The following is a 72,089-nucleotide window of genomic DNA, read 5'->3' as shown; positions in this document are numbered from 1 at the left end:
ATGGAACTTTATATTAGTTTTAGGTGTACAACATAATGACTTGAGATATCTATATATATCAAAATGCTCACCACAATAAGTTTAGTTAACATCCATCACCTCACATAGTTACAAATTTTTTATTATTATTTAAAATTATTTCTAATTTTTAAATTACTTTGGAAACTAGTTATTTTTGGTAAAAATGTGTTATTTACACACATGAATGGGTTTATTACTGTTATTTTTTAATGAACCAATAAATAATTGAATTTCTGTTGTAATTTCTAGTACAGTAAATGATGATTAATATAACCTACAGAAACAATTACTCTTTAAAATCTTCAGTAATTAGAGTGTAAAGGGGTTCTGAAGCCAAAACATTGGAGGAATGGTGATGGATACAGTACAACAGGATTTGAAGATGAAGGTTCTAAATTCAAATTCCAGTTCCATCACTGAACTGACTTTGATTTTCAATAAGTTACTTAAGGGTAGGCTCCAAAGTCAGACTGTCTGGGGTCATAATTTTGGCTCCACTGCCTGCTGGTAGTGTCACTCTGAGTGAGTCACTTTACCTTTGTAAATAGGAATGACTAGTAATACTCCTTCATCTGGTTGCTGCAACGATTAAATGGCATTATCCTTCTTAAATGCTAACAACTGTTCCTACCACAGAGTAAGAGCAATTATTATGAGTCTCAAACATTTTCAAATAGAAAAAATTTCCTTCTTTTTTCTTCATCTTGTGGCTCAAAATTGTCCATCATAACTACGTGTGATTCTCAAGGGCTGGAAGCTATAAAAAGAGTGACCTTCTCCATCTTCACCTCCGTTGGGCAGGTACGGAAGTCAAAACGGGTCATTGTTATTTTCCAGAACGAGGACGTGAGCAAGGCAAGTTGTGACTCTAAAGCAACAGAAAAATGATGGAGGTTGCAGGTTGACACAGGAGCTTGGAAGGACCCTGGGGAGACCCAGACAGCCAGGCCCCCAGGATGTCTGAGACCTCCTGTACCTGGAACATCCTGGTCCCCTAATTCAGCCCAAAGCTGGTTCTTTCCCTGTTCCCCCACCACACCATATGGTCCACAAAAACACCATATCCCAATGTCTCTGGAGCTCCCCAGTCCTACAAAAAGCATCCTTCCCACCCCTCCTCCCTTCCCTTCTCCCTGACCCCCCTCCACACCCTCCCACCTGGAAGCTGGCAGCCCTCTTCTCTGTCAAATCCATTAATAGACAGATGAAGGCCTTCCCAGAACAGTTCCAGAGCCTCTGGAGTTAGAAGCCTCCCAGCACCAGGGCCGGCAGCCCGCCTTCTCTTTGCACAGAGGTGAACTATTCTGAGGCTCTCAGCGCCCCCTAGCGGGCCCTTCCTTTTACCAAATCCCACAGACACAGCAACCTCTTTATCCACAGGGGAGGATGCCTTTCGTTAGGAGCAAGAAGGTTAAAAAATAATGATTCTATTCTAATAATACAACAAAACCCTAGAAACCTTCTCTGCTCCCTCACTCTCCAAATTATTCTTCTAAGAAGGTAGACAGAGGAGAAAGAAAGTTGTTAAGCCAAGAGACACCTCACTCTACAACAATGTTCAATTTGTCTAGAAGTCCTAGTAAGATTCCCTAACACAGAAACAGAGTAAAACAGACTATGGAGTAAACAGGGATGCAGAGATGGGACCGGAAAAAATAAAGGCAGGGGAGATGTGGATTCAGCAACAGCTGAGGCTTGACCCAGCTCTGATACTTTGAGCTGCTGGTTTATATCTGAATTGTAAGTTCAAGTGTCTGTAAGTTCAATACCAATGAATGGAAGTTCAAGAGCATTAAGAATGCCCTTTGGGGAGACTCACAAGCAGGACGGTCAGTGTCTGCTTTTCTGCAGTTGCCCTACCCAGGCAGTAAAGCTATGAACCCCAGATTAGGAGAGAAAATTTCTCTGAGTATAACACCCTGTCTCTGAAAAGCCACACTTTTCCAGGCTACAGCTGCCTCAGGAGGCCCCAAAGGAGTCCCAGCCAAAGAGTCTGACCCCCTCCACTGTCAGAGACCCCACCCTCTTTAAATGGAAGATTGTTCCAATGGAAAACCTCTTCTGTACATTCAGCTCAGGATGAGAGCAGATTGCTTTCACTTGTAACTTTCAAGGTCAGGCTGTTATAACCTAGAACTCTGGGAAACAGCGTCATGAAATCGTAAGAGCTGTGTTTAGCCAAAGTGGTATGTTCTTATATCAATCATTCACGCAACCCTGTACAAATGCAATTTTAACAGATGTTAGTACATACATGAGCTGGGAGAGCATCTCCATTAATAACTGTCTGCTTGTTCTGGGAGACTGAGGAGAACTTTTCTCAGCTACAGGCTCAAGTTCGGGGTAGGCTGGGAATAGTATCTCCATTTAGACATTTTTAAAGTAACATTAGTAGAGGCTTGAAAGTCCCTGACAAATGGCAGGACATAAATATGTGACCAGTGTGACGGTTTTTTAACCCGTTCATGCAGGGAGTAATTACTCCTTGGTCTTATTTGATGCATGCTAATTGCTACCTTTTTCAAATTGATTTGATTTGAGGTCCCTGGTCTCTTAGTGACAATAGGGAGATTAAGAGGAAAGGTGACATTTCCTGAGAAAGAACAGCAATTCCCACATGAAGAGGCTGCCATTGGGGCCAGGTGGTGGCAGCTGTGCCCCCAGCACAGGGAGAGACCAAGGGCAGGTGGGCAGGGGCTGAATATCCAGGAGCCAACCTTTTCCTTGGCAATTGCCCGTCTCACTAATAAAAGAAAGCTCATGAAGGGGGAAAGACTCTTTTCTGGTCAGGCTGGGTATAAACACTCTTCTGACTCTTCCTCAAGTGAAGGCCCAGGAAGATCTGTAAAGTAGCTGATGCCAGCACTTATCTTTTTGATGCAAAGTTCTTGTCATAATGTTATAGGAACCACTGTAAAATTTTAGCATGGACATATGTTTAAAGCGAGAGCCAGGGAGACTGTGTCAGAAAAATATAGAAAGGACAGAGATTGGTTGATTCAAGAGCTAAACTACTTCTATCTGCAGTATCGAGTTTACTGCAGTTCAAGAAATAATTTGTGGGACTTCCCTGGTGGCAGAGCAGTTAAGAATCCACCTGCCAATGCAAAGGACACGGGTTCAAGCCCTGGTCCAGGAAGATCCCACGTGCTGCAGAGCAACTAAGCCCATGCGCCACAACTACTGAGCCTGCACTCTAGAGCCCGTGAGCCACAACTACTGAGCTCGTGTGCCACAACTACTGAAGCCCGCGCGCCTAGAGCCCATGCTCCGTAACAGGAGAAGCCACCACGATGAGAAGCCCGCACTCAGCAACGAAGAGTAGCCCCTGCTCGCCTCAACTAGAGAAAGCCCATGCGCATCAACGAAGACCGAACGCAGCCATAAATAAATAAATAAATAATTTGCAAGAAAAAAATATATTATTAAACTTAAAAAAAAAAAGAAAGAGGGACTTCCCTGGTGGCACAGTGGTTAAGACTCTGCGTTCCCAATGCTGGGAGCCTGGGTTCAATCCCTGGTCCGGGAACTAGACCCCACATGCGTGCTGCAACTAAGAGTTCGCATGCCATAACTAAGGAGCTGGCGAGCTGCAACTAAGGAGGCCATGTGCCGCAACTAAGGAGCTGGCAAGCCACAACTAAGACCTGATGCAACCAAATAAATAAATATTTTTTTTAAAAAAAGAAAGAAGTAATTTGCCAGACAAGATCTGGTTGTTTGTCACCTGTCAGAATGGCTATCATCAAAAAGAACAGAAATAACACATGTTGGTGAGGAGGTGGAGAAAAGGGAACCCTCGCACACTGTTAGTGGGAATGTAAATTGGTGCAACTACTGTGGAAAACAGTATGGAGGTTTCTCAAAAACCTAAGACTAGAACTATGATATGACTCAGCAATTCCACTTCTGAAAAAAACAAAAACACTATTTCGAAAAGATACATGCACCCCAGTGTTGTAACAGCATTATTTACAGTAGCCAAGGTATGGAAGCAACCTAAGTGTCCATCAACAGAACACATGAATGGATAAAAAAAGATGTGATAGATAGATTAGATAGATAGATAGATACACACAATAGAATACTACTCAGTCATAAAAAAAATGAAATGTTGCCATTTGCAGCAACATGGATGGACGTGGAGGGCATTATGCTAAGTGAAATAAGTCGGACAGAGAAAGACAAATACTGTATGGTATCACTTATATGTGGAATCTAAAAAATACAACAAAGTAGTGAATATAACAAAAAAGAAGCAGACTCACAGATATAAAGAACAAACTAGTGGTCACCAGTGGGGAGGGGAGAGGGGGGAGGGGCAATATAGGGGTAGGGGATTAGGAGGCACAAACTATTATGTATAAAATAAGCTACAAATAAAATAAGGATATATTGTACAACACAGGGAATATAGCCATATTTTATAATGACTATAAATGGAGTATAACCTCTAAAAATTGCGAACCACTATATAGTACACCTGTAACTTACAAAATACTGTACAGCAACCATACTTCAATTAAAAAAAAAAAGATTTTGTTCTTTATCGCTGATGTGCCCTTGGTCATGCTTGGGGAATTAGCTGTGGGATGTGCCCACATTTAGGCATCTTTCCAGAATACTGGCTACAAACCACTTTAAAAGAAAAGTAATCCTTTATGTTCCATTCATTAACTACTACTACTTTGCATTGGCCAAACCTGGACATACTCCAGTGCACGAAGGGAAAGTGAGTTCACTGCTCTCATAGCAGGATTCGATTACAAGCACTTGTTCTCACTCTAGACTCAGAGCAGTGGTCTCAAACTTCAGTGGCATCAGAATCACCTGTGATCTGGCGATTACTGGGCCTCACTCTCAAAGTTCCTCATTCAGTAGTTTTTGGGTAAAACGTGAGCATCTGCATTTGCAACAGACTCCAGGTTGTACTGATTCTGCTGGTCTGGGGCCACCCTTTGGAAACCACTGACCTAGAACCAGAAGAAATCTCCCACTTAGGCTAGGCTGACTCTCTCCGAATATATGGAAACACAGCAGATGCTACTCACTTCTGAAAAGTTAACTACCATTTTGACTTATAAATGAAGGAGACAGGCAGTTTTGAGAATTTCTAAATTAAAGTCTTTTCGTTAATAACCCATGGGGATTTCAATTTTAATCTTCTTCATGCCCTGGAAAGATTGTCATTAGAAACAAGGAAAACACTACATTCAGAAATGGGTCACAGCTGCCACCACACTGAGGGCATCTGAGCCAAATAAAGGTACACAACTACTTTTTCCCCTATTCTTCACATCAAATATATCCGAAGAATACTGATATATTCTATAGCAGTAGAATCTCTAAGATGTCTAGGACTAAGAAGGAAAAGTAAAGAGTTAAGATCTAAATGCAACAATTCAAGAGCAAGGAAAGAGATTCAGAAGCACCCAACAGCTTTATCATTTTTTAAACTGCCCATTTTAGCACAGGATTTTTAAATTGGAAAAGAGATAGCAAATTCTACCTATAACTGCATCACAATGACTCTTCATTCACTCCTTGGCCCTCAGCTTTGCAGATTTGTAGGTTGATGATGCAAATGGGCTATTGTTTAATTATATGCATAACTAATGAGTAACTATATGCTCAGGGTGCAGCTTTAGCTGAGTCCTTTGTATCAGGAAGATGCGTTCAACCATGAACTCTGCAGTCAGGGTTCTGAAGGTTTGGCAACCTCAGCAAAGAGCTTAGCCCCAATCCATGTTCATTCATTGATAATTTCCATTGGCATAGTTAATGATGGTGACAATATACCAAAGACCACCTCTATAACTGCCTAGATGGGACTCGGTGATTGGATTGTTTAAAAAAAATGACAGAATGAACACATCCAAATTCAGCTGGAGGCGTAAGTTCCAGTGTGTTAAAAATTCTGTCAAACTATTCAATACTTCACAGTGAAACGTTATATTGTTTCACATATTTAATTACATCGTTGCTATATTCACATGGTGAGACTGGGTTTTTAGGGAGGAATGGCCACGTTTGCCTTGAGTTTCAAGACTGTATGTCATGGGCTAGTGAGATTATGAAGTCTGGGGTCCTGCTCTTCAGAACTGAGAGGAGGAAGAGGAAAGAAGAAACCGTAAGAGCATGGCGCTCCGAGCTGGGCGTTTTCACAGGTGCAGGCAGGAACTGGGAGCAGAAGATGGAAGGGCATGGAAATCCACAGATGAAACAACTCTGGGTGTTCCTTCCCCACGTAAGGTGGTTATTTGGAAAGGCCAGACTTACACCTCTTCCCAGCAGGAATTTTCTCAGTATTGAAGGGAACAATGCTTCCTGTCTGAACCCAAGGAACATGAGCCCATCTCTAGGCACCCCCAGCAGTTTATACAGCACTCAATAAAAAGCAGTTGTTATAATGAAACTTTTGCCAGGAACTGATGCTCCAGTGCTTTGCAACATAGCTGAATACAGCTGGATATTCATCCAAGTTCAATAGATGGGGTAGATGTTATTTTCCAGGACTCAGAATGATGGCGCTGGGGCTTCCCTGGTGGCGCAGTGGTTAAGAATCCGCCTGCCAATGCAGGCGACACGGGTTCAAGCCCTGGTCCGGGAAGATCCCACATGCCACGGAGCAACTAAACCTGTGTGCCACAACTACTGAGCCTGTGCTCTAGAGCCTGTGAGCCACAACTGCTGAGCCCATGTGCCACAACTACTGAGCCCGCACTCTAGAACCTGTGCTCCACAACAAGAGAAGCCACCACAATGAGAAGCCTGCGCACCACAACGAAGAGTAGCCCCCGCTCGCCACAACTAGAGAAAGCCCGTGCACAGCAACGAAGACCCAATGCAGCCAAAAATAATCAAAAAAAAAAAGAACGATGGCTCTGCCTCCAGAAACCTAAAGCTGTCAAATGCCACAAATTTGCTTTTTGTTGTTGTTGATATATTTATATCCTACCTTGTTCCACAAATAATTTGAAGAGGCATATGCATGCCACCTTAAAATACGAAAGTGTGAATAAAAAAGGTGAGGAATAATATAGATAGAATGGAAAGACATGATCAGAAGGCCTCATGCAATCTCCAAAATTGAAGACTAGGCCAGAAATTGGGCTCTGAGCTTTTCAGCAGCCAAAATAATTACAATAATAATAGAAATGCAAAATTCATATTGTCTATCAAAAGGAAACATAACAATTCATCTGAAGAAAGGCTTTTTCCCAATTCTTGGGTTGAAAGTACATTCCTATGGGAGAGGGCCTGGTCATGGTGCATTAACCTCACCCTTCCAGTCAAGCCCATCAGGGAAAGGACACTGGAACTGATGTCAGAAAACCTGCGTCTGAGTGGCTGTTCCAGTTGATCTTGGGTTAGTCACTTGCCTCTTATAAAGCAGCAAAACATACTCCACAGCTGGCATGAGAATTAAGATCTTGAGATAAACAAAAATCACAAAGTGCTGTTCAAGAAGAAAACATTTTAAAATCATGTTTTCTTTATTACTCTTTTAGTTTCCCTTGCCATACGGTCAAGCATACCCCACACACATCCTCCTGGGTCTCTGAGGTCCACAGGTGCATCTCTGGATTCAAAACCAGCCTACATCCTGGAGAGCTGATTTACTTCAGGGGCTTGCTCTCCATAATCAGTAACTGTGAACAGTCCCTGATTTATTACAGCCCTTCTCAAGTTCAATCTCTTGACCAGCAAGTCAGAGATTAATCTGAAAAAACTGTTCTGGGTTCATTTGTCACAATTTCTACTTTTTGCCCAGCTCACTCCATCGTCCTTTCTCACCATTCGTTCTTCACGGTGAAGAACTAACACACATCCCAGGAAGCCTCTGCACTTACATAAAATCTAAGGCAGAACATTGGCAATGACTACAATTTTATTTTGTATATTCATTTCTTTAAAAGTCATTACCCTTTGTTCCTAAAGTCACAAAAGAGATGACATCAATTGCTTAATTTGAAAGGTTCAATATAATGAAAGATTGTCTTTAATCCCAAATTCTCAAATACCAAAGATAAAATACAAACTATAGAAAAAGTGTTACAAAGCCAAGATGAAAATTTTACCAAATGACCATTAAAACAGAGGCTCAGACTTGTAACTAGTATGCTAACATTATGGGAATTTGTCTATTTTTACTTTGGTATTGATGGTGGTGACTGGACCTCTTAAGATGATAAAATCTCTTTACTCAAAGCAAAGGAACTCATACAAAAGGAGAATGGTTATCCATTTCTTGTTATGTAATTTTTTAACAGTTCTGCTTCCTCTTTCTCATGACATATGTGGACAGGTCCTCCAGGTGAGAGAGATTCAATGGCTCAAATTTGTAAGATGCATGAGTGCATTTTATCTATGAGGTCACCGGGGGGAAAACTGCTGTTTCAAGGCACTAATCACAGGTGAATGAATAAAAGTGGTACTTTCTTCATACTTAAAGAGATAAGATGTCTTCTAATTAAGGAATTTATTTCATTTATGACAATATCCATCCCAGATGGATCCATCCCAGTAATTTCCCTGTATTTTATTTTTTAAGACAAGGGATGAAATAAGAAGTATATTAATACTTTATCCAAAAAAAATGTTGGTAACTCATAAATTAATTTTCTAGATAGAGTAACCTTGCTTCTTTAAAATCCCAAACTTAGGAAAAAATCTGCCACCTTGGATGGCAATCTTTCTAAAATGAATTATATATGTAAATGATTTACTAAGGAATTTCAATTCTTTGAGAATGTAAAGGCAGCATTTTCCCCTCAGTCCCGACTTTCAGTGGTGCTATGTCAAATGAGTTTTTCCATTCTCCTAATGATGTCTTAGGCAGAATCTATAATTTCTGGTTACTATCAGTTATTAGAACCTAGCTAAATTCAAAGCTCCCTCTGTACCTGACACAGGCTAGGTCTGGGGGCCAAGAGCCAGGAGTGGGGTCTGGGCCATGGTTTGCTTATTCATTCTTTCTCCCACCCTAGCATGTTGATTTGGTAGATGATGGAGGGGGATGCTGGGTCCAGCTGCTCTCCGGTGGGAAGGTAGAGGAAGGACAAAGGAAGTACCATTGAAACACTGTGCTCACAGCACTTAATAAGCAGCAGTTGTTATGATAATAAAATGTTTTTCAGGAACTGATGTTTGAATGTATACAGCTGGATATTTATCCAAGTGCTAGTGAACAGATGGGTTTGACATGCTGTTTTATAGAACTCAGAACGGCGGCCCTCTGGCTTGCCTTTGGTTTGGTCTAATAGTTGGTGACTTAGACTGATGGGGTAGACTCCTCATAGGTGGCTTCTCCCCTTTAGTTGGGTGGTGTTCAGCTCCATCTCAGCCCCCTCTGTCACTGAAGACCACTCAGAGCAATAGTCTAAGCTCCCTCTCTGCCTCTCTAGTAGTCCACACGTCCAACCCTTTCTCAGGATGGACCACACCATCATTTGACTTGGGGGTCTCCTGGGAAGCCCCACAGCTCTTACCCTTTCTCTGGGTTCCATACTCCTTCATGTGGAGCCATGGGTATGACTAGGATACTTTTCCCTTCTCTCAGGGGGCAGAGAGAGTTTGGTTGGGGTGGAGCTGTATCCTACTTCTTCCAGGCCACTACCACGGTTCAAGACTTGCTGGTACAGAGTACTCCACTGGGCACTCCTGACCAAAAACTGACGACAGCTCCCTTGTGCTTGTATGCCAATTCCAGAGAATTCACATCAAGTACTCTTAAGCATTCTCTCACCACCCTCTGCTCTAACTTGTTAAGCCTCCAGCCAGGGGATCAGAAGCAAGTCTCTTGCAAGTACTGCAATTTCTTTAAGTAATTATCCTGGGGAAAAGGAGAGAATTAAGTTAAAGAAAAGATAAAGGAGTCAGAGTTTGCTTAAGTCCTCTTCTGGAATACATTTGACTGGATCAAGAAGTGGAATAGAACTACAGTCCTCAGGGAAAGAACTAGAATGTTGTTTCACTTCTCTTAGAAAGAGTAACTCCTAAAAAGTTCACTATACAGAAGAAAAAGAGACACTTGTGATCTTCAGATTTCCACTATTTATCATAAGGTACGTGCTGTGGTTTTCTATTTCATTGTCTCTTAGCCCTAGAGAAAAGTTCTTTATGCATCATGTCGTATGACACAGGAAAATATCGCCTAATGGCCCAAAGAGAACCTTCAACTACCTTGACTTGTCAGGCATTAGTATGTCAGGATTGATGGAGTGTTCCTCATGGGGAAATTAATGAATATGCATTCGTGACTAAAGCTGTTCATTAGTGCCCTCTCTCTCTCTCTCTCTCTCTCTCTCTGTGTGTGTGTGTGGTGGTGGTGGTTTAAAAACTCTGACTTATACATTTTGGTCAATGACTCAAGTCAAGTTAGAAAGCTAAATAACAGAACTTTCCATTGAAGAGATGGCCCAACAAACCAAAGTTAATGCAAGCATTTTATATCAACTACTAAATATATATACCTCTCTCAGTATAGGGTGGCACCCCAAAAATGTTGCTGACATTATTAGTCCACATGGATACTCTTATACTTTCTTAAAGAAAAAGGCTTTTTACTCTTGTATGTATGTACTAGGAAAATTTTACTTCCATGAGTAAATATCCATAACTTTGGTGGATTAAAGTATTAACCAATGTATTGCCTTTTGGAGATTAATTAAATACCAGTTAGTATGCTGATATTATTTGCTGGCAATCTCATTAACCTCAGATATCCCATCTGAAAGCTTAATGTTCTTTGTTTATATGTAATGTGACACATCTGCAGAATACAGGTAGAAATTCAGATGTGATCATATCTCAGGTTTTATTCTTTATCGTAACAATAGAATTCTGTAGAATTCTGCTGAAGCCAAACTTTGGCTGCAAAGGACTTCTGACCACCTAATCAGAAGATATGATTTCCAACACATATTAACCTAGATGTAAATTTGTACAGTAAACTAGAAATCTAATGCCAGCAAAAGGATTTTTCGTGCAGCAGGTCCAACCAATGGTTTTTCTTTTTTATCGAAGTACAGGTGATTTACAATATTATAATAGTTTCAGGTGTACAACATAGTAATTCAATATTTTTACAACTAGTGGGGTTTGATGAGGGTTTTCCTTCATGCCTGTAATGCTCATTACTCCTTCAACTTGACTTCTTCAAGACCTGTTTCAAGTCTCACCTCTTCTACGAAATGGAAATTAGAAATTCAAAATTGGAAGCTGTAATAATCATGGTTATGATAAAACTTTATCCACAACTAAACAGTAATCTTAAAATAATGCAGGGCAGAGGGCAGAGCTAAGGCTGGAAACTGGAGTGAAGCTGAATTTAAGGCACTTCCCGTTGAGTGGAAACTGAAATATACTATTAAATGGGTGTAAATCTTCACAACCTCCTGGTTTGCAAGGCAGGTGAAAGCATACAGGGTTAGTGTTGTTTGCAAAATCCTAAATCAGAATCAGTCCCACAGTCTCACACAGTTAACAAGAATAGATACTTGACTGCTATTATATCCAATCCCCCTTGTGGAAGCAGTATGAGAGCACAATGGTTAAGAAGAGCACAGGAAGTAGAGCCAGGCATTCAGACCATCAAATTCCCACACCCCTCCCCACCCCCCCACTGGCTGTAGAGCCTGCAGCACATCACTTCTGTGAACTTCAATTTCTTCGTCTATGAAAGAGGGGCAGGAATGATATCCATCTCCTACAGAAGTCAGTTAACGACTAATGCCTCATCCTTGGGGAAGTTAAACGAGATAGCATGTACAGGGACGGGTAGAGTGCCTGGTTCTGTGTCTGTTTGCTGTGCTACTCTTGCTTTGAATGTTTTCCTTCCAGCTTCCAAATTCTCTCTCCATACCTACTTCAATCTCACTGCTATAAAACTATCCCTGACTTTCCCAGCTTCTCCACAAGGATGTTTCCATTCATGTAGGTTGGTTGACTGCCCAGTTTGGTTAGAGGCATCATGAAGACAGAAATACTATCAAGTCCTTTATTTTATGACTTTTCACAAGCACTTACTAAAGACTTGTTGACTTAAGTCCTTAAACAAGGTAGCAGTTATAGTATTGAGCGTCTACACACGATGCCTCTTAAATCATAACGTGAACACATAAAGTTCTAGAAAATTATAAATACTAAGGAATCAAGAAGTAAATGATTTTTATTCAAGGGAAGATTATTTATTTACAAAGGCATAAAAATAGATGACACCCTGTGTGGATAATTATGAGATTTGTGTGAACTTGGCTTTCAGAGAAATGGCGTGTGATATTCTGCTTTTTAATTTGCAATTCAGTTATCCGAAAGCCCAGACAGATCTGGGTAAGCAGAGAGAAGCAAGATAAAATGTAGTGAAAATAGCCTGCAATGGCCTGCTTATTCAGCTGTGAAGATATGCAGTAAAATGGATACTTTAAATAAAATGTATGCATTCATTATAACAAAAATGAGTATGTTCAATTAAAACATGGGCCTTTAAAACACTACACCAAGAATTAAGAAGGTTAAAAAGCATCAAGATAGTCAAGACAAAATAGATATGATCATCTGAGTCATTTCTATTTCATCATGGCTGTCTACAGAGTTCTCCAGTGAATAGAACTTATTGAAAATCAGATCTACCTCTGATAAGACAAGGGAACCAGAATAGGTCAATCTTTCATTTGCATAGTGAAACATAAAAGAGTCTACACTATAAGTCAGAAAACACAATCTGTCAGTCTGCTTTTGATCCCACAGAAGAGGAAAGGAGGAGACTGAGGCAGAAAAAAACATTAGAAGACATAATGGCTGAAAAATGTGGAAAACTTTCAACCCAATGGTTCAAGAATCTCAACAAACATCAAGTAGAATAAACATAGCGATAACTACATCTAGGCACATCACTGTGAAATGCTGAACGCCAAACCTTAACATCAGCTGGTCGGGATGGCAGGAGGATTACATTAGAGGTAGGAGAATAAAAATTACCGCTGACTTCTCATAAGACCCAATGAAGCCAGAGTAAACAGGATGACATTTTTACTGTGCTGGTGTTTAGTGAGGGGGGCTGGAGGGACGGTCAACCTAAAATTCTATAACTAGCAGAAATATCTTTCAAAAATGAAGGGGGGGAGGGATAAATTAGGAGTCTGGGATTAGCAGATACAATTACTATATATAAAATATTTAGATAAACAACAAGGTCCTCCTGTATAGCACAGGGAACTATATTCAATATCTTGTAATAAACTATAATGGAAAAGAATATGAAAATATATATACGTATAACCAGATCACTTTGCTTTACACTAGAAACTAACACAACATTGTAAATTATACTTCAACTTTTTTAAATTCTTAAAAAAAAAAGAAATCTAATTCTTCAAAAAAAATGAAGGTGAAAAAAGATTTAAAAAAGAAAAAGTGATTTTGTTGCCAGCCGGTCTGTACTACAATAAATATTAAAGAATGTTCTTCAGGCTGAGGGAACTAATATCAGTTGGAAACTCAAATCTACACAAAGGAATGAAGAACACCAGAAATGATACATTTAGAAACTTTTTTTGGTTGTTTTTAAAATTTTTACTTACAGGTTAATTGACCATTTAGAGCAAAAATAAAACAATGTGCTGTGGAGTTTATAGTTTATGCTGAAGATGTATAACATCAATAGCACAAAGTGAGAGGGTAGTAAGTGGATGTGTATGGTTTAAGATTTTATCTGGGAGGGACTTCCCTGGTGGTGCAGTGATTAAGAATCTGCCTGCCAATACAGGGGACATGGGTTCAAGCCCTGGTCTGGGAAGATCCCACATACCGCGGAGCAACTAAGCCTGTGCACCACAACTACTGAGCCTGCGCTCTAGAGTCCGTGAGCCACAGCAACAAAGACCCAATGCAGCCAAAAATAAATAAATTTATTTTTTTTAAAAAAGATTTTATCTGGGAATTGGTATAATGGGCTGTGATAAGTTAAGGATGTATATGGTAATCCCTAGGGCAACCATTAAAAAAATAAATAAAACAGAGGTATAACTTAAAAAGCCAACAGAAAGGGGAAAATGGAATACCAAAAAACTCAATCCAAAAAAATTCACGGACAAAAACAGATGGAGCAATTAGAAAACAAAAGCAAATAATGCCCCAGGCCAAGTGTAATGGTTCTTGGGAGTAGCTCAGTTCCTGTGGGAAAAGACCTTACAAATCTGTTATATTCACTAAATCACATAAGCATAGCTGCACACAAAATCAATCGTGATATCTATGATTACTTATACATATTAAATTAGTATGAATGGGTCCTTAATAATTCCCACTGACTATACTGCACTCAAGAGAAATTTTTAGGACCTTGTTTCCTAGCAGTTTCAACAAGAAGCTTGGAAATCTGCCTTGTGTCAGATAATACATCTTAGAACTAAGAACAATTTCCCCAATCATCGAGGTATTTCTGATTCTATGACTGGAAGTTCCAGTGGTTGCTTGAGACAAAAGGCTTTGGGTATCACCTTTTATTTAAGCTGCCAGGCTTAGCGATTCTGATGTTCCAGCCTCCTCAAGGGAGCAGAGGAAGACATTAAACTTGGGAGCCAAACAGACCTGCAGCTAGGGTGTTGAACAGTTGCCTGCATGAACTCAGGTCACCCAGCAGTGGGGCTGGAAAGACAGACAATGGGCCAGGTGCAAATGTCCTCAGTGAATGTGGGAGAGTGACCTGAAGGTTGACAGATGGCAGGACTGAGGACCAGGTCACGGGTGTTGTAGACATAAGTAACGTGAGCCTCACAGCAGGGGCTTGTTTATGGTAGAAAGAGTTCCAGAGGGCACACTGGAAGAGCTTATGTGGAAGGGGAGCCAGGGGAGGGAGGGGGAGTCTGGGTACAGTGAAATCAGATTGTGGGAGATGATGGGTGAATGGAGGAAGCATTCTGTTCCAATGAGGAAACAGAATTCTCAGTTCCTTCTGATTTTCCTTCTGCATTTCTCACATTCTTTAGAAACTGCCCTTCTGCCTGAGCTGTGCTAAGGGGAGCCCAACACGTTCTTTTGTTGTCGTTTACAGCAGAGCAAGACAAAGCGGGCAGGCCACATCCAACGGGACAAAACTGAGACCCATGTGTGGGCTCGCTCCAGGTTGGGAGATATCATTTCTACAGCTCTTCTCTGTCAAAACACTTAGAGGGCTTCTGGTTTCATATAACGAGGCAAATTCTTCCGTTACAGATAGTGTCTTGGATTTAATCCCGTCACTGCTATCAGAATGTGAACAGGAACAACTTAACATCCACATGCTTTGTAATCTCCAACTATAAACCGTGGAATAGGAGAATGACAATGTTCCCAACTGGTGGGGAGTCTCATGACACAAAGTCATTACAAACACTTTTGTGTCATGTGTGATAAAACAGAATTAGAAATCCATTTCTCCAGCTTTTAAAAACAATGTGTAATGAAGTCAATGCACCATTTTACAATGACTAATAAAATCTAATTTAAATACACACTTTAGTAATTTATAAAATTGAGAGAAATGCCAAGGACTTACTAAGCTTTTTTTTACTTTAGTCCAAACACACGAACACTGTTTTCTTGCTCTCTCATGACCTGTTGATAGTCATAAACGCCAAGCTATTACCTACATCAAAAATGCTGTACGTTTCTTATAGTGTCCGGAGGTGATTTTTTACTCCATCATCTTGGTAGTGTATCTAAAGAGGCATTAAATACAAGGATTATCCTCTCCTTCATCTGCTTTGTAACTCTGAATTCCTTGTTTTTCCGGTGGAATTTAAGAAGCTTCACTTTTTTAACCTCGCAATAGCCATCAGATTAAAGAAAAGCATATATTCAACACCTAATTTTTTTTGAGTAGAACTTTCTTTTTGGTACTGCAGTATAACTTGGACTTTTATGATTTGTTGAAGGTGCTCTCGGTTTCCATTGCAGAGCTGTCCCTATGACAAGCTCTGGAAACATCTTGTTTCAGATTGCCCCAGACCAGAAGCCAATCAAGCAGGAAAAGGCGAGCCCAGCTATGTGATTACCTCCCATATCCAATATTTTGATGCTTTCGTTTTGCTTTAAATGTGGCCAATTCCAAATGCCTCTGGACTCATGAGCAAAATCAAAATAAATACACACACTGACGCAGAACAGTGGGCAACCTCTCTCACACTCAGATATAACACAACTCAATCAGACTCAGCTGTCTTCATGGCAAAGGTCCTCAAAGAAGGGCTCTGCACAAAGCTTTTGAGGTTGAGAAACCCAGAGCTATGTGGAATAATTTGCTCTTACTTTTTTTTCCATGGTTCTGATTTTTAAGTGTAGGGGATTATCCATTGCCTGTAGCTCACTAATCATGGTAGCTTTTTTTTTTTTTTTTTTGGCTGTGTTGGGTCTTCGTTGCTGTGCGCGGGCTTTCTCTAGTTGTGGTGAGGGGCTACTCTTCGTTGCGGTGTGTGGGCTTCTCACTGCGGTGGCTTCTCTTGTTGCAGAGCACGGGCTCTAGGCTCACAGGCTTCAGTAGTTGTGGCATGCAGGCTCAGTAGTTGTGGCTCAAGTGCTTAGTTGCTCCGTGGCATGTGGGATCTCCCTGGACCAGGGCTCGAACCCATGTACCCTGCATTGGCAGGCGGATTCTTAACCACTGCGCCACCAGGGAAGCCCCTCATGGTACCTATTTGATTATGAAAAGTGCAATCCAAAAGACAGTACTCTGAGGACTTGGCAGAGAAGTTCTATGCCCATCCCTGAAATATGTCAGAACACCCTGCACTCTGCCAACTGTGATTACACTTGGCATTAATTGAAGATGCTGAGAGCTATAAGCCTTCCTGAGTTTAGCCACCTGGAGCAGATTAAAATCTGGGTCCTGCTGGTGAGGAGCTTTGAGGTATTAGGAATACAAGGCTGTTTTAATCTTTTCCAAGTCAGGCTGTTTAGAAATATCCATACATCAAATGTTCATGGATCTCATATAATTTCCTTCTCGCAGGAGAATTCAATCACCAGTAACACTAAGTGGGATTAACTTGTGGTGGAGAGCCATCTGGAGAGAGAGAATTCACCTTCCCCTGTAATTATGTTCAGAGATTTACCACCATGGTTTTGAAAAAGTTGCTGAAGGTGCTCAAAGCTACAAATGATGTTTCCTCTGAAAGCCTTGTTCAGTTGACCCAGTGAAATTAAAACGCAACTGAAGGAAAATCTAGTCCTTCCTTTGTGCTTTAATATTCCTCTGCCGCAGGAGGATGATACCAGGATTGCAAGGACTGGCTTGAGGTCTTGCAAAGCTATGACGAAAAGCCAGTGGAAACTGTCCTGAAACTGTATTGCCTAGATAGGAAGGCTCATGAAAAGGAAAGTGAGCAGAGGGAGGGACTAACAGGGAAATTACTATGAGTCAGAATTCAGCTCTCTGGATCATGCTAGAGATAAGGCCTGCTCCCTTGAAGAACCCAGAAACAAATATAGATTAGTCTTAGAAAGTAGAGGATCCAGAGAAGCACAGAAGGCAGAGAAAGCCTTTATATTTTAATGGGAGAAAATGAATTAGCATAGTCTGAGGATAGAGAGAAGATGGCCCAGGAGGTCAAAGGCCAACCTCAAGTTCCCTGGGCCAACCCAGGTCATCTGAAATGATGCCAGTCTTCAGAGCCATAAGAATGTCAGTCCTCTGGAAGAGGAGCTGAACCTCAGTGAAAAAAGTAAGTGCCAGCCATACCAATCTGACCTCAAAACCTCTGTGATATGGGGGCAAAATCAGATCAGGAAAATAACAGATTATTTAAAAATTGGTTTTATCAAATACTTACTATCTTCACTATTAAAATTACTGACAAACTAGATACATAGTATCTTCTTCAATTTGTAAGTCTATTATGATACAAACAATAGTGAAGCCATTAAAATTATGATACACTGATTGATTTTGAACAATATCCATAAGCCTCTAGACTCATTTGGTGAGGCTAGCATAAGTTTCATATTTAAACCAGGCAATGGCACCATGAGAAAGGAAAATTATAAAGTCAACTCAGTTTTGAATATAAATGTGAAAACCATAAATTAAATATTGGCAAACTGTCTAAAAATGTGTAAAAAAATACATAATGACTAAGTTGGGTTGATCTCAAGATTTCAGTGATGGCTTAACATTAGTAGAAAGTCTATTAATGTAATGCTCTACATTAACACAGTGAAAGAGAAAGGACATACGGTCATCTCACTAGATACTGGAAAGCCAAAAAATAAATTTCAACACTCATTCATGACAAAAATTCTTAGTAAACTAGGAATAGGAGGGAACATCTACATCCTAGTAAAGATTACCAAAAATCTACAATAAATAATCATGCATACTGGAGAAATGTTAGAAGCATTTCCTTTAGAGTCAGGAACAAAAAAAGGATGCCTGCTTTCACTACATCTATTCGAAGTTTATGGGAAGTCCAAGTCAGCACAATAAGAAATAAAAGATATAAGGACTGAAAAGAAAGAAAGATGATCTAATGATAAGATTTTTTTCATAAAAAATTCAAGAAACTCTTCAAGAAAAACTGTGGAATATAAGAGGAGAATTTGTCAAGATTACTGGATAAAGTATCAATGTACTAAAATAGCATTCAAATAGACAAGCAACGAATAATTAGAAATTAGAACATGAAATGAAACACACACAATAGCAACAAAAGTTACAAGTTTTCTACCAATAAATCTAACAAAAGATGGGCAACTCCTTTCTCAATAACATAAAACTGAAGAAAAATATAAAATAAAACCTAAATAAATGAAAAGCTACATTACTTTAATAAATATTATCAAAAATAGAAATTGCTCTTTAACTTGTAAATTCAATAATTCAACGCAATTTCAACCAACACTTCAATAGAGGCTTGTTTTTTTCTTCTCCTTTTTTGGCCACGCTGCATGGCATGGGGGACCTTAGTTTCCTGACCAGGGATTGAACCCATGCCCCCTGCAGTGGAAGCACGGAGTCTCTACCACTGGACAGCCAGGGAAGTCCCATCAATAGAGTTGATTTTATGCAACTAAATTTCACATGTAAGGTGAAATTTATTTCATTTAGATGAATGAAGAGCCGAGAAAAGCCAATACATTACTGAAGAAGGGAGAATTATATTTGCCAGATAGTAAGGTTTAATATAAAATTATAGTATTAAAACAGTGTGGTTTTGGTACAGGGATAGACAAAGAGGCTAATGGAACAGAGCAGACTTTTAAATAAATAGTTTAATATATGAACATCTAATAAATGGTTCTGACAACTGTTTCTCCATGTAGAAAAAGACAAAATTAGACCCTTACCTCAAACTATACACAAAAATTAATTTCAGGTGGACTAAAAACTTAAAAGTGAAAATAAAAACTGTAAGCTTTAGAAAATAACACAAGAGAATATCATTATTATGTAAAATCCATTAAAAGAAATAAAATAGATTTTTAAAATCCATACAGGTAAAATGTTAAAACAGGGCTTCCCTGGTGGAACAGTGGTTAAGAATCCACCTGCCAGTGCAGGGGACACGGGTTCGAGCCCTGGTCCGGGAAGATCCCACATGCCGTGGAGCAACTAAGCCCGTGCACCACAACTACTGAGCCTGCACTCTAGAGTCCACGAGCCACAACCACGGAAGTTCGTGAGCCTAGAGCCCATGCTCCGCAACAAGAGAAGCCACTGCAATGAGAAGCCCGTGCACCGCAACGAAGAGTAGCTCCCGCTCACCACAGCTAGAAAAACCCTGCACACAGCGACGAAGACAGAACACAGCCAAAAATAAATAAAAACCAAAAAATTTTTAAATGAATAAAATCTATATTTAAAAAATTAAGTGGGGCTTCCCTGGTGGTGCAGTGGTTGAGAGTCCGCCTGCCGATGCAGGGGACATGGGTTCGTGCCCCAGTCCGGGAAGATCCCACATGCCGCGGAGCGGCTGGGCCCGTGAGCCATGGCCACTGAGCCTGCGCGTCCGGAGCCTGTGCTCCGCAACGGAAGAGGCCACAACAGTGAGAGGCCTGCGTACCACGAAAAAAAATAATAATAATAAATGAAATAAAATAAAATGTTAAAACAAAATATTGAGTAAGAAAAGCAAGTTGGAAAGAATGCATACATTTTGATGATAATAGTATGTACTGTTTGTACAAAATTATAAACACACACATATGGGAACAAACACAGTAAAAGAACATAAGCAAACTGTAAAGGTAGATAAATCTGACTACTTAAAAATTAAAACTTCTGTACAAAAGATATCATGAGCAAAGTAAAAATCAAATTCACATAATGGGAGAAAATAATGAAAACCCATACAATCATCAAATAATTGGTATGCATAATAATAAAGAATTCCAACACAGCTGTAACAAAAAGAGAAACAATCTAAAAGAAAAAGAGACAAGAATGCATACAATTCACAAAAATTGTAAATTGGTGGCTATTAAGCATCTGAAAAGATTCTCAACCCCATTAACAATCAGGGAAATGAAAATTAGAAATCAATGAAACCTTATTTTGCATCCATCATATTGGCAAGAATTAGTAAATCTCATAACATCAAATATTGGTGAAGATGTGGGGAAATGGACTCATGCACATTGTAGGTACCACCACTTTGAAGAGCAACTGATGAAGTCCTAGGAAAGCTGAAGATGCATTATTCTTTGATCCAGTAGTTCCACTTCTACATGTCTATTCTAAAGTAAATTTGGGTGAACAAGGAGGTTTGTACAAAGTCGTTCATTTGTAGAATGGTAACATGGTTTGTAACAGCTGAAGAATGAAAACATCCTACTGTCTCTAAGTAGAATAATGGATATCCTCAGGTTTGTCAATACAATGCATTCTACACAGCAGTTAACATGAATGAAGTAGATCTAAACCTGTCTGTCTATCTATCTACGGCAATAAATCTTTAAAAACCAAAATACTGAATAATAAAATCAAGTTGTAAAACATACTGACAGATTTTAAAACACACTAAACAACACCTAAACTGTTTTAGGATACAGTCATCTGTATCCTATCAGTGATGCCCCCCAGGCGACATCTGGCAATGTCACAACTGGAGGAGGATGCTACTGGCACCTAGTGGGTAGAAGCCAGAAATGCTGCTAAACATCCTGCAAAGCATTACCTAACCATCCCCCCACCCTCAATACATATAAAGAATTATTTGACTCCAGATGTCTAAAGGACTGAGTTTGAGAAATCTTGCTCTAGAGCCATCCTATCCAAATTATATAAATGAGAATGCGGGATTGAGGCAGGAGTGTATTCTTCAAAAAAAAAGAAAGAGTATATAGTTCAGGGAAAGGGGAAGTAATTAAAACATATCAACTACAGTATGTGTGAAAAAGATTGAAAGAATACACATCAAAATATTCTCAGTAATGATTTCTGAGATAGTGTTCAAGAATTGTGTTGTGGGGCTTCCCTGGTGGCGCAGCGGTTGAGAGTCCGCCTGCCGATGCAGGGGAAACGGGTTCGTGCCCCGGTCAGGGAGGATCCCACATGCTGTGGAGCGGCTGGACCTGTGAGCCATGGCCGCTAAGCCTGCGCGTCCCGAGCCTGTGCTCCACAACGGGAGAGGCCACAACAGTGAGAGGCCCGCGTACAGGAAAAAAAAAAAAAGAATTGTGTTATGTATACTTCTATTTTCTAATTTATCTAAAAGGAATATGAAGCATTGGTGAAATTAAAAATCATTTGAAGAGAAAAATACAAAGAAAATCTTTCATCAAAAAAGTTTTCTTCCAAAATTTTATGCTTCAGATCAGTTTCATAGCACATATTTTTACGTTATTTTTCTTAAGTATTAACTATTTTGTGTTCTACTTTTTCCCATTGGCATTATTTCATATAGATCATTCCATAAATCCAGATAATCTTTATATTTGAAGTTTTAATGGCTATATGATGTTTCATTGTATTACTTTGTCAAGAGTTACTTAGCCATTTCCTAGCTGCTAATGATTTTGGATCCTTCTATTATTATGAAAAGCATAAACATCTTTGCAAAAATCGAGTGTTTCTCTTTATTGAATTCTTTCCCTGGGATTTGCTCCCGGGAGCAGATTTGCCACATGGAAGGATATAATGAATTCTGTGATGCTTGGTACATGTTGTCAGATTTCTTTCCAGAAAAATTATTCCACTATTTCTACAAGCAATGCATGAGTATACTTGAGTCTCCAAAGCACTGTTAACTTCGGTTTAAAAAAAAAAACCTATTATTAATTTAACATGTAGGAGGTAGTATACTGGACTCTTTTAATTTCCAATTCTTTAATTATTAGGGAAGCTAAATATTTTCCCAAGTGATTGTACACTATTTGTAGTTTCCCTTGTGCAAACCATCTCCTCATATCCTTTAACCATCTGTCCAGTCAGACTTGAGTATTGTCCAAATAGATAATATTAATTTTCCTTAAATTCATAATAGTAAATGTTTGTAGGTTATTACAGTGTTCCCCCTGTTGTTTTCCTATTTATTTATCCAATTTGGGACTGTGATGGTTAATTTTACAGGTCAACTTGACTGGGCCACCAGATACTCAGATAACTGGTTAAACGTTATTTGGAGGTATCTGTGAGGGTGTTTCTGGAAGAGAGGAGCACTGGTGGATTCTGTAAAGCTGGTGGTCCTCCCCAGAATGGAAGGGGCAACAACCACTTCGGAAAACATTTTGGTAGTTTTAAAAAGTTACACTTACCTTATGACCTAGCCATTCCATTTCCAGTTATTTACCCAAGAGAAAGAAATCACATGTCCATATAAATGAGGCAGGCTGGGACCTGGGACCCTTTGCTGTAGTGCTTGCACCTGGACAAACTTTCTCCTCCAGAAACAAAATACAAAGAAACTATAAGGGAGTAAAATTAACTGTGAGTTGGGGCAAATTATGAACAACACATACAAAAAGACCAAAAATACAACTGCCACTTCTAAGGAGCTGGAAGCAAAACCAGGGTCCTGCACAGGCATCCTGCGCACAGCACCACCAAAGGGGTGGCCAGACTGCCCAAGCCACCCCTCCAGCACAGCCCCTGGACCCGCCACCTACCCTCACCCCATGTAAGGAAATAGCTTGCCCTGCCTCGGGAAGCGAGCAAGGGAACCTGTTACTTGTTTTCGCTCCCTCAAGTTGCAGTATGAGTGCCAAGAAAGCCTTGCCTGAATTTCTTGTCTGGCCTCTTATCAATTTCTATTGACTAAGGAGTCCAAGAACTCTGGTCGGTGACACACAGATTTGCACTGAAATGTTCCCAGCAGGTTTACTTCTAATAAGGAAAAATTGGGAATGATAATGTCTATCAACAGGTGACTAGGTAAACACATTGTTGTATATCTATAAATGGAATAGTACTCAGCACCAACAAGGAATGAACAGTTGTTACATGCAAGAACAGGAAGGGCTGTCAAAATAGTTATTCTGAGTGAAAGAAGCCAGACAAAATAAAAAATGGTTCCACTTATGTGCAACTCAAGAAAAAGCAAACTAATCTATAGTTCCATTTAGAAACAATTCTAGAAAATGCAAACAAACTAAAACAGATCAGTGGGGTGGAGGAAGAGGGCGTGGGGAGTAGAGTGGGAATGGGTGCTGAGGGGTGGGACCAGGGGAAGAGCCTGCAAGGGGAGAGGCAGGTTTGGGGGAGCAGCGCAGGGAGGTAAGCGGTACATGGGCCGAGGGGGCCAAAGAAGGCCAAGGGGAGACGGTAGGGGCAGGAGCAAGAAGCGGTTAGGAGAAGGAAAGCGGGAAGGGCAAGAGTGGGGTAAGGAGCACAGCGCGGTGCGGTGCTTGGAGACCGGACAGGATGGGAGGTGGGAGGAGGCGGGGCGGAGCGGAGCATCGAAGACGTGGGCGGGTCCTGCGGACGTGGGCGGGTCCTGCGGACGTGGGCGGGTCCTGCGGCCTGGGCCCCGCAGGGTCGTGTACAGTGTCATGGCGCGCTTCCTCTGCGCGCTTAGGAGCCTTCCCTTCCGAGAAGTGCCCGGGTGGGCGGTCCGGGGCCGAGCGGACCGGGGCGGCCTCCGCGCGAGTACCGGACCTGAGGACGCAGGTAGGAGGCGGGCCTCGCAGGCCCCGCCGCCACTTCCCAGCTTTCGGTTTCCCTTCACTTGCCAGGACTTGGGAGCCCGACAGCTGGTTCTGGACCTGGCGCTTACTTTCTCGGAAAGCTCCTTCGGGACGCCCCTGCCCGCCCACCTCCTGCCTTCTGCGACAGTTGGTTGTATATTATTAGGGGCGGGGGGGGGGGGGGTCACTGAACCCTATGAGGATTTGTGTAAAGGTACAGATCCTCTCTCCAAACGTGCACACACTTCTTTTTTTTTTGCATAAAATGTTACGCTCTAGAGCCGGGCCTCAAGGTGTTGGGTCAGCAGCCCACCCCGCGCGCTCTCTGCTGCAGTGGCCCCTGCTCTGTTACACTGTCCACCTTCTCCAGTTATGTATGCTGCTTTTCGCGTCTGAGAAGCAGGCGGTTCAGACTTTTCATGCCTGTGGATCTGCTCCCTGACCTGCTCTATTTCTGTGTTTCCAGGACCCAGGGAAACGTGTGGACTAATACCATACCTCCTTTAACCTGATAACCATCGTTAGTCAATGGCTGTGATACAGACTAGGGAAAAGTGTGTCTATTTTCTACAAAATGCCTTTGGCTGCTCTGTGGGACTGGGGCACGTTTACATTTCATCCTTTAGTATGGAATCACTTGTGGAGACATGCGTTAGCCGGCACTGTATTTCAGGCCTATTTCAGGGAAATCTAGTGCCTCGTGTACATTGGTTTTATGGGCAGATGCCTAGCCATCCAGTCTCTGAATCCATTTGTTATGTGTCCACTGAAGACTTTTAAAGCTACCTATCTGTGCTGAAAATGTACCCAGTCACTTGGAATTCTTTTTATCCCTTGAAGTTTTCAAAATGATGTGTTAAATAAAAGCCCTGGCAGTGTGCAGTGGGAGCTGATCCAACATGACTTGGGGCCATGGCCTTCAGAACCTCTTGGTGTCTCTAGTCAGCCAATCTGATTTATTTGTTCTGTGCCTACTGTGTGCCAAGCATTGGTTTCCTGAGAACCACAGGTCATGGAAACATCACAGCTGTGGGCTGGAGCTCTTCTCATTCCCGTTTATAGGGTGGTGGTTTCAGCAGAAATTTGTCCCATGTTTGTACTTGGTGCTGTCAAAAACAGCCTAATGAATTGCCCTGGAATCTGAGGTTCTTCAGCAACGTTAAAATTTGGCCAGGGCTTCCCTGGTGGCACAGTGGTTGAGAGTCCGCCTGCCGATGCAGGGGACATGGGTTCGTGCCCTGGTCTGGGAAGATCCCACATGCCGCGGAGCAGCTGGGCCCGTGAGCCATGGCCGCTGAGCCTGCGCGTCCGGAGCCTGTGCTCCACAACAGGAGAGGCCACAACAGTGAGAGGCCCGCGAACCGCAAAAAAAAAAAATTTGGCCAGACACCAATACAGGAACTGCTAACTTATCAGACACCCCCTCCTGGGAATTCCTTCTAAGGAAATAATTCTAAAGAAGAACAAAGTTATATGTGCACAGATGTCTTTAACAGAACTACTCTTAAGAACTAGAAACTGGCTCTAACCCAAACAACCATCAGTTAAGGAATGCTTAAGTAAACCATGAAAGTTCAATTCAACAACTAGTAGGCAACCACTGAGAATGATGGGCAAGTAATAGTTCTGTGGTTAAGGGGGTTTCAGAGTCGACAGTGTCAATCACTGACCCTGTGTCTTTGGGCACGTCTTGAACTTGGTATGCTGAAGCCTGGTTTTTTCTTCTGTAAGGATAGTGATAATGGTAGGGTTTTTTACAGAATAAATGAAAAACAAACCTAAAAATGTTTTATCACAATATTGGTGCTTAGTAGGCATACAGTAAGCATTAGTTATAATTACATAAAAAATGGAAAGGTTAAAAGTGCAGCTGCATTCAACTCTGTGTTGTGGACTTGGGGCCTTGTTTATATATTGGCCTAGTTATCCACGTTGTGGGGAGGACTAGTGAGACATAAACAAGTACAGAGGTTTGCTGACGGGGAAACATTTTATAGGCTATACATTTTATCACTTATAGCCAATTATCACACAAGCATTGTATGTGTGCTTTTAGCAGTAAACTTAAAGCCAGCAGTGACACACCTCATAAGTCATTATACTCTGTGATAACTAGGCAATTTTTTCCATCCCAAGCACTGGGGTCAAAAACGTGGTTGAAAGCAAAACAGTAGCTTTCCACTAGAATTCTTCAAATTTCTTACCCAGTTCAGCAGTATGATCTAAAAGTTATCGTATGTTTCCCATATAATTTAACATACTAAATAATCCTAGTTACTTTAATATTTCTTCTGAGATGTCTAGGGGCCCTTTGGAATACTCGAAGTTAGCTTGAGAAAGAAACTTACTGTTATCAAAAGCACCTCAATATTCCTGAAAAATTTTGTTCTCTTAACAGGGAGAAAGAAAACCTAATTCCAGTTTTGTACCAGCTTACTATTAATAACAAAGTTCATTTACCTAATTAAATCCAATCTAATCTTTTTTTTTTTTTGGCTGCATTGGGTCTTTGTTGCTGTGCGTGGGCTTTCTCTAGTTTCAGCGAGCGGGGGCTACTCTTTGCTGCAATGCGCGACCTTCTCATTGCAGTGGCTTCTTTTGTTGCAGAGCAGGGGCTCTAGGCGCGCAGGCTTCAGTAGTTGTGGCACACAGGCTCCAGAGCTCACGCTCAGTAGTTGTGGTGCACAGGCTTAGTTGCTCCGCAGCATGTGGGATCTTCCCGGACCGGGGCATGAACCCGTGTCCCCTGCATCGGCAGGCGGACTCTCAACCACTGCGCCACCAGGGAAGCCCCCACAATCTAATCTTAATCACTCCTTCAATGTACAAAATTCTTTTCTCAAAATTCCCTTTTTTCGCAAACCTTTTATCACTTTTTGTATCCATATGATTTGTCCCTTTTCTTTGCCCATCCAAAAACAACCAACTGTAGGACAAATTATTATCCTCATTTTTCCTCAACAAATATATCTCCATTCTTTATACTTTCTCTCGCCGACAACACATATCCTACTTGCTTTCCACACTGAAATGCTTCCCTTATCATTTTTAGTAGCTTTAATTACATATTACAATTTTTAACCCTTAAAAGCCTTAACAAAACCAAGAAAAAAGTAACTGAACTGTTATACCAGCATTTACTGATTGGCAAACTTAAGAACATATTCCATAACCTCTAAAAACTTACATTTTTCTCATAGCATAATTTCTCTTTAATGTGGTACAAGATGTGTGTTTAATAAACCCAAACATCTTTTGAAGTTTTACTATTTAACCCAAGGCTGAAGTCTCAGGCAAAGTGGGCTGTGTTTGTATTTCAAGGACATGATAAGAGTTAACATCAAGCTTTCTCCTATGCATATTTTGGTTCTCTCAGGGTCAGAATTCTGAAAACAGTATTTTATCAAGCCAGCTTTCTCTAACTGCATATGCAAAAAGAATCGGTTTTGGAATTTCAAAAGAGTTTCATCTTATCCATTCTTTTCCAAAGTATAAAGAATACTGTTGTCATATATTGTTTAAAAAATTATCTTCCTTTTTCTTTAGTCGTAATCTCATAGCTAAAATTTTTCTAATGAATTGAACCTGACCTTACCATTTTACAAAAGACAGCAAAGATACCAATCACACAAATGAAATACACACTCACATACCAGAAGACACAACTGTCACAATCCTCCAAGACAGTGACCCATGTGGAGTCCCAAACACTTCCCCAACACAAATGGTCCTCGACAGTAGACACACGTCAGAACCAACTGGCAAAATGCCCAAATGACACACTCAGTGCTCACAAACAGCCCTCAATGTCAGACACGTCAGAACCAATTGGCAAAATACGCAGATAGCACTTCCTGCTCAAAAGAGAAGTTTGGCCGGCTGCACACCCGTGGACTTACTCGGTCATGGAGCTCGTCAGTTTGTCCAGCATGTTTCCGTTCCACCAAGGAAAATCGTGCGCTGACAGCCAGTGCCGAGCAGGGGAGAAACAGGGAGGATCCCCCAAACACATGGTTTCGGCAGCTGCTAGGAGCGTCCCCCCAAACCCCCTTCCCGGGGCCAGCGAGCCTCGAGCAGCGGCTCCTCACGGCCATCCCGGCGCGTCATCATGGCGGCTCAGCTCGGGAAAACCGCGGGAGCAGATATCGCGAGAGTGCAGCAGCCCCAGGTTGGCAGCCAGAAACTGTAACCGGAAATGGGGTCGGGCTCGCCAATAAAGAGGCCAGGTTGGTGGGGAGGAAAGTTTGCTTTATTTCAGAGGCCGACAGACTGGCGGGGGAGGGGGCAGAGGCCTGTCCAAAGGCCGACTCCCCCCACTGACAATCAGTGGGCAAGAGCTTTTCTAGATGCGGGGAGGGGGCTACATGCAGAAACAGCGCAGTCAGCTCTGACAGTCATCTTGACGTTGGTCATCGGTGGTCTGATCAGCGTCATCTTGATTGTTTTAAGTGCAGTTAATCTTCAGTTCCAGGGTCAATTTGTTCCATTTCTTTAAGGCCAGCTCTCAGAATTGTGACTGCTTATGTCGTGGCTATAGCCTGGTCATCATGTAACTTCTTCCACCTTGCGGGGTTTCAGTATCTGTAAGACAACTCACAGGGTATGGCTCAGAATATTACCTATAGCCCTTGAGGAGGAACTAAAAGTCCTTGACTTTGCTTAATGACCAACCTATTATTATTTGGTCTTGTTGGACTGTTTTCCTTTGTTTCTGCATTTTCTCACTTCTCTGATTAAACTTATTCTTTGGCTAAAGTTTTTCCACAGACAAAAGGCAGCCTGAGGACATGGGGGGCAAGCACCATAGGGTCCTGCTCCATTTCACTAGGACACTGCATTCTTGTGGTTTCCTTCCCACCTCTCTGCTTGTCCCCATTTCTTCAACGTGTATATTGCGGAGAGCCTCAGAGTCCAGCCCTCAGGCCTCTCTCTCTGTTCTGTCTACACTCACTGACTTGGGGATCTTCCAGTCCAAGATAAATAACATCTAAAGGCTGAGGAGTCAAAAAGTTATATTTTCATCCTAGACCTCTCTTGGAACTCTAAATCCATATATCCAACTGCCTAGTTGACATCTCCACTTGAATATCTGATTGGCATTTTTAAAGTTAACAAATTCAAAACCAAGTTCCCAAACCTACTCCTCCTGTAGTCTTCCCCCATCTTTCAGAGCCCAGAAGCTGTGGAGTATGACCCTTGGCCCTTTGCTTTCTCTTACCTCCACATCTGACCCATCAGCAGATCCCCCGGCTCTACCATCAGACTGTGTCCAGCGTCTCGCTACTTAGCCACTCCCCTGCTGCCACCCTGATCCAGGTTTCCACCTCTCAGCCAGATTAAAGTAGCCTCTGTAATGGTTCCCCTGCTTCAGACTTCACCCTGCTTCAAATATTTTTTTAGTATATCTACCACTGATCCTTTTAAAATATGATAGATCATGTCATGCCTCAGCTAACCTTCCAATGACTTCCAGGCTCACTCAGAACATAAGCCAGTGTCCTTACAATAGCCTTCAGGGCCCTAAATGATCTGGCCCCCATCATCCGTCTGCTGCCACTTCTACTAACCTTCCCTGCTGACTCCACCTCCGTTGCTCTGGCCTCCTTGCTGTTCATCAGATGCGCCAGCCACACCCAGCCTGGTGCTTCTCTTGCCTGCAGTGCGCTTCTTCTAGGTATTCATGTTGTGTGTTTGTTCATTTCCTTCAACTCTTTGCTGAAATGTCGCCTTCTTAATAAGGCCTTCCCTCATTATTTTAAATTGTGTGTGTGCATATACGCACACATAAATACGTACACAAACATCCTCACACTCTCTAATATCCTTTGTGATTTTTGAAAAAATCATCTAAAGTTTTACATTCTTAGTTACTTTACCTCAACTCCATAAGGGCGGTGACTCCTGTCTGTTTTCTTTATGTCTGTAGCCCCAGCATCTAGAATAGTGTCTGGCATATAGTAGGTGCTCTATAAATATGACCAAATGAATGAAGAAATGAATATGGGTACACTGAACAAAGACCCAGTTTTTTCAGACTTTCAGCTTCTAGTTGAATGAGACATCCAGACAAATTAACCTGCGATTGTCATGTCTATCGTGGAAGCACTGAGGGCCGTGAGAACCCAGAGGAGGAGCTTGCAACCCAGACTTAGGGGGTCAGGGAATATTTCTTGGAGAAGATAACATGTAAACTGAGACCAGAGATTGGAGACTTCGGTTTCTGTCCTGGCACGTAAGGATCTTAGAAGTCTTCACTCCATCTTAACTACAAGTAAAAAGCTAAACAAACTATGATGTCTTCTGGGGGAACTCAGAGGACCACAGTTGAGAGGGCCTGGAGCATAGTAGAAGGGAGAAGTTGGAAGTGGTAAGCAGGGCCAACCATGAAGAGCCTTGGAAGTCACATCAAGGAGTTTGGAATTTATCTTGAGGGTATTATGTCACATTTAACAGTTTTGGGCAGTGAGGAAAAAGAAGTGGTTGGAATAGGGGAGGGCATACAAATTAGAAAAAAATCTGTAATATTCTGTGCTGGAGGTAATGGTGGCCTGATCCAAGGTAGTTGCAGAGGGGTGGGAATGAGCAGATCCTAGAGTTATTTAGGAAGCAGAACCAACGGGCTTGGCGCAAGGTCAAGGGAAGAGTCATGGATGGTGGCCTGGCTTTCTGGTTTGAAACATGGAGTTAATGAGCTGGAGCACATGAGAGGAGGACCAGATTTGGGTTGGGGTGGAGGAGATACATGAAATTCTTTTGTTTGGGACGGGCTTAGTGGAGATATCCAGGTGTGGATTGTGTATGGATCCAGTACTCAGCAGAGAGATCTAGGATGGAGGGAAAAAACAGGTTGGGAGTCTCATCATGTAGATGGTACTTTAAGGATAAAATCTCCCAGGGTGGGGGAGGGGGTGTGGAGGAATGATAGAAGAAAGCCTAAGACAGACTCCTCTAAAGAACACCAGTATTCAAGGATGGCTAGAGGAAGGGGAGCTGAGAAAGGTTGCTGAGAGGGAGGAACTGGAGAGACGGGAGGATTTGGTGTCATGCAAGCTGAGGGAGTAGACTATACCAGGAAGAGAGAATGTCTAGTGTCACTTCTATGGAGAAGTAGATGGGATGAGGATGAAGTGTTCCTGGGTGTCCCTAAGAAGTCCTGGTGAGCTCTCTGAGAGCAGACTCAATGCAGCGCGTCCCACCCAGGGGCACATGATGTCAGCTGGCCCCACTGTCAGTGATGCTAACCTTGCTTACTTGGTTGAGGTGGTGATTTCTAGACTTTTCCATTGTAAAGGTACATTTTCTTACCTGTAAAATTGATAATTTGAGGGATCATATTTTGAAAATGTGTAACTATTCCATTCTTCAACAGTCCTTTCACCCAAGGGTTTTAGAATTCCCTGATGATTCTTGCTTGAATCCGTCTATTATTTTAGTGATTGCAAAAATGGTGATTTTAAAAATTTCATCATTCCTTCTCCCTTTATTACTTGGCATTCTGCATAATAACTCTGAAAGCCACTAAGCAGTAATAATGATCACATGAATACATTTTGCTTTGCTCCCCAGGAGCTGAGTTCCTGAAAAATTTGTGTGTAACTGAGCAATATTTCCATAGGAGTATTTCAGAGGTATATTTCCGCTGGAAAAAAGAAATCCCCGTGGCCTTATAAAAAGAATTTAAGAAAGGACACCTTCTAATATATTTAACAGATAAAAACCCTTAAATAAAATGTAGACAACCATAGCAGTCAATAATATATACTACTGAAAATACCATGTTGTGCAGTGTTATAAACTCGTGATGAAGATACAAGTCTTCTCTTGCTGAAAGATTATTTACGACTTTCTTTTTTGTAACCAAAAATGAAATTCAGCTACGATTTTCTGACATGTTTGTTATGTGGGTGGTGACATCACAGGTAGTTAACATTTCATCTTCAGTGCTGTGGTCAAGTTACTAACCCTTTGGGCCTTATTTTCTCCTTTGTAAGTTGAGGTGTAAGCAGATGATAAGGTCCTCTCATATTCTTAACGTTGGATGATTAAAACGTTTGGATGATTAAAACGTTTATTTATTATAATATACATTAGGCTTCCTACTTCTCTTTGGCTAAAGTTATTATGTTTACACTCACTGGAAAAAAAAGTTGTAAAAAAGAAGCTGAAGGGAGCAGAAGAAAGGAAGACAAAAGTGGAAAAAAACCATGAAGCATGATAATAGATTATGGTAGGTCTCAGTTTCCCGTTCAGGAGTATGTGCTATAGGAGTCTCTTATTTTTTCCACACAAAAGAATTTTTAATGAGACCTCCCTTGACAAACAAAATCAGAGATATCTTTATAAACCAGCAAGGAGGAGGGGTTTAATAACCCACTGGCTCCACGATCTTTTCTCTCCAATCACTCAGCTACTCCCAGCTGTATCCTGACAGGAAACACTCCTTTGAACGTAGTAATAGAAGAAAGATGAATTTCTACCCTTAGTAACCCAAGGAGAATTTATTCTACCTTATTTCGTATTTCAGCTGCCTCTTATCTTCTGTGCCCCAGCAGGACTGGAAAACTGGCTCTCTACTTATTACTCATTTCTTATTAAACTAATGAGTCAGTTACAGTATTTTGTACCTGAGCTTTCTGGTCTCTGTGAAGAAGGAAGGGGTGGAAGGGGGAGGGGAAGGGATGGCATGTTTTGCTGGGAGATGGTGCACTTTAGGAGAGAGGCTAGGGAAGAAAAGGTCATTGTGCCTTACTGGTTTTTTTCCAAGCAAAATATATTTTAATAATATAGAAAATATAAAAGTCCTTAACTTGATCACAGACATCATTTGAAAGTCAGTAGCACCCATCTTATAATTTGCAATTTGTCAACCATTGCTATTAAAGTAAATAAATTCTTATACAGTAGTTATTTTGAGATCCCAAACAATGCAATGAAATACGGAAAACAATTAAAAATATAAATATTTGTAGTAAAGGCATGACTCTAATTCTTTGGGTAGATAACTAAATTTTCTTAGACAAATCCAAGGAAGTCAACCTCAGCATTCTGGGCCTTGCTGTTTTAATTTTTTTTAATCCCTATTTAACGACACAGGGTCCCTTACAAAGCGGAAGCCAGGTCTCTCCAAGAGTGAGTGGCAGAAGAAGCTGACTCCAGAGCAGTTCCATGTCACGAGAGAAAAAGAGACGGAACCGGTAAGCTACACCGACTGACAGTTTCTGAGTAGATGTGTTGGGAGCAGGGCAGGACGGGTTGGAATCTATCTCGCTACGAAACCTAACTCATCATCTGCTCCGCGAATCTGGTGCCTTTCATTGCTCTCCTTCATCGGCCATGAATATCTATACAGTTGTGCAAACCAGAATCCTTCCTCTGGACACACTGCCCTCCGTCGCCTCGCCCACCCATTCTGCCTCCTAAAGAACCTTCCCATACTCGGCTTCCCTCCGCTGCTCTCACCTGCAGGCTGGTCCAGGCTCCCCCCAGCCCTGGCTTGCGTGCATTTGCCTCCAGCTGCTCTCCTCACAGCTGCCCTCCTCACAGCTGCCATTCTCTTTTGGAAACAGATCTGACCACATCACCCCCTGCTTGAAATTCTTCAGTGGCTTCCCACTGCTTTCAAAGTAAAGAGAAAAGTTGAAAAGTGGCTAATGAGGCCCTAAAGGCTCTGGCCCCTACCTCCACCCCCTGTCCTCAGATCTGGCCACATTTCCCCCTGGTCGCTGCACTCCGGCCACACTATCCTCTTTCAGCTCTCAGACCCTGGGCTTCCCCTCCATTCGGGCCTTTACACCCTGTGTCCTCCCCCACCACCAACAACCCGACCCATTCAAACCTACCTTTCAGCTCTCAGCCGTACTCTCACTCCCACAGGGAAGCCTTTCCTCAGCCCCGATGGGTTTGCTTTTACCAGTACTTTCTCTTCTTAGCACTTGCCATCCTTGGTATATACCCCAGCACATAGCATGGTGCCTGCAGATAACAGGCGCTCAAAAACTAAACCGTGGTGACTGTCACATGACTGCAGGCCATGAGAAGGACACATTATTGAAGCTGCCTTCAGTAATCTCAGCTTTCTTTCATTTCCTGAGAGAACAGCCCTCAGTGGTTCCTCATTATAGTATGTACCATGTTTACTGGGCTGCGTTTCCCAACAAGTAGTCTGTCTTAGTCCCAAATATGACCACTGGAATATAGTTATTGAACTAGGTTATTAGATATTTTCATTGGTGAAGCAGACCCCACGGAGTGGACCACACTGCAGCGGTTTCAAAAGCTGTATAATATTTATATCTTTGAATTTAGCAGTCCCTGCAAAATTCAGGTAAGCTGTCCATGTGCTATGACCGTGTAACCGTGGTCTCACCCTCAACTTCGCCACCGATGCTAAAGCCGTTAGACAGGCCAGCAGATCCCAGTAGATTCTGGTGAAATACTGGTATTTTTGAAAACTTCCTGTGGGTGGGATTTTAATAAAGGCTTCACTGGGAAAGAGACTACATTAGCCATAGTGCAGATAGCACAGGAGAGCCACACGTGATTCCCTGTGCAGTTGTGTGCATTCCCATAGCATTGTAAGCCGGCCCTATTCTGAGGGACAGAGCCACGCAGGGTGTGGAGCTGGAGACGGCAGCCTGGAGATGAGCTGCCAGATGTTTAGGAGAATAAATATGTGGGATTTTCAAACAAATGGTATAATATACTCTGTGCATTTGGCCGTTTGACAAAATGAGCATCATCTATTATTTTAAGTAATACTATAGATCCCTTTCAGTTGATCCATTTCCACAGTTAACTTTTTAGAACGTTGCAGAACTATAAGCCTTAGTTAGCTCGATGAGGGTCAGGAAAGAGAAGTAAAACACCTCAGCTTTCTATTTGGTGACTCAAAATTAAAATTCAGTTGCGCATGCTTTTTATTGGACAGCAGTAATTTGCTAGCACTCTGCTAGGTACGACGAAGGGGTTTACAGCCTGGTCAAGCAATAACTAAAAGTCAAATATCAATAGAAGGTAGGTTTTATGTAGGTCATTCTTTGCCTTCCAGATCCGCTATCCACATGCCTCACTCTGCTCTGAGTTCTGGGAAGACTAACCAGCTCCCTTGCCCTCTGACTCCTGATTGGGTTGGCCCCTGGGAGATGCCAGCAAGATCAGAGGGCACGGTGGAGAAACAGGCATCCAGGGTCCCCCTAGGACTGTGTTCCTCCCACACAGGTTGCAGCTTCTGCAGGCAGCCCTCCCCTCCAGCTGCAGCCTCACGGGTCCTGCCCGTTCTGTGTCCCACAGGCCAGTAGCGTGTTCTCAGTCACTGGCCCGGGGGTGCTTCACCTTCCCTGTTGGTCTCCATCGGCCCTGTCCCCACCTTTGTAAACAGTGCTGTGTGAAATTATCTGCAAATCATTCCTTTTGAGTGCGTCATCTGTTTCCAACAGGTATGTATTCATAGTATGGAAAAGATAAAAGAAGAGAGAACTCGCATTGGTGCAGACAGACTGTGTTAGCACGGGCTGCTGTAGCAGGATGCCACAGACTGGGCTGCTTAAACAACAAACATTCATTTCTCAGGGTTCTGGAGGCTGAGAAATCCCAGATCAAGGTGCCAGCCAATTCAGTTCCTGATAAGGACTCTCGTCCTGGTTTGCAGATGGCCACCTTCTTGCCATGTCCTCACGTGGTAGAGAAAGAGGTCAACTCTCTCGTGTCTCTTCTTATAAGGGCACTAATCCCATTCTTGAGGGCTCCACCCTCATGTCCTCATCACCTCCCAAAGTCCCCAACCCCTAACACCATCACATTGCGGGTCGGGGCTTAAACTTGAATTTGGTGGGGGCAGTACACAAATACTCAGTCCTTAGGACAGACTTTGAAAACCCAGGGGAAGGCATATCTTGAAAGTCATTACGTCTCTGACTCTGATAGTCACGCATTTCAGTTCTCTCTTCTAAATAATTCTTGAATCTATTCTAGTCTTTTTATTCCCACTCCTCCTGCCACAGTTAAATCTAGGCTTGAACTGGTGGCCGTTTGACTGTCCTTTACCTCCAGTGTCTTCCTGCCCCGACTCCAATCCATTCTTCATGTGCATGTCAAGTACTCCTTCTGTTGATAAAAATCAGTTCTGATCGTGTGCCCACCCACTTTAAAAGTTTCCAACGGCTTTCCATTTTCAGTGGGATGGCACAAAAACTCTTTAGCGTGGTCTGACAAAGCCACTATGATCTGGCCCTCCCCACCTTTGCAGCAACCTCTTCTCCCTTCTCCACCTTGCCCTGTTCTGTCACGTGGGCCCAGCCCAGGCTGCTTGTCTGTCTGAAATACTCTTCCATTTCTTCATCTGATTAACTTTTACTCATCCTTCAGAACTCAGTTTAGTGTCTTGGCATTTCCTGTAGTAAACACCGATCAGCCATGCAATGAAAAATAATGGTGATAATGATGAAAAAAATAATAATAATTTTTTTTCTAAAACTAAAGATTAAAGAAAAAGAAAACCCTGATCTCAGACGTCTCAGACGTTACCTGGTCCAGAAAGCCTTGGTGAAAACTCCCCTAGTAGTAAAGGGCCTAGTGCTATCCTCACTCCCTACTAACCTCTCCATCAGCGCTCCTGTCATGTGGTGTGACAGCTGCCAGCTCATGTGTCTCTTCCCAACTTGGTAGCAGATTCCAAGTGCAGGAACTGTGGGTTGGTTTGGTTTCATTTTGGTTTTCCATCTCTGCAGCCTTAGTACCCAGTCCAGCATTGGATACACACTAGGTTTTCAAGTAAATACTGGAATGAACAAGCGAGAAGCCCTAAATAAGTGATAGGACTTGTATAAAACTGGGGAGGAAGGGTGAGAGGGCAGACAGAGGAAATCAGGTGAGGAGGCGGAGGAGAGATGTCATTTCATAAAATACGTCGGCTAAGGATTCTTTTATGTTTGATTTTTTTTTTTAACTTACTGTGCTACCAGTTCCCTGTCACTTCCTCTGCCCAACTGTCCCTGCAATGACAGAATTATATTTTGAATATTATCAGGCTGTCCAGATCGCATGAGTAGGCTTCTCTAGATCACCTTCAGGTCTGGGTAGCCCTATGGCATGTGTGTCTCATCAGCCCAGGTGGGGGGGATGCGAAACTTCCTTTTCATTCCAGATGCCCATTCGTGCCAGCGTTGGGTACAGGCCTTCGAGGGGACGGGCCAGAAAAAGACCAGCTCACCGCTGTTTGGATGTCTGCAGCCAAGTTCAGGGTTTTTAAAGAGGGAAAACATCCAAGTGTGCTGAGATGGTGGGCTCAGTAGGTTAATTTGAAATTGTCCATTATGCAGCTCCCTGAAAATGTGCTGTTAATCCTACCACGAGGAATGTGAATGTTTGACCTGTGGACTTGTCGAGGTGGGACATCTCGAGAGGACCAAGGGGGCTGCTTGTTTCCTGAGTCAGCTCTGGGACTCAGTGACCCACCCTGTGCCTCAGCTTCTCTCCACAAAATGGGACGGCGCCTGCCACTAGCCACTGCTTGTAGATTTTCACACTAGGCTCATTCAAGAGTTTCTTTCTTTTTTTTTTGCAGTACGCGGGCCTCTCACTGTTGTGGCCTCTCCCGTTGCGGAGCACAGGCTCCGGACGCGCGGGCTCAGCAGCCATGGCTCACGGGCCCGGCCGCTCCGCGGCATATGGGATCCTCCTGGACCGGGGCACGAACCTGTGTCCCCTGCATCGGCAGGCGAACTCTCAACCACTACGCCACCAGGGAAGCCCAAGAGTTTCTTTTTTTTAACATTCCTTTGACAGGAGATGACAAAAGGAACTGGGCAAAAATAGTCTTTTTTTTTTTTTTTTCAAACAATGAGATCAGTTTACAAAATAACATTAAAAAAAATTAGTCTTGGCTCATTCATTGCCTCAAGTCTCCTTGTGTTCCTCTCGGAACCTGCAAACTCCTTAAGCCACAATTAACGTGGTAATTTCATCTAAGTAGTAACTTAGGCCCTGCGAGTATCTAGCTCATTATTTAGCATTTATTAAGTATGCAGTGTCCTAAACACCACGTGAAGCATATTAAAGGCACAAGCTAATCTCACTGAGCTTTGCTTTTTATGATCTATATCCTGTCTGTAATTGGAGATTTCAAAGTGTTTTAGACAGTGGACTAGATTCCTGTTGTATTAACTCTTTTGAAATGGTGACCGAGATCTTACACAATCCAGAGGTGCGGTTCTCTTGCTTTTTCACAGGCTTTGATGTTCTTGGGTGAAACGTGCTATATAAATACAAAGCATTATTAATGTCATAATTTGAATATTTGGCACAATAAAGGCCGGTCGTAAACAAGCCTGTAGGCTTCTTCACTGGGCACACTGTAATTTTCTCTCCAGTGATATTTGCACTTTGTCAAATTAGTACAAAAATTCCTTTATTGGGAGACTTAATCTTGGATCTGGATCTGCTGTATTGTGTCCTGCTGGCGTTATGAGAAACCTGAAGGTGATGTAACTCATTTACTTTCAGCCTTTCAGTGGGATCTACCTGAATAACAAGGAATCAGGAATGTATCACTGTGTGTGCTGTGACAGCCCGCTTTTCAGGTGAGATAAAGATCAAAAGGTACCGAAGGATGGGGCTTCCCCGGTGGCGCAGTGGTTGAGAGTCCGCCTGCCGATGTAGGGGACACAGGTTCGTGCCCCGGTCCGGGAAGATCCCACATGCCGCGGAGCAGCTATGCCTGTGAGCCATGGCCGCTGAGCCTGTGCGTCCGGAGCCTGGACTCCGCAATGAGAGAGGCCACAACAGTGAGAGGCCCACGTACTGCAAAAAAAAAAAAAAAAAAAAAGGTACCGAAGGAGAGTAAGCCTCTAAATTCATCCAGCTCTGTCTTCTGGGGCCTTGGATAAATACCCATGATGTTTTTAATTGCCCGTCTCATTTGGCCTGGTTGCTATAAGGAGGGCTGTTCATTTAAGATTCTTGCCTATCTTGATTATTTCTAGTGTTTAGAGCATTAACTTCTTAGCCTATATTCTTTCTTTCTGTATCCCCAAGAAACAGCTAAAAACAAAACAAACTTGGTGGGCACCTTAAGATAAAGCTATTAGAGTTTTTTTCCTGGGAAAGTATTTAAATAAATCTAAACCATAATGGTATTTGCTTGGCCATGTGATTAAAACTGTATCTCTCCCAGGGAGAAATGGGTTTATAATTTAATTTAGGAAATGTAGAATTTTATGAGGATAGATTCCCCACAGTGCTTGACGGTAGTGAATACCATGCTCTCTTCTATGTAGCTAAAAGTAAATTTAATTGTCCCTTGATTTCAAAGCCTCTTTTAAGTCAATCAGGATCTGAAATCTCTCAACAAAGCCTTTTTTGTTTAGACATGCAGGAAACAGTCTAAAAAAAGTAGATTCGATGAAGAAGAAAGGAAAACATCTTTGAAGTCCTGTTTTTCAGAACTTCAAAGATGTTTTCCTTTCTTTTGCATCAACCCTAAATTGGTTTAGAATAAAATATAAATCAAGCCAGCTCTGTGAATCTTCCATTAGGCAGTGCTTCATTATGTGCTTTGGGCTTTGAGCAGTCCTGGGCTTTCCTAGGCTGCTAATGTGGGCTGAATTTGGAAAGCCAGACCCCGCCTGCAAGGATGAGGAACAATTAGGATTGATTTTCCTTCACGCTCACGGAAGGGCAGACCTTTGTCCGGTTTCATTCACTCTGTCGGTGGCTGGTGAGGAGATAGCAAAGATGGCAGTCAGGGGAATTCCCTGGCAGTCCGGTGGTTAGGACTCCTTGCTCTCACTGCCAAGGGCCCGGGTTCAATCCCTGGTGGGGGAGCTAAGATCCCACAAGCCTTGCGGCACGGCAAAAAAAATAATAATAATAAATAATAAAATAAATCTTTAGAAAAAAAGAAAGGTGGCAGTCAGGCTGAGATGGCCTGGGGGAAGCTAGGAACAGTAAAATGGATGCATATTTCTGAACCATTAGTTATTCTTTGACCTTTGGTTCTATTAAAAGGGAGAAGTGGGACCTTGAGATGGCCACTCTGCTTTTAGCCAAAGAACCGTGTTGTAAAAGTATAAAGCACGGCCTGTGACTATGTAGTAAACAGCCAGATGTTCTGTTTCCATCTTTTGACTGTGAAGGCAAAAGATGTGAGGTCATCTTTCAAGAGCATGTTCCTTCCTACATCTGAGTCTTTGTTTTTAACTTCATTGGCGTTCCAGTTTCTGTACCTGTAAAGATGACACTCTCTTCCTACCCAATGCCCAGCCAGGTTCTGTCAGTATATCACAGAATGTTGGGGGCAGGTAGGGACTAGAGAGACCAGGGCAAAAAACTCTGTCTAGTAGAACTTTCTGTGATGATGGAAATGTTCTGTATCTGTTCCATCCACTTCAGTGGCCACCATTCACACATGGCTGTTGAGCACTTGAAATGTGGCTGATGCGGCTGAAAAACTGAATTTTTAATTTTATTTCATTTTGAATAATTTTAAATAATTTAAACTTGAAAGGCCACATGTGACCAGTAGCCACTGTATTAGCACAGTGCTCGTCCAAATTAAGGAAGCTGAGGACCATCCCCAAAGCAGCCAAGACTCATGAGAATACCAGCCAGTTCCCCAAAAGCCCTTTCATCAAGTGGCCAGTTTAAGGACCTACCAACCTGTTTGTTTCTTTTCAATCATTTAGTTTTAGTTGCAGTTTCCATTTTCATTTCTTAAGGACTTTTTAGTTTGTTCCATTTTTTTTCCTCCTACTGCTGCTGCTGCTGAAGCTGAGACTTGAGAAAAATAAGAATACATTCATAAGAATCTTTTATGTTCTAGAACGTACTCTTCTTTTTTTTTTTTTTTTTTTTCTGTGGTACGCGGGCCTCTCACTGTTGTGGCCTCTCCCGTTGCAGAGCACAGGCTCCGGACGCACAGGCTCAGCGGCCATGGCTCACGGGCCCAGCCGCTCCGCGGCATGTGGGATCTTCCCGGACCGGGGCACGAACCCGCGTCCCCTGCATCGGCAGGCGGACTCTCAACCACTGCGCCACCAGGGAAGCCCCAGAACATACTCTTCTTAAAGATGATGCATTTATTTATAGGAGAGACAGTGTAGTACAGTGGTTAAGTCTGTAGACGTACATCCTGGCTTCACTGTTGTGTGACCTCAGGCAAGTTTCTTAACCTCTCTGTGCCTCAGTTTCCCCACCTGTAACATGAGCATGCTTGTAGTACTGAATTCATAAAGTTGTTGGGAGGATTAACTGAGTTATGAGTTAATACATATGAAAGCACTAGAGCAATGCCTCACACATGCCAAGCACTGGATACATGTTAGCAATGAGACATTCTTAGAGACAGATCCTTCTTAGGGCCATATACATGAATGTGTCTTTGATAATGAGGAACTCTTGAGAATTTTTTCTAATTAATGAGAATCTATAAATGAAGACTATATTCCTGACAGTGCTTCCCATTCAGGAGGGTGGATAGCTGTAGGGATTCTTGTTTGACCTCTCATTTTCCCTCTCTCTCTGTCCCCAGTCTCCAGCCTCAGTAATAGACAGCAGGAGTAGAAAAGAAATAAACATTCCTTTAAATGCTTGTACAGAGTCAAAACCAGGTGAAAAGTCAACCAAAACTAAACAGTTAAGGAATCAAGTGGATGAGGGATCACTGTCTCTTGGCTGCTGGGCCCCTTGCTGCCTGCACACTTCCCTTCAGGCCAAACCAGTATGGTGCACATTCTGGGGGAGACAACTCAGAGACATTTAGTCCAGGGTGTCCAAGTCAAGAGCGCTCTAGGGATTTTATCACTCCCCTGGGGACTCCAGGCTGTTGCTTCCTTAACCTTGGAATTTTGTGACTTTGCCCCTCCCCTGCTTCCTCTATTCCCCTCCCTTCTCCTCCCCCTGCCCCCCCAACACTGATTCTGAAAGTGTTTATTAAAATCTACTGTGAGATCACATGTTTCATGGTCATAAATCTTAGAATAGAAGGAAACTGAGAGCCTGATGTTAGTTCCCTTTTTACAGAATATCCTGACATCCTAGGTGTTAATAGGAGCTTAGTAACCTTGTTAAGCTTTTGTGAGCTCCCATTCCTTCAGAGGAATGGAAATTCTCCTACCATGAGGGTTGTCAGTTATCACCAAGTGCCTCTGCTGCTGTTTGGGGGGCTGTGGAATTTCCAGAAACTAAGATAAAAACAAAGCAAATAAACATATAACAAAACTAAACAAAAGAAGCACCTCTAAGAGTACATGACTAAAGATGGTCCAGAATGGTTTTAGCTTCTCAAGGGAGGGCCTTACAATCTGCTAATCATTTAAATATGTATGTTGGAATTTCTAATTCACCTTAATATTTAAGTTTTCACTCTTAAATGATACATGATGGGCCTCTCATATTACCTGGTAAAATCTCCCGATTCTGTTAATTGCATCAATAAAACTTTTATTGTTTCCCATCAAATGTTTTAAATGACTTTTTATTAGTCTTAGATTCATTCATTAAAAAAATTATTATATTCATAATTCTCTATCAAAATTCCTTTAATGATCACTAGTTTATATATAATGTTCAGTGTGGAAAAGCTATGATTAAAAGATACTTAAAGTGTTTTTCCCTGGACCAAAGTAGCTCGGATGAATATTTTTGAACCCTTGGAAAACAAAAAGGGCTGCAGAGAACCCAATCTGAATGTGCGGACACTTCTGATTGGACCCACAGCTGCTCAAATTTCATGGATACCTGTTACTACTAATAATAATGATATTTAAAAAACAATAGCTACCGACTTAAGTACCACGTGTCTGACACTACGCTAAAAACAGTAAAGTAGAAAGCATCTCAGTTAATCCTCTCAGTTACCCCATGAAATAACAATGCCACTACGATTCCGAAGATCAGGACACAGAGGCTTTACAAGATTAAATAACTTGCCAAGGTTGCATAGACATAACAGACAGAGCATGGCTTCACACCCGAGTCTCTCGGAAGTCAACCTCAGAGCTATACCTGAGTTCCTGGGATCTTTTCAGGGCTCTTCGAGGTGCTCCCTTTTGCAACTGCGTATCCACGAGACCACATCCTCTTCCTACACTTCAGTCGAAACAGCACTGCAGCAGACTGAATGCACGAGCACATATAGTCAATTGTCATTTTTTTTAAGCTACACATTAAAGAGATTTACAAAGTTATAAAACAGTGCAACTCTTCCCACTAAATGTTTGTTTCAGTTTCGAAAATAGAATTATTGTTGTAAAAATAGGTTATGCTAGCATGTAATGAATTTATTATTTTTAAAAATAATTTAATGCATATATTTTTAAATTCTCACTTATAATTTCTAATTTGTTAAGTATCGATAGACAAAACTCATGTAAACAAAAGTTCTCAGAGATCCTCAGTAATTTTGTAGTACAGAGGGGTCCCAAGACCAGAACGTTTGAGTCTCTGTCTTGCACTAGACTCTTTCTGCTGGGGTTCGTGCTCTAAACTGAGCTTCCTTCTGTGCTCCTAGTCTAGGGATTTGATTATTTGCCACTTTTCCCCCCTCTTTACTCAGTTTTTGGTGTTTTGGGGGTTTTTTTGAAGAATTTACAATTCATTTCTTGTCTCTCCTCCTCAGATAGAGAGAGCCATTTCCCTGCTATTTAAAATGTTTTCCTAGTGTGATTTAAGGGAGTCGTCTTTCAAAGCACTTAGAGTGAGTCTCTGATGAGTAGATTTGCCTGTTGCCCTCCTCCTCTTGCCGGCTCCTCTGCCACCACCATCACCCGCCCCCAGCATCATTCGTCCCTGTGGCGCTTCGCCGGGAAGGTCACTGCACTGCGGTGATGACTCTGGGTGCCCAGGCTTACCTATCACCACTTGCCCCACAGTATAGCTCCTTAAACCCTCAGAGCATCTCTGTAACATAGATATGATTATCCGCATGTTACAGATGAGAAAACAGGCTTGGAGAGAATAAGCAGCCTGTCCAATTTCACACAGCTAAGAAGTGACAGAGGCAGCTCTTGAACCCCTGAAGGCAGTCAGGCTTTGAATTTCGATAACCCGAAGTTCCGGTGGCTGAAGACGGCTGTTTCATCAGTTCTCACGCTTCTCTGATACGTTAAACTCACAATGCCCTCCTTCGACCACTATTATTTCATTTCGATTTCCCCCTTTCCTACGTTTAGAACACAGGGATTTGATCTGTTTCCTAACGTGCAGCAGTTCACAAAGCTCCTCATGTTTTTAGTCCTTGAGAGGGATGCCTTCGACATTAAAGGAACAAGAAATCTTTGACCTGATGAGACGGCGTCTTTAATAGTGGAGATGCAGTGGGCAGATTCCTGTGGAACCAGTGGTTCACGGCACTGGCCTTGGGATCTGGCAGAGGAGAAGGGAATCGAATCGTGCTTGGTAGAAAAATGATTCGGGGCATAAAATGCTCTTTGTATGGTAATAGCAGCCTGCACAGCTGTCGTGTCATGATGTCTAACACAGCTCTGAGAAAAAGTACTGCTCGGGCACTGGATGGCCTTCGTTTTCTGAGGCTCACGGGACGTCTGGCTCTGATGAGAGTAACACAGGGATCCTGCGACGTGTGGACACCTCGTTGGGACCAGCTCGCACAGAGGTCATCTGCAAGCAGGTGGGTGTCTTTGTTTTCTCTGATTTGCTTTCCCCAGTGCCGCCCCAAATGCCACAGAGAGCTCGCTTGTCCTTGCATATCTGGTGTCATGGCCGGGAGCACTTTTGTCACGGAAGCACCTTGGGTTTCTCCTGTGCTGCTTGGTCCCTATCTCCCATCACTCTGGGCACTGCAGACCCGAGAAGGAGCCGTTCCTGGTTCAAGCCTTGCAGAGATGGGAGCAGAGCAAGGATCTGAAAGAGAGAGCTGGCCCTTTACATTCTGTCGCACAGAGACAATCAGCAGGAAGGCCAAGCATAGCTGGCGTCCCTATGCCCCCTTCTCACTCTGCAGCGTGTCAGCAACCGGCGGAGCAGCGCTGCAGGTGACATTAGCGCGTTATTCCTCCTGTGAGCTTGGTAGAAGACAGTGGCTTAAATCCAGACAGCATATTCGCTTTGATATCCTTGGGTGCTCAAATGTTCTGGTTTTGTAAGCAGATAAATGTAGCTTAGTCTTGTCTTCAATAAAAAACAATAATAATACACTGGCTACAAGATTACCGAGTACTCACCCAGGAACTGTTAGTGCTTTAAATGTTTCGTATCAATGAATCATCACAACATCTCTATTACGTAGGTATAATTATCATCCCCATTTTATAGATGAGTAAATCAAGGCCGAAGTTAAATCACTTGCTCACATTCTCACTGATAAAGGAGAGAGATATTCACCACTACTGTGCTCTGCATCCTTTCATTTCTTAATCAAATTCTGGTATAATAGACTTTTTCCCCACACCAGTGTCAAAAACTCGAGTGGGGCGGCCATGTGGGATTCATGTGTCTGGTTTTACATAAAGAGCCTTGTCCCAGTTGAGGAATGACAGAGGCTTCTCTCCTTGCAGTGCGAAGCTCACCTTGGCCACGTGTTTCCTGATGGACCTGGGCCTACTGGTCAGAGGTTTTGCATCAACAGTGTGGCCCTCAAGTTCAAACCAAGCAAACACTGACTACCTCCAAGAGTCCCCTTCCCTCGCCACTCCCTCACTGCCAAACTCAATTTTCATAATTTATGTGAATAGCTAGTTTTATTACCTACTAAACCAGGCTAAGTTTGCTGCTATCACCAAGCAGGTCACACCTTCTCTAACTTACTACCTGGAGTCAGCCAACCCTGGCTCTGGCTTTGATTGGAATTTCACAAAATGACAGAGGGGCAACCATTTCCATTAAATCGACTTCGGCGGGCTTTGCTTGGACCAGAGGGCATGACTCTTTGGGGACATTTGGAGGCTGATGGACAAACCAAAGAATTTACAAAACCACCCTGAACGTTCCATTGCAGTTAAGTTCTTCATGGACATATATAGGTGAGAGATCAAGTGAAAAGAGGAAAGAAAATATGGGGTTAGACTAATTCACAGTCCCAGCATGGAAAGAAGCAACGAGGAGGAGGGTTGTGGATGAGCTGTGCTTTGGGGGATCCACGGGATGCATGATATTTTTTTCAAAACTTTAGACTGTCTTGAGCTTTCCAGTTCCAGCTTCTCTACGGGCAACTTAAGTTTCGATGGGAGTTTGCTAGATTTCAGTGATGATGAATACAAGTGGCTACAAAGTTAAACTTTAATTTAGTTCAAATAAAATATTTACTAAAATCTGTTTGCTTTTTGTCTAAGTCTGTGAATTTGCTCTTTTATAAAAATGACTAAATCAAATGCCAAAAAATAATTAGGTCATGTGGTAGTAGGTGTTTGGTTACACCAATGCTGATAGCAACTCAAGAGTTTTTTTTACACATTGAGAGTCTTGAATAATTTGTTACTGAAAGTGTTTAAATCATTTTCTTTGAGACTTTATGGACAGACAGGAGACTGAAGTATTCTATTTTTATTACTGAGTTATGCATTATGAACTCTTCTTCTAGTGCTTATCCTGGAAATCACAACATCCATCCTTAACTTATTACAGTCATACTAAAATTATTAATTTTTTCTACTTTTCCAAGAATGTTAACCTTAGAACACTTTGACTTCATTAACATTCTCCCATATTTTGTGTTACTATTGTCATGTATTTAATTTAATTTTATACACATATAAACCCCACAAATCATTGTTAGTGTATATGTTGATATTCATTTATCTTTACCTACATATTTGCTGTTTCTTTTGCTCTTTATTTCTTCCTGAAATCCCATGTTTCCTCGTGGGATTTTTTTTTTTCTGCTGCTTGAAGAACTCTTTTGCTTTTAGTGCATGATTTCTCATGGTGAATCTTCTCAGTTTCTATTGGTAAGAAAATGTATTTATTTGCCTTTCATTTTTTTTAAGCTTTATTGAGGTACAATTGATATATTTAAAAATTGCACATATTTAATGTATACCTTTGGGTCTCCTTTTATTTTTGAAGAATCCTTTTCCCTGGACGTAGAATTCTAATTTGGAGAAATTTTATTTGGACATTTTACAGTTTCATTCAATTGTCTTATGGCTTCTATAGTTTCTCCTGAGAAATCAGCTGTCAGTGCAATTGTTGCTCCTCTGAAGGTAATGTGTTCCCCTCCCCCACAACTGTTTTTATGATTTTCTCTTTTTATTTGATTTTCAGCAGTTTGTAATGTGCCCTGGTGTGGTTGTTTTGTATTTATTGTGCTTGGGGTTCACAGAGCTCTTTGAATCTTAGGTTGATACTTTCATCAGTTTTGTTATTATCTCTTTCTTTTTCTCCCTAGACTCTCTCCTTTTGAATTACACAAATTTTAGACCATTAATTGCATCCCACATATCTCTAAGGCTCTTTTCTGTATCTTCCCGTTCTTTTAAATATCTGTATTTCTATGTGGATATTTTCTGTCAACCTCTTCTCTAATTTACTAGCCTTATCCTTTTGCTTGTCTAGTCTGCTGTTAAACACATCTTATGCATTCTTAATTTTAAGTGTTGTGCTTTTGTAGTCCTAAAATAACCATTTGATTCTTTTTTATGGATTCCAGTTCTCTGTTAAAGTTCTCCGTCTTCAACAGGCAAAAAGAAAATTCTATGAGGCCTTTCCTCCTGAAACAGTTTGAACTTTTAATCTCTGCTCACAAAACTGATGAAAAACAGTGCTCTGCATTTCAGAGGCTTTCCACTTAGGGTTTTAGCACCCTGACCTACACAGATCCCATATTCATCTAATGTGCTAAGATGAAAACTAGCCATTTACTTAGGGTCCCCAAGTCTCTGTTATAAATGCTCTGCTCATTTCTGTGTCCCCTAGTAGATGCCCTTTGTGGGTACAAAGCCTAAATTCTCAGGCTCTTGGCAGAGTTTAGAACTGGCAAATGATCCCAGGATAAAAGGAGCTCTGTGGGGTTCTTCCCTCTCTGGAGTTGTGGCAGGCAGAATAACGGCTCCCCAGAGATGTCCATATCCTAATCCCCAGACCTGTAAATACATTACTTTCATGGTAAAAGGGTCTTTGCAGATGTGAATCAATTAAAGACCTTGATACAGGGAGATAGATTATCCTGGATTCTCTGGATGGGTCCATTCTAATCACATGAGTCTTTAGAAGTAAACCTTTCCTGGCTGGGGTCAGGGAGAGATGTGATGATGGAAGAAGGGTCAGAGAGATGCCACATTGCTGGCTTTGAAGATGGAAGTAGGTAGGACCATGAGCCCAAGAATGTGAATAGCTTCTAGGAGCTGGAAAAGACAAGAAAATGGATTCTCCCCTAGAGCCTCAGAAAGGAACACGGCCCTGCCGACATCTTCTTTATCCCAGTGAGACTCTTCAGACTCCCATGTAACCGCAAGGTACTAAATGTGTTTGTCTTAAGCCACCCAGTTTGTGCTTGGTGTTCACAGCAGCCATAGAAAACTAGTACGGAATCTTAGCCCCTTTATTTCTTGTTACCTCAGAACCTTTCTGTTGTCTACAGAGATAATAATTTGTAATTACTTAATAATTTATAAATTAATAAATGTAACACATATTTATAAATTAACAAATAATTTCTGTATTTTGCCTAGCTCTCGTTGTCCTGGATGGGAGTGCTGGTATGCTGCTAGCTATCCATTGCTCCTGGATAATAGCTCACAGTTTTAGTATCCGAAGGCTTTTAACTTTGCCCTCACAAATGTCCCTGTGAGGAAGACAAAGACAGTGTGTTTTTTTGCTATTTTGTATTTGGAGTGGAAGCTCAGGAAGGTTGAGTGCATTATTCCAAATCAGATAATGCTTAAGAAGCCAAGTCAAGCCTACAACACAGGTCTCTAGACAACACGGCCAGTCCTTCTTTCATTATTATAATGTCTGTGACCCACAATCAGAACCAAGAACTCCTATATTTTAAATTATTTACATACAGTTACTTTAAGTGAAAAATTTGCTGAATGTTAATAATTTCAAACAATCATGTAACCTCTACCACAATCAAGATACAGAACAATTCCCTTACCCTAAAATTAATTAATCCCTCCCCCACCCTGACCCCAGCCAACTACTGGTATTTCTGTCACTAGAGCATTGCCTTGTCTAACCTTCTATATAAATGGAAATATATAGCATGCAGCCATTTGTATTTGAAGCGTTTCACTTGGCCTAACAGTTTTAAGATTCATCCATGTTATATTGTGATTTGTTCCTTTTTGTTGCTGAGCAGTATACCATAGTCTATCCATGGGTAAACATGGGTAAACAATTTATCTATTCACCAACTAACAGACATTTGGGTTGCTTCCACTTTTGGCTGTTACAAATAGTGCTGCTATGAACATTTACATACACACTGTTGTGTAGACTTACGTTTTGATTTCTCTGGGAGTGAAATATATATTTAACTTCATAGGGTACTGTGTATGTTTTCCAAAGTGGCTGTTCTATTTTGTATTCCCAACAGCAACAAATGAACATCCAGTTGCTCCACATCCTTGTCAACACTTCCTCTTTTTTTCCCCTACAGATGGCCAGTTGCCCCAGCACCATTTGTTGAAGACTTCCTTGAACGTCCTTGACATTTTTACAAAAATTAATTTACCATATAAGTGTGGGTCTATTTCTGGACCCTCTGTTCCATTGATATGTCTATCCTTATGGCATTATGTTGATTAATAATTGCTTTATAGCAAGTCGTAAAATCAGATCAATATGGGTTTCCAGCTTTGTTCTTCAAAATTGTTTTGGCTATGCTGGTTCTTTTGCATTTCCATATAAATTTTTAAATTATCTTGAATTATATTAGATCAGTTAGGGGAGACTGACATCATAATAATGTTTGGTCCCCCAATCCATGAGCCTGGCACATCCCTCCATTTATTTAAGTCTTCTTTAATTTTTCTTTAAATATTTTTTAGCTTTAAGTGTGTGATTCTTATTTTGTTAAATTTATCCCAAAGTATTTTAATTTTCTCAATGCTATTATAAATTGAGTTGTTTAAATTGTTTCTTGGTGTTATATAGAAATACAATTAGCTTTTGTATTTTGACCTTGTATACTGCAACCTTGCTAAATTGACTTTCTTAGCTTTTCTCAGAATTCCCTAGAGTTTTCTGCATTCACAATCATATTGTCAACAAATAAGACAGTTTTACTTCGTCCTTTCCAATCTGCCTTTTATTTCTTTTTCCTGCTTTATTCACTACCTGGGCCTTACAGTACAAAGTTAAATCAACATAGTGAGAGTGGATATTTTTGCTTTGCCTTGTTTCTAATTTTAGACAGAAAACATGAAATCTTTCACCACTGAATATAATGTTAGCTGTAGATTTTTCATAGATGACATTAATCAGATGAGGAAGACTCCTATTCCTAGTTGCTGAGAGATTTTATCATGAGTGTTGATTTTTATCAGATTTTTTTCTGCATCTATTGAAATAATTATGCGGTTCTCCTATATTTTATTAATGTGGTGAATTACATTGGTTGATTTTCTAATGTTAAACCAACCTTGCGTTCTGAGATGAACCTTACTGGAACATGATGTATAGTAGTATCCTTTTTGAATCCTGTTGGGTTTTATTTTCTAATATTTTCTTGAGAATTTTTGCATCTCTGTTCATGAGTGATATTGCTCCGCATTCCCCTTGTGATGTCTTTGATTTTGTAATCAAGGTAATGTTAGCATCATAAAATGAGCTGGGAAATGCTCCCTCTTCTATTTTCTGAAAAAGTTTTTTTCAGACTGGTATTATTTCTTCCTTAAATGTTTGATGGAATTTACCAGTGAAGCCATCTGGATCTGAAGTTTTCTACGTGGGGAGGTTCTTAATTGTGGATTCAAGTTCCTTAATTTATATAGGTCTGTCAAGTTTTCTTAGGCCAGTTTTGGTAAATTGTTTCTTTTAAGGAGTGTGTTTATTTCATCTAGATTGTCACATTTGTAGGCATTAGATTGTTCATAATAGTCTCTTATTATCCTTTTAGTGTCTGAAGGGCATGTGGTGAGGCTCCTTCTTTCATTCCTAATACTGGGAATTTGTGTCTTCCATTTTCTTGATCACTCTAGCTATAAGTTTTTTAGTTCTCTTGGATTTATTTCAAAGGGTAGGTTTGGGGTTTACTGATTTTCTCTGTTATTTTCTGTTTTCAGTTTTATTGATTTCTACTCTTTATTCTTCCTTTTGTTTGCTTTGGGTATAATTTATTCTTTTTGTAGTTTCTTAAAGTAGAAGCTTAGATCATTGAGTTTTAGACCTTTTTTTCTTTTCCCACATAGGCATTTAAAATTCTAAATTTTCCTGTATACCCTATTTTGCCTACGTCTCACAAATTTTGATATGTGTATTTTCATTGTCATATTTATACGATATACTATCAACATATTTTCTAGTATTGCCATGACACCGCCCACCCTGACCCCGCCACCACCCCTGAGTGCACCACAGGCTTCTCTTAGCCCCAGGCTAAAATCTGGGCAGATGAGACCAGCTGCTGTGGCTCCCTTGCGCCTTCTTCAAGCAGAGCTTGCATTCTTCACTGGAGGTCATTTGCTTCTTTTTACTCTCCAGTACTTTCAGGTAGTTGCTGTGTGTATTATGTTCAGTTTTCTGGTTGTTTTCTGCAGAAGCACAGTCATCCGTGCTTTGTATTTGAAGCATTTCACATTTCAGATGTATATACTGGCCTTATAGAACATAGAAATATGTAACAGGTGGTCTTTAACAGAGGAATTTATATTGTGATTTCCTTGATACCTAATAGCCTTTTTAAATGTTTTTCTCATAAATTCCTAGGGAATAGGTTCCAGCAGCTCGGACGCCTTTCTGCTGGTTCTCATAAAGTGGGCTTCTCTGGGTGGAGCAGGCTGGGCTTCAGCTGAATGCAGGTGCCTTTGTCTCTATCTTCCTTCTTTTTCTGGTCATTCTCCTTCACGTGTTTCGGAAAAGCTGTCTCAGGTCTGGGAGTGCTTAATGTGCTCAGAATGTACATTGATTCTCTCGGCAAAAATCTTGCCCCTGTTGGTTTTCAACGACACCGAAGGCGTGCCGATGGGAGCAGTGGTGGGGCATGCGTTTTTTTTTTTTTTTTTTTTTTTTTTTTTTTTTTTTTTTTTTTTTTTTTTGCCGTACGTGGGCCTCTCACTGTTGTGGCCTCTCCCGCTGCGGAGCACAGGCTCTGGACGCGCAGGCTCAGTGGCCATGGCTCACGTGCCTAGCCGCTCCGCGGCATGTGGGATCTTCCCAGACCGGGGCACGAACCCGTGTCCCCTGCATCGGCAGGCAGACTCCCAACCTCTGCGCCACCAGGGAAGCCCGGGGCATGCGTTTTTAACCGTGCCCTTCCCTCGACATCTGCAGCATCACCTTTCTGGCAAATTCGCATGTACGTGGCCAAAGTAACAACTCCAGGCTTTCTAAAGGCCTAGAGAACATATAACAGGTTCCTCTTCTCTTTCTCTTATGCCTATAATTTTGGTGAATTACTGGAAGAAGGAGGTTCCAGCCAAAGGCCTTTTAACTCCTCCTGTGGTATGTGATGAATCAAGATATTTTGTGCTGGATACTGGCTATGAATACAACTTATGTGCTGTATTCTGGCTCCTAAACTTTTGTGGGTTTTAAAATATATTCATTATATTACAGGCAGTTGAGATCCTGTTGCAAAAATGTAAATCACCATTAATAGCTGGTTATTATCATATTATAAAAAATATAAATCATTATTAAGGACCACAGATTCCATTTGCTGGATGTTATGGTGTGGGTTAAAAAATGAATCCCTGGTGCCAGTTTCATTAGCCTGTCAGTTGGGCTCTAATATTTTATTTTTTAATCCCTGTATAACAGTTTGAGGAATTGTATTTATTCTAGAAAAGAAAGAATTCAGGAAGAATAGTTGTATATTATATGGTGGCCATTTTTCCTTGATATTAGATGTTGATTTCCATTTTTGTTTTTCTGTTTCAGAGGGCTCACTCTGCTTGTCTCTGCTCCTTTTCTTTTTCTTTGCACCTCTCACAGCTTAAAGAAATGAAGTTGCTCTAATTGTCAGCGACTATGATTCAGGCTCCTGGGTTCTCATAGCATCTCAGATATAATCTCCCAGACTAAGAGAGTGGGAAAGACCCATTCAGAAAATAATGACTAATCAGACAGGATTCTTCACCCCATTCATTGCCTACCTTTGGAGCACTCTTTCTCAAGGTGATTTGCCTAATTTCAGGTGTGTTTGCCACATCGTTACATTTCCACTGACTGTATTTTCTTTTAAGAAGGACCTTTCCTAAAAAACAGAAGCATCGATTGCTGCACTAGTCTACCCTGCTTTCCGGAGGCCTCTGCCACTCACTCCAACCAAGTACTGTGTGAGCGTTCTCAACACTGAAGCACCAAGTAATGCATGGAGAGGAATAATAGCCATTTGATAGAAAATGGTTTTCATCTGCTCTCCAGGCATGTCTTTCTTTGGCCACAGGAGAGAACCTCAATCATTTTTTATTGAATTAACAACCTTATAGATTAACCTCATATCCAGGAACCTCATGCCTACCATCAAATCAGCACACATACACACAGTGTAAAAACAAAGGAGATATAGTCAGAAAGAAGTTGAAAACCGTGACTTGTTTGAATAACTACAGAGAGTTATGACTGATGAAGTGATCACTGGATTATGTATGGGTGGATTGGAGCACCTCTGCTTCTCTTTGTTCACAACAACCGCAAGCAAAAAACAAAACACCCCATAATTGTTTTGAATTATATCTTAAGATCTAGAAGGAATGTCAAATGACTATAGCAAAGAGATTGAATTATATACTTGTATTAAAAAATAAAATATTAAATAACATATAGACTGCAGTGCTGCAGTGCCGTTCTGACACAAACCTTCCAGAGTTGCACCCTCTCCACAGGTTTGGGGCATGATCCCCAGCAAGACTGCCCTCGTGTCAGATGCCAGGCACATTTTGAGGGTCCCTAGGCCACTTCTGACCAACTGGCTACAATCCAGCGGTGCTCTTACGACCCCCTCAGCTTCAGTAATTCACTAGAATGACTCACAGAACTCAGGAAAGTGCTACGCTTATTATTACAGTTTTACTCTAAACGATACAAATCAAGACCAGTCAGTGAAGAGACACAGAGGGTGAGGTCCCAACACAGAGCTTTGGCGCCCTCTCCCTGTGGAGCCAGGATGCACCACCGTCCCGGCACAGCCACCAGGAGGCTCACCCAAGCCTCAGCATTCAGAGTTTTTATTGGGGTTTCATTACCTAGCATGATTGATTGCATTGCTCACGTGATTGAACTCAGTCTCTATTCCCCCCTTCCCTACCTGGAGGTCAGGAGGTTGGGCTGGCTGATACCTCGTGGCTCAAAGCTGAAATCCTCTAATCACATGGTTGGTCTTTCCAGCAAGAGCAGCTCCCACCTGAGTCACCTCCTTAGTATAAACTCAGGTATAGTCCGGTGCGCATTACGGATACCAAAGACTCAGACATCCCTCGGGAATTTCCAACGGTTTAGAGGCTCCATCCCAGGAACCCAGGACAAAGACCAGACAAGTTCTTTATTACATGACTTTTAGGAAGTAACACTACATATAAAAAATTATAGGGTGTTTTTAATACTATATTCATAGCCTTAAATGCTTTTTTTATTTATAAGTGAAATAAAGGAAGTTAAAGATTCATTTAAACGAAGTTAGAAAAAGAGAATAAGGTGTTCTTAAGGAAAATAGAATAAAGAAATGACAAATTAAAAGGAGACATTAATGAATTAGGAGAGACATATAGTAAGAGTAAAACATCAAAGAAATGGGTCTCTGAAAAACAACAGTATAAAACAAACTTCTAGTAGTTAATCTAGAAGAAAAGAATATCTGAACTAAACTTAGATATGAAATGCAGGGTATAAAAACAGATACAGGAAATTTAAAAATTGTTAACACATACTCTTACAGAGCTCAACTGAAAAAGATGGGAGAAGTGTATGATTTTTGCAGAAAATATTAAGTGATCAAAATTGCTATAATAAAATCTGTAATACCCAAATAGACTAATGTGCATAGAGGACTAGAAATTATTCATAGTTACCTGCAAAAATGACTCTGGGCCTGGAGAGTTTCATGAGCGAGTTCTTTCAAACCTCCAGTAATTCCTGTGCCATGACATAGTTCCTGGGTTGGTGGGATGAGGAAGGGGGAGAGAGAAGTCAATTTAATAGTTGGTAAAATAACGTAACAATGAACATCAAATCCCATCCAAGGTAGAGGATAACACAAAAGAAGGAGATCTATAAACCAGTTTCACCCAAGAAAATAGATGTGAAAACATTAAGCAAATCTCTAACAAAATAATTTCATTGGGATATTAAAAAGAATCATTCGGGGCTTCCCTGGTGGCGCAGTGGTTGAGAGCCATGGTCACTGAGCCTGCGCGTCCGGAGCCTGTGCTCCGCAACAGGAGAGGCCACAGCAATGAGAGGCCTGTGTACCGCAAAAAAAAAAAAAAAAAAACAAGAATCATTCGGCTTTTACTCTGGTCAGTATGAAAAATTAAGATTCTTTGGAGGTCACTCCAGTTCAAGACAAAACAAAATAGAACCTGCATGAAACACTCCTGTTTCCAATTACATTGCTTGGCCTGCAGGACCTAAGAGAAATGGTCAAGGCATGTTGTGGGCAGTGGAGGTGGGACTCTAATAGGAAGTGAGACAGGAAGCATTCAGAAAAGGCTGGGTCGCCTGGGGGTGGAGGGGGGTTAAGCCAACATCACTCATCCATTCAGTCATTTATTTAACAAATATTTAAGGGGTACATGCCCTATGCTGGGCTCTTTCCTAGGTACCAGAGACCCAGCCATCAACAGCACGATATCTCAGCCCTGTCCTCATTTGGAGCATCCATTCTAGTAGGGGAGACTGGCAACAGAATCAATTAATAAATACAATAAACTTTCAGGTGGTGCTAAGTGCTATGGAGAAAAATTAAGCCTGGAAAGAGGATAGGACACGATGGGTGGGTTACAGTTTTAGATAGGGTGATCAGGGATACCTCACTAAGAAGGTACCATGGAAAGACTTGGAGATGAGGGAAGCTATTCCAGGCAGCAGGAACTGCACATTGTAAAGGTTACGTGGAGGGGTGTTCTTTAGAAACTGAGGACACCTGTGTGGCAGAAGGGGAACCAAAGAAGAATGACATAGGGTCTGAATACACAGTGGCCGTCTGTTCTTTCCAATACGGTGTGTTAAGTGGAGATGAACTGGGGATGCCACCCCGTATCCTTTAAGTCTTTAAGGTGGTACTAATTCCCCTAATCTTTCCCCAAAGGGACACAGAGCCCTGTCCTGTAGTCACTGTACACTGGAGAGAAGAAAACCTCGAACTTTGAGGTCTGTTGGATACGGGATCTGAGCTGTCACTGATTCCAGGGACCCCAAAAGCACCGTGGTCACAGTGGGGATACACGGAGCACGTGGGCCTGGACCAGATTCATTCACCAGGGAATCACTGAGCCCATAGGTCAGTTAGCCGGCCCCCGGGTACTTAGGACGCGTATACCTCCCAACCGGCAGGACCCCATCTGTGGAGCTAAGGGCAATCGTGATACAAAGGTTCAAGCAGAAGCCTCACACTGTGCCCCCCAGCCCACCCCAACCAAGACAGTGAACCAGAAGCACAACTGCATCCCAGGGAAAATGACAGAGGTTAGTTACATTTGGAAACAAGTAATTAGAATAAAAAACAGCAGCGAAGCCAAGGATGCAGGGCTGCTTTTAGTAGCTCCTTCTTGCTGCTCTCTGACTTTCTTCTTGGTTCGTGTATGTTCCTCTGAACCATGGTTTCCTTTGGAGCGATGGAAGGATCTTAATAGTTCCGTTGGCTAGAATTGGACTTAGGAAAGGGTGGAGCAGACAGGTCCCATTGCCACCTGCGTACACATCTTGTTCTGAATCATGAAGTTAGGCTTGGCTAAAAAACTGAGTTTAAAATGTGACCCATAGGGCTTCCCTGGTGGCGCAGTGGTTGAGAATCTGCCTGCCAATGCAGAGGACATGGGTTCGAGCCCTGGTCTGGGAAGATCCCACATGCCACGGAGCAACTGGGCCCGTGAGCCACAACGACTGAGCCTGCGTGTCTGCAGCCTGTGCTCCGCAACAAGAGAGGCCACGACAGCGAGAGGCCCGCGCACCGCAATGAAGAGTAGCCCCCGCTCGCCGCAACTAGAGAGCCCTCGCACAGAAACGAAGACCCAACACAGCCAAAAATATAAATAAATAAATAAAATTGAACTATCAATTCAAAAAAAATGTGACCCATAGGCACTCATGCCTTTAAAAGGTATAGACCTCAGTCTGAAGGCTGGTTGATGACTCTGGAGGGCTTCTTCCTGTATGTTGGAGCTCACCATTGCTCTGAGGGGTTTAAGAAAGCCTGTCCTTAGGAATAGCCCAAGGATGTTTCTCAAGGGTTATCATGACTTGATTCTGCCCTGGCATAGGCCGTAAACAGCATTATCCATCCCCCATGACGCAAGGACAATCTGCACACATTGTATCACCAGTGACCTTGAGTTTCCCAGGTCTGTCAACCCACCGACATTGTAAGGTGCCCCGTGAGACATCACTGGAGCCTCAGGACTCCAGGAAAAGGCCATTTTCTCAATACACCAGCAAGAGAGGAATTCATCAAAGAACCGGTATTCTGCAGGCTTGCCGTCCATATCGGTCCAATTTCCTGTCCTCATACTTGCTGACCTTTCTCCCATATTAAAACTCACTATAGAGGGGCCCCCAAGTCTAGTTCTGGGGAACAGGGATGGGAGACAAAGAGACTTCTGCTCATTTCATCTGAACTGGGGGCATCCTGCAAGGCTGCCTCCCTGCCTGGGTCAGGGAGGGACGTTTGTCTCAATGAAGTTCCCCAAGCCTGGGTCCTGGAGTCTCCCCTGAGAGTCATGAACAAAAGAGTAATTCCTGTTGCATTTAGATGCTGATTATGGGGGAGGGGTGGTAAGATGAGGGTGGAGCGTGATATTCTTAGTAATCGAGTATTTGACTGATTGGTAACTGTTTAGAGCTTGTTTCTTTCTAGCGCGTACCCCTTGAAATCATTTTCTTTGTAAATGTTAAAAGCCAGATGAAAAAAACAAAACTAACCTTGATTACCCTTCTTTGTACTTCAATCAGCAACGTGTCATCCTGTGAATAAACTGTAATTCCTTCACTAGTGCCTGTGAGAACATTTAGGCCACCTTAAAAAAAAAAAAAAAAAAAAACCTTGGTAGGCGTCTCAAGAACAATTAGCAGTTAAAAGCATCTATATTCTACACATTACTCCATAAGCACTGTTGCTAGATTGATTTCAGCCTCGGGCACTGCTTCGCTCGGGATCACCACCTTCACCGATTGCCAGCTCTTGGAGTCGCTGGGGGCATCTCAAGTGTTGAGGAAGCTCTTGGTGTTCGTGAATCTCCTAGTGCATCGTTAACTTGAGAACTGGACTTGATGCCTATTCCTGGCGTGTTTCTGGGGGTCACCAGCACTCCTCTCCAATCTCCATTGCCGGGGACTAATGATAAGAAACCAACTGCCGGGGCGAGTGCTGGCGGAGAGCCTGGGACACCTGTGCTCTCCCTGGACGCCGGCCACAGCCTTCAATGAGCTTTGCCTACAGATAACATCCTATTATCAGGACTGACTGTTCCCAGAGTAACAGACTCCAAACACCATAAAATGCCACAGAGAGAAGAGAATGAAAAGGCGCTGGGTCCAACCCCTGTGCATTTTACCGTTAAACAGACTGAATCCCAGAGAGACTGAAGTAGCTCATGCCGATAGCGACACCCGAGGTTCCTGAGTCCTCACGCCAGCCTCTTCCCTAGGCGGTCTTCACCGGTGGAGATTGGGTGAGGTGGCTTCTCTATGATGTTAAATTTGTACAACTGTTCAGGTACAATCCTGATTTCAGGCAGAGGAATGGACTTGAGGACTTTTCAAGGCCACAGTCAGGACCAGGAGTCTCTGAGAGCTGCAAAAACTGTGTTCCGCCTTCAGCAGCGTTCCACGTTAAGTGGGTGGCCATCCTGCATCGCCTCAGACCCACCCATCTCCCCGGCGCCCGATTGGGGCCGAGACCTGCAGCAGAACCAAGGCTGTACGAGGTGGGAGAGGGCCCACACTAGCCAGGAGACACTCACCTGCAGACCCCAAGAGGCAGCCGATGCTGAAATTTCACATCTAGGTGCCTCTCTGGCCTCATCCTTGTCCCTATGGGTACCCCAAACGATGTAAGAAGAGGGGGACGAAAATGGCAAGGGGCAGGGTGACCTGCACAGGGGGTAGGCACTGAGGAGAGTCACCAAGATGAGGTGCAATGGAGCAGAAACATCCTCGGCAGGAGTGGAGCCTACCTCACCTGGGCCCGGGGTCTGAGCCAGGAGTGGAAGGATGAGCCCCTTTGAGAGGCCCTGGGGTGACCATTTCCACTGAGCCTAAGACGTGTGTCATCCCCAGATCCTAGGCTAAAGCGAGGTTCCAGGATGGGAATGACTGCAGGGGCAGAGCCGCTCCCTGGGGTCTCCTTCCCGGGCCAGAGACCCTCGGGCAATCCACAAGCAGGTGGGATGGGCAAGGGCAGCCTGCGGGGCCCCTGTCACCATGACGCGTGGTGACATGGTGACCAAACCACCTCCAAAATGACTTCAGTGGATTCAGTGAAACCTAGACCATGGTTCAGTCTCAGTTCAGCGATGCTTCCAGAATGTCTGCACCAAAAGTCACATTGTTTTGCCATAGACAGGAAGCCACCAGGAACCCAGGGACCCCCTCAGTGGTCTGCACTTAACAAAAGTGGCTCCGACCTAAAACCAAATACATGATAGCTTATGACGCCGAATAACCAATTGTAGAAGATGGAGCAGTAAAAATAGTAAAAGAAAAAAACCAGCAGATTTCTCCAAGGACGTCGTGTTGAGCTGTCAATGAGAAGAACTACCATGGCTTCCAGTTCTTTGACAAAACCTCAGATGCGTGGCCTTCTGGCCAAGCGTCTGCGATTTCATATTGTTGGAGCATTCGTTGTCTCCTTGGGAGTTGCCGCTTTCTATAAGTTTGCTGTGGCTGAACCAAGAAAGAAGACATATGCAGATTTCTACAGAAATTATGATTCCGTAAAAGATTTTGAGGAGATGAGGAAGGCTGGTATCTTTCAGAGCGCAAAGTGATTTTGGAATATAAAGAATTTCTTTGGGTTGAGCTCCATGGAAGTTTGTCACTTACCTGTGTTCCTGAACTATGAACTACTAATATCTGGACTAAGGAATAGTTTCTCATGATAAATAAACGATTAACAACAACAACAACAAAAACAGCAGTAAATAGTAAATGCAAACAAAAAAATTCTAGCAACCCTTTAAGCATTTTTTTCACTTACCGTGATTTGTTTCTGAAAAATGTAGGAGTGTTTGGTTGAGATTCATAATGTTTATGAGTCCTGTGAATTTCATGTATTTTTTAAGAAAATTGTTTCCCAAGTGCGGCATGTTTTTCCTAATTCTGCTTGCTTAACAGTGTTTTCCATGAATTTAAAATTTCCTCTCTGGTTCTAAGTAAATCTCTGAAAGAATATTGATCAAAATGAAACTTTTGAATCGCTAGTATTCTTTTTTTTTTTTTTCCGATACGCAGGCCTCACTGTTGTGGCCTCTCCCGTTGCGGAGCACAGGCTCTGGACGCGCAGGCTCAGCGGCCATGGCTCACAGGCCCAGCCGCTCCGCGGCACGTGGGATCCTCTCAGACCGGGGCACGAACCCGCGTCCCCTGCATCGGCAGGCAGACTCCCAACCACTGCGCCACCAGGGAAGCCCTGAATCACTAGTATTCGTAATTGTTAATGTTGGTGCACTTCAGAGTGATCTGTATTTAAATGTACTTTCCAGTAATTTTGTCCACTTTGTCAGTTGTTTTGCCTTTTAAACTGATGTAAGTTGGTTTTCAATCAGTAATTCCTGCCTTCCTGTTATAAGCCAGAGCCAGCTACTTGTGTATTCTGCCATGTGCTCGTGAGATGCGTGGAGGTGCCTGTGGGACAGGACGTTTGGGGCTGACCAGATGCCGTGAATGGAGATGATGCTCTAACCCGTGTTTCCGTATCTGCTTGTGTCATCCATATGCACATATGCATTTGCATTATAGAGTAGAGGAAGGCCTCTTGGATGGGGTTTGAACCATCCAAGGAAGGATCCCTTTTCGTGAAAATCTCCATAAGATTCTGGACAAGAATCAGCGGCCAAAAGCAGACTGAGGTCTTCTGGAGATACTTTAGGAGAATAGTAGAAATTAGGGGAGGGGTCAGGAGATAGTCCAGCACAGTGTTGGGGGCTGCCCTTCCACCAGCCTCTTCCGGTGTCCTAGCACTGTCTCGTAGTCAGCACTGGTGTCCTCACAGCAGCCACCACTGAGGCATCATCGCGCCCCCGGAACCTGCACCGGCAGGAGCTGCATAGCAGAGGCCGGAGCAGGCCGGCAGCCAGCTTGGTGACTGCAGCAAAGAGGATGGTTGGTGGCTGCCTTCAAGGTCCCCTTTGGAGACTCCCCAGAACAACTGGGAGACATAAGGATAGCTACGTCCCTTTTAAGGTATATTTAGGGAACCTCAAATTATTGTAATTTGGGCATTAAAAGTTAACGAGACTCAATATTGTAGCCACAGGCTACTGAAGCCTGGATGTAGCCCTTGTACCTGTGATGACTATAATGCTAAACTAAAGAGAATATTATCTAGACGAAACACTTCTTACCTCTTTATTCTAATTTCAGTGGTAAAAAAAAAATGACATTAGCAAATTAGCAACTTCACTGAGACAGTACTTCTCACCTCTGAGATTGGCAAAGTCCAAAAATGCAGTAACATACTCTGTCGGTGAGACTGTGGAGAGACAGTTGGGGAATACAAAACAGCACAACCCCATACGGGGCAATTTGGTGATATCTACCAGAAAACGTACGTTTATCCTTTGACCCAGCAATTTGACTTCTAGGAATTGACCCTAAGGCTGTATTGGCAAAAATAAGAAAAAGAGAATGTACAAGGATTTTCACTGCAGCGCCTTTGTAAAAGCAAAAGACTGGAAACAATCTAAATGCACATCAGTCAGGTGATGGTTGAATAAGCTATGATGCAGCCACACGACGAGTACTGTCCAATTAAAAACAGGAATGAAGACTGTCTCCACTGCCAGCATGAAATGACCTCCAGGCTATATAACAGTGGAGAGGACTGTGTGTACTACGCTACTTTCATCTACCAAAGATGGCAACTTCTCCAAATAAACTTTCCTTTGTAGATTGGTGTCAGAAACCATGAAAATATTTTCCATAATTAGGAAACAAAATTAAATTTTAAAAATCAGTCCCCAAATAAGAATAAAGTGAAACAATGAACCTAACTCTCTATCATGTTAGTGGCATTGCCATAGGGAGAGGAACAATTGTAAGTAATTTTAAAACATGGTAATCTGACTGTCTCTCCATAATGGGCTATTACCTAGGACAGAAAGTACTGCCAAGGAAAAAATTAAGCTATTTTCACATCATAGTGTTGTCAGATGGGCAATTATGTTAGTGTCATTGGGAACTGGGATTTTCGGTGTGGAAGAAAGGAGAAACCAATGGATGATAGATAAGGTGACATAAAAAGCCTATAGTTTTCGATTTGAGTTGGAAATTCAAGTATGTAATCATATAAAACTCATTTTATCTTAAAAAAATAATAATTTCCTAACCCTGTCCATGAAGAGGCCTAAAAACAAGGAGCATTCCAATGACAGGAGGCAAGCAAGGCCCCAGCGTCCCTGGTCAGTTATGTATCCTGGATCAAACATCCCAGATCGATCTTCCAGTGAAGATCTTGCCAGTGAAACTACTGCCGCAGCAGAAATGGCAGAGCCAGCCCGGCAGAGGCAAGAAGGCTGTTTTCATCAGCACCAGATTTGCCCCCGTCTCAGTGATCATCCCGGCTGGGCCCCATCACTGTGATCCCAGCCAGATGCTGGATTCCTGGGCCACTTGAAAGATAAGACCCTAACACAGGAAGCAGCAACAGGGAGTTGGGGACATCAAAACCAGTCAGCTCGTAAAAAGTCCCAGAGGGGCCCTGACAGAACACAGCTGCTGGCCCACGGCCGGTGTGGGGACATCAGCAGCGCAAGTCACAGGACACCCGGCCTCAAGGGGCTGGAGCAGAGGTCGTTCTGTCCCCCGGCGTCAGCGTCAGGAAGGGCTTCTCCCCCGCTCCCTGGCTGCCTTCGAATTCCCGGAGACCTCCCAAGACCACTTTAAGAAAGCATCAGGGGGCTTCCCTGGTGGCGCAGTGGTTAAGAATCCTCCTGCCAATGCAGGGGACACGGGTTCGAGCCCTGGTCCGGGAAGATCCCACATGCCGCGGAGCAACAACTACTGAGCCACAACTACTGAGCCCATGAGCCACATCCACTGAAGCTCACACGCCCGTGCTCTGCAACGAAGAGTAGCCCCTGCTCGCCACAACTAGAGAAAGCCCACATGCAGCGACGAAGACCCAACGCAGCCAAAAATAAATTAAATAAATAAATACATTTATAAAAAGAAAAAAAAGAAAGTATCAGGCTGTGTGGTAAATCACAGGAGCCACAAGCCCTCTGCTCCTTCCCCCGTGGACATGGCGGACGTGGTGGGGGCGAGGGCTCACCCTCCATCCCGGGAATCTGAGCCGCAGGGACACAGGGACTTACATGGCAGAGGTGATGCCCAAAACGTGACTTGCAACTTGTAACTTCCGCCAGAAGCAGCCGGCAGATTTCTGCCTGGGTCTTGACCACTCGCTCCGGGGTGGGGGGAGGGGAGGGGAAGGGCGACTGCCACATCGACAGCCCCCCACCACCACCGCCCCGAGATTGCCAGGTGGGGAGAGGCCTCTCTAAGGAACCCAACGGTCCCAGCCTCACAGCTGTCCCAACGTGCACTAGCCATGAGGGGGAGCCCCCATCTGGGGGAGCCCCCAGACCACGTGGCGCCGACCCTCAGTGACCTTAGTCACCTCCCCACCTGCCCGAATTCATGGCCCACAAAACACATACGATAAATCGGGGGGAAATCGGCTCAGCAGCCAAGGTCACCAGAACAGGTAGCGTCCACTACAGCTGAGCACACCCACCTCCTACCACCTACCAGGGCCACTCCCGGTAAATATCTAACCACGTCGTCTCTGCCTGCACCAAGAGGCACATACAAGAAAGGCCACAGCAGCGCCATATTCATGACAGTGGCAAACTGGAATCAACGTAAGAAAGGCAAGACGAGAATTATCCATGGGCTGGATGGGACTGGGTGGAACCAGAAAGAATAAGGGAAAGGATGGCAGCAGAGAAGCCTGGATTGGCCTGATTGTGGGGAGGGGGGGGTCCCAGTTAGATGGTTGTACAGTGCTGAGTATGACACCCATTGTCACAGCTAAATACCCATTGGAAGGGGAGGCACCACCTCCCACCTCCCCCACCAGCATATGTGAGCTAGTCTTCCCCTAACCAGCCCACTCTACTTGTATTTGCTCTGATCATTACGTGTTCCTGGCCTTGTGCCTGGTGATGAGAAAGAAGGGGAGGGAGGGAGGGAGGGAAAAAGGAAGCACTAGGTCTCTTTCATTTAAGAAACAGGCATTTAGGAGCTTCCCTGATGGTGCAGTGGTTGAGAGTCTGCCTGCTAATGCAGGGGACACGGGTTCGAGCCCTGGTCTGGGAGGATCCCACATGCCGCGGAGCAACTAGGCCCGTGAGCCACAACTACTGAGCCTGCGCGTCTGGAGCCTGTGCTCCGCAACAAGAGAGGCCGCGACAGTGAGAGGCCTGCGCACCGCGATGAAGAGTGGTCCCCGCTTGCCACAACTAGAGAAAGCCCTCGCACAGAAACGAAGACCCAACACAGCAAAAATTAATTAATTAATTAATAAACTCCTACCCCCAACATCCTCTTTAAAAAAAAAAAAGAAACAGGCATTTAAACAGATGATTTCAATACAACAAGACGGTGAGTGCCGTATTCCAGGTTTGCTTGTGTTAGTCACTAGATTTCTCCTTGAATACACCACCTGTCTTCTAGAAAGGAAACTCCGTGAGAGCAAGGACAGTGTTCTACTGACTTTTCAACTGCCACATCCAGGCCCTTGTGCATGGTAGGTACGTCAAACCCTTTTTTTTTTAACTCATTTTTAAAAAACTGAATGGCTGAATTAAGCCAGAGCTAGCTGCATTTGTAAGGTCACCCACGAGGTTGCCTGGAGATGATGTGAACCCTCCTCCCCTGCAGTCAGGTGAGAGGAGATACGTGTGGGGCTGATATGAGAACACCTAGCCTCCGGTTTGCTCTGGGTCAGTGGACTGAAGCCAAGGTCTGTGGACAGCTAGATGTAGCCAAGGACAAACGCCCCTTCCCCAGCATCCCATGACACGGCCATCACAATGGGCTCCAGGCACAATGGTCCCATCTAACAATATAGCATCATAGAAAAGTGGGCAGGAAATGGCCCCCAGTCCTGGGGGCTGAGGAGGGAGTTCAGGGGACCCACAGGTGGAAGGAAATACCCAGGTAGTGAGCGGTGTCTTACCTGACCCGCTTTTGTCCTCCAGGGGTCAGGCTCTCTGAACCCCTGTGATCTATATCCCACTGACCGGCTGAAGTTCAGAAACCACACATGCACGCAAACACGATGAACAGAATGCAAATTGTGCGTGAACTTCACTGATTTTTATCATTAAATATCTTTTATCAACCAATTTATAAAGGTACAACTAATATGGAGGGGGGGTTCCCCTGGAACTCTAAAAGGCTCAGAAACAGCTCTGTGTAGGCGCAGATTCTGATTTTTCCAAATGAAGAAAAAAAAACCTCACATGTAGGACTTATCTGAGCCAATAGAGGGCGTCACTCACCTTTACAAGTCCCTTGAACACTTTTTTTTGTGGGGAGGGGGTTGAGGGTGGCAAGACCCTGAGATGTACTGAATCTGAATGGGCTTTTTGCTGTAGACTAAGGCAGGAGGATGTGGGTGGGATTGGTAACTAGAAAACTGACATACGAATATTGCTAAAACGCCCTGTCTCTTTTGCATGGAATAGAGCTGAATCAATTTTCTCTCTTCCATTAAGCTCTTCCTCTTGCTAGATTGACCTAAGGACATTAGCCAATTCTCCCACCCTTGGCATATAGCTGAGAGTTTCGGTTGGTAGTTGCACTGCATCTTTCCATTGCCCAAACGAGGGTGTTTGTTGTGTGTAACCGGGTTATACGTGGGGGAATGAGTAATTCTGGAAAGGTCCACTAGAGGGAGCCAAATGACTGCTTTAGAACCATTCACTGCCCGTTGGGATTCCTCTTTGGGAAGCTGCCTCCTAATACCTCTTGGCCACCGTCCTCCTTCCCCTTTAAAAATCAGAAGTAATCATAGCAGCAGAACTATATATTCTGTATTTTCTTACTTAGCTACCCACAGACTTTAAACAAACAAGTAATGCCGCTGTGGTGACATATTCAACAATGTGAAGATTCTCTGCCTTCTTAGTAGGGAGTAGAATAATTAGAGAAATCTTGCCTTAGAAAGACCATTAACTGGATGCACAATGAAAAATAAATCCTCAAGTATATTGGGGGCTAGGGGATGGGAGAATGGTTTATAAGTATAAACAATTACCAGGTTAAGCTGATCACTTTTCATATATTTTCAACTAACATTTTAAGCATCTGTTTTAAAGGGGACTTGACAGTGATTTTTTTTCTTCTTATGCTGTGATAGGGGTTGGCTCTGCATTAAGAGTCACCTAGGCAAATACATCTTTCCTGCTTCTGTTCTGCTTGAGACCTAGGAGACTGTTCATCGAGGTCAACAGCATCCTTCTGTTGGCATTGGCCGTGACTAGGCATTCTGTAGCCAGGAACTGCTGGGAAAATGGTGCCTCTGAATTTCAACCAGCTTCTTAAAATACTCCCCCCCCTTCCACTTCCCTGGTGGCGCAGTGGTTAAGAATTCATCTGCCAATGCAGGGGACACAGGTTCGAGCCCTGGTCCAGGAGGATCCCACATGCTGCAGAGCAACTAAGCCACTGCAGTGAGAAGCCAGCGCACCGCAACAAAGAGCAGCCCCCGCTGACCGCAACTAGAGAAAGCCTGCACGCAGCAACGAAGACCCAACGCAGCCAAAAAAAAAAAACTCTCCCTCCTTCTTGGTACCCACCCTTAAACCTTTTTAATGCACAGCCAGGGGCTAGTGGGTCCTTCTGAGATCCCACACACTTTGTAACAAATTATAGCTCCAATTCCATTATATAATTATTTTAAATCTGAATTCCTTATTAAACTGTCAAAGCTTGGAGGAAAGAATTTTGTCTGGATTTTCTCGAGAAAATTTTAGCCCCGGAACCCAGCAGAGTGCAAGGCACACAGGAGTTCATCAATTTTTATGGAATAAATAATATCCTCGTGAACAAGGTGTAAAATAATGAAAGCTAGGAGCAAGCAATGACTTTCCCTGTGCCAGCCTCTCTCTAAGCACTAGATATGTGTGAACTCATTTCATCCTCAGAAATGCCCCCTGAAACAGGTAACAGGTACTACTACTACCTACATTTTAAAGTTGAGAAAAGTGACCTCAGATTGACGAGGATTAAGTAACTTGCCCAAGGTCATGAGTGGTGTAAGCCGAGACTGGGTTTTGAACTCCAGGATGGTGATGCCACCACCTGGACTCTCAGCCACATTACCATAAAGAACTATGCCCGGGAATTAGAGGTGGTTATGCAGATGTGTACCTGCATACTGACTATAGCCTACGGGTGCCAATTAATTCACAGTTAAGGAAAACTTGAATGGAGTAACACGCAGCTTACCTCATGTCTTAGGTAGGTCTAAGCTGCTGTAACAAGAAGACTCCCCCCCCGCCCCGCAATTCAATGACTTAAAGATCAAAATATTTATTTCTACCTCATATAATAGCCTGGAGTGAGTGCTCTGGGCCAGCGGGCAGCTCTCTTCATGTGGTCATCCAGGGACCCAGGCTCTTCCATCCCGGGGCCCAGCCATTCCCAAGGGCCTTGTGGTCCTCTGTGCAGTTGGGACTGGCCCTGTCTTTGGAGAGAACTTGGTCACAGAGACACATGTAACTGCTGGGAAATGAGGTCTCACTGGGCAGCCATGTACTTGGTGACAAGTTCACTACCATGGAAAAAAGCAAACTTGATAGGGAATTAGCTGTGCCCACCACACTCAGTGCTCAGGCCTGTGCCAGTCAGCATTTTATTACTCACTTTCATAAGGACAGACGTTATCTGCTCGTGAAATTAGAGGATGACACCGGTACAGAAAAGAGAAAAAATATATTGGATGATAGATGAGGATTTATTTTTTAAACTCAAAACCTTAGGAAATGACTTCTTAGATATGACACCAGAAACACAAGCTACAAAAGAAAGAATAGATAAACTGGACATCATCAAAATTTAAAACTTTTGTGTTTCCAAGGACACCATCAAGAAAGTGAAAGTGCACAGGAGAAAAATTTTGCAAATTATATATCTGATAAAGGACTTGTGTCTAGAATATATAAAGAGCTATTAGAGCTTGGTTATAAAAAGACAATTAACCCAATTTTTTTAATTGACAAACTATCTAAATAGTTTCTCCAAAGAAGATATACGAATGTCCAACAAGCACATGAAAAGTGCTCAACACCATTAGTCAGCAGGAAAATGCAAATCAAACCCATGAGACAGCACTCCACACCCACTAGGGTGGCTATAATCAAAAAGACAAATAATAACAAGCGTTGGCGAGGGTGTGGAGAAACTGGAACCCTCACACACTGCTGGTGGGAACGGAAAATGGTGCAGGTGCTTTGGAAACAGCCTGGCAGTTCCTCAAAAGTTTAAAGTTACTTTATTCTGCTCCTAGGTGTACACCCAAGAGAAACAGAAACATACATCCACACAAAAACTTGTACACAAATGTTCACGGTAGTACCATTCATAATAGCCAAACTGTGAAAACAACCCAAATGTCCATCAACTGATGTGATATAGTTGTATAATGGAGTATTTGAAAAAAAAGGAATAATAATATTTTATAATCATTTTATATGGAGTATCATCTATGAAGATAGCAAATCATTACGTTGTAGAGCTGAAACTAATGTAATATTGTAATTCAATTTTTAAAAGTTAAAAATAAATTATATAATGTACTTCCGGATTTTTTGAAAAGGAGTACAGTACTGATACGCCTACAATATGGATGAACCTTGCAAACATTAAGCTAAGAGGAGGAAGCCAGTCACACAGACCCCATACTGCGTGACTCCAGTTGTACGGCATATCCAAACTAGGCAGATCTCTAGAGACAGAAAGCAGATTCGTGGTTGCCTAGAGCTGGGGAGAGGTGTGACAGTTAAGGGGTGTTGAGTTGCTCTGGAAGATAACGAAAACGTTAAAAGTTGATTGTGGCGATGGATATCATATAGAGTGAATATATTAAATATACGAAGAGCCACTGAATTGTACACTTTACACGGGCTTGTATGATATGTTCATTATTCCTCAGAAACGCTGTTTAAAAATCATGGGAATTCCCCGGCGGTCCAGTGGTTAGGACTCTGTGCTTCCACTGCAGGGGGCACAGGTTCGATCCCTGGTCGGGGAACTAAGATCCCGCCTGCCTCGTGGGGAGGCCAAAAAATAAAAAAAAATATCATAAGCGGCAAGAACAATGCGCTCCCACTAACAAATGAAATGCATCATCGCGCCATGTGACATCCAGCTCACAGACTCTGAAAACCCCTCTGCACAAGGATGGGGTGGGGAGAGAGGTGTTGACAGTGACCCCAGGGAAAGGGGGAGGGGGGTCAGGATTGCATTACGAGCAAACAGCATGACGGAGCTCCCAGAACAGGTAACTACTCTGCGGTGGAAGCTATCCTCTCCCAGCAGAACTTCCAGGGGCTGTTTCGAGCTTCAGAGCCTGGGGTGCTCTGGAAAGCAGAGCCCACTCACAGCTCTAAACTCACTACTAGGGAAAACAAGCGAGAAGGTGGGAATACTCATGGCGGTTATTGCCAAGGCTTCAATGTCAGAGGAGTCTTCTGCTCTGGCCTCAGGTGGACTGACTCACTGGCGTCAGGCCTGCCTGTGACTCGAATCACCAGGCTCGGTGGGCAGAGGCTGCAAAGATCTGAGTGGAGGAGTCCCCGGCATTCAGGGCTGGGGGTCCGCAGCGACAGCCCTATTACCAGGCTCCCTGTGGACGCCAGTGAAAAAGGAAGTTGGGGGATGGGATCAGGGATCAAATGGGTTTGAAAAGAAGACAATAATAACAGGTATACTATTTTTAAAAATATCTCCCAGTGATGCTTCTTTAACAGTAAGCCTGTCTCTCTCTCCCTATACTTCCTAAAGCGTCCACCTTCCTTTTCTTCATTTACACTCCACTTCTCACCAAAAATAATCTGAGGACAGAATGGAAACTTTGAGCCCCAGGAAGTACTTAATAGCATTGCTCTAAGTTTTGGGGCGTCCTTTGAGCTCACTGGCAGAAAGAAAACAGAAGTGCCTGAATTGTTCTCATTTTCAGGAAGGAGAAAGCATACCACATTTCCAAACTATAAGAGTTACTGACACAACAGCTAAAAGAATTTTCTGACGTGACTCTTTGTTTTAGCGGATAAATGTAGGTGACGGAAAATCATTTTTCAGTAAGGCAGAAAAAGCATTTTATATATTTATGCGTGTTGCTCAGAGTTGCTGATCTATTATTTCTACCAGAAGCCCACGCATGTCAGAAATGCATTTAAACAGCTTAATTTCTGCTAGAATTCACCCTAAAATAAACAAATGAGCAATTATTTATGTGCCTCTTCTGTTTCAGCACTGGGGTGAATGAAGAGATGCCAGAGAGTAAGAATAGTATTTGCGTTCTAGAAAATTCCTTGGGCCGTAACAGTAACACACAGGAAATAATTTGAGCCGTGGAACAGCACAGACTTAGATGCCGGGGTGGGTGGCAGCTAGGCACCTTACCTTGGACGTATGGGGGTTCCAGCAGGAGAGATCAGTGAGAACCACAGTGGTAAATAAAGCTGCGTCAGAATGAAGGTCTGGAAAGCCAGGCTCCAGGGTTCTGACCTGCCTCCTCCATAAAGAGGGCACCAGGCTCACACCCATCCTGGAAAGGCTGGTCCCATGCCAACGAGGCCAGGGAACAGAAACGGCAACACCGCAAGCCTCATTACAGGACAGCCATCCCCCAGAACAGATGCAGCCCCACCCAAACAAGGCAGTTTGGGGACAAAGGAGACCTAAATCCCTTGGCCACCCCCGACCCCCGCCCCTCTCAGCCGCGCTGTGGCCTCAATGGGCCAGGTGGCACCTAGGGCCTGTCTGCCATCCGCTGCTGGGAACTGGCATGTTTAATCCGCTCAATTAGAAATGTAACGAGGGCTTCCCTGGTGGCGCAGTGGTTGAGAGTCCGCCTGCCAATGTAGGGGACACGGGTTCGAGCCCTAGTCCGGGAACATCCCACATGCCGTGGGGCAGCTGGGCCCGTGCTCCACAACTACTGTGCCTGCCCTCTAGAGCCCGTGCTCCGCAACAAGAGAAGCCACCGCAGTGAGAAGCCCGCGCACCACAACGAATAGTAGCCCCCACTCACCACAGCTAGAGAGAGCCCGCATGCAGCAACGAAGACCCAATGCAGCCATAAATAAATACATAAATAAAAATAAAAAATTTTTAAAAATGTTAACGACTTCTCGCTTCCATTTGCCAGGCTGCCAGGGAGAAGGTACAGACAGCCAAGTGCGGTCCACGCACGATGCTTAGCAAAAGCTCAGAAAGCGCAAGCCCAAAGCTTCCTTCAGAGGGAC

At 42.9% G+C, this 72,089-nt stretch overlaps 2 protein-coding genes across 3 annotated transcripts; both read left to right on the top strand.

Annotated features, from left to right (window-relative positions):
• The first annotated feature begins 23,932 nt into the window (after window positions 1-23,932).
• Window positions 23,933-46,384, top strand: MSRB2 (methionine sulfoxide reductase B2). Of its 2 annotated transcripts, none has more exons than XM_032624209.1 (5): window positions 23,933-24,103; window positions 33,214-33,314; window positions 38,620-38,696; window positions 44,596-44,743; window positions 45,630-46,384. In XM_032624209.1, the coding sequence occupies exons 1-5, from the start codon at window positions 23,986-23,988 to the stop codon at window positions 45,732-45,734; spliced, it is 549 nt and encodes a 182-aa protein (XP_032480100.1). In that variant the 5' UTR covers window positions 23,933-23,985; the 3' UTR covers window positions 45,735-46,384. The 2 variants fall into 2 exon arrangements, with proteins under 2 accessions (XP_032480100.1, XP_032480099.1); XM_032624208.1 differs by lacking the exon at window positions 45,630-46,384 and adding an exon at window positions 44,919-45,623 and having other exon boundaries at window positions 23,956-24,103.
• A 13,515-nt stretch (window positions 46,385-59,899) lies between these two features.
• On the top strand, window positions 59,900-60,499 carry LOC116749681 (cytochrome c oxidase subunit 6C-like). The gene has a single exon (XM_032624327.1). The coding sequence runs from the start codon at window positions 60,135-60,137 to the stop codon at window positions 60,375-60,377; it is 243 nt and encodes an 80-aa protein (XP_032480218.1). The 5' UTR covers window positions 59,900-60,134; the 3' UTR covers window positions 60,378-60,499.
• Window positions 60,500-72,089: the final 11,590 nt, after the last annotated feature.

The sequence above is a fragment of the Phocoena sinus genome, chromosome 2 (assembly GCF_008692025.1).
Source record: "Phocoena sinus isolate mPhoSin1 chromosome 2, mPhoSin1.pri, whole genome shotgun sequence".
In the NCBI taxonomy this organism is placed as follows: domain Eukaryota; kingdom Metazoa; phylum Chordata; class Mammalia; order Artiodactyla; family Phocoenidae; genus Phocoena; species Phocoena sinus.
The sequence above is the reverse complement of the archived record's forward strand: the minus strand, read 5'-3'. Positions and strand labels throughout refer to the sequence as shown.

Coding starts and splice junctions, on each gene's coding strand:
- MSRB2 (XM_032624208.1), top strand. CDS start 23,986: ATGGCGCGCTTCCTCTGCGCGCTTAGGAGCCTTCCCTTCCGAGAAGTG. Junction 24,104..33,213: donor TACCGGACCTGAGGACGCAG/GTAGGAGGCGGG, acceptor TTAACGACACAG/GGTCCCTTACAAAGCGGAAG. Junction 38,697..44,595: donor TGTGACAGCCCGCTTTTCAG/GTGAGATAAAGA, acceptor TGTCTAACACAG/CTCTGAGAAAAAGTACTGCT.
- LOC116749681 (XM_032624327.1), top strand. CDS start 60,135: ATGAGAAGAACTACCATGGCTTCCAGTTCTTTGACAAAACCTCAGATG.